Source organism: Equus przewalskii, chromosome 23, assembly GCF_037783145.1.
Source record: "Equus przewalskii isolate Varuska chromosome 23, EquPr2, whole genome shotgun sequence".
In the NCBI taxonomy this organism is placed as follows: domain Eukaryota; kingdom Metazoa; phylum Chordata; class Mammalia; order Perissodactyla; family Equidae; genus Equus; species Equus przewalskii.
The window spans coordinates 4238944-4311032 of record NC_091853.1 but is presented as its reverse complement, the minus strand read 5'-3'; the positions used below and the strand labels follow the sequence as shown (position 1 = coordinate 4311032).

At 41.4% G+C, this 72089-nt stretch overlaps 4 long non-coding RNA genes across 4 annotated transcripts; 2 read left to right on the top strand and 2 right to left on the bottom strand.

Annotated features, from left to right (window-relative positions):
- The first annotated feature begins 28180 nt into the window (after positions 1-28180).
- Positions 28181-50322, top strand: LOC103540721 (uncharacterized). Its single transcript, XR_542306.2, has 5 exons — positions 28181-28422; positions 29755-29814; positions 46882-46939; positions 47059-48367; positions 48841-50322. It is a non-coding gene; the product is annotated as an uncharacterized lncRNA (long non-coding RNA).
- On the bottom strand, positions 29552-38815 carry LOC139078975 (uncharacterized). Its single transcript, XR_011532199.1, has 3 exons — positions 38640-38815; positions 37523-37570; positions 29552-29840 (listed from the first exon to the last, which is right to left on the bottom strand). It is a non-coding gene; the product is annotated as an uncharacterized lncRNA (long non-coding RNA).
- Positions 50323-62437: 12115 nt separating the features above from the next.
- On the top strand, positions 62438-65808 carry LOC139078974 (uncharacterized). The gene is made up of 3 exons (XR_011532198.1): positions 62438-62944; positions 63198-63329; positions 65672-65808. It is a non-coding gene; the product is annotated as an uncharacterized lncRNA (long non-coding RNA).
- On the bottom strand, positions 65334-68614 carry LOC103565725 (uncharacterized). Its single transcript, XR_548352.2, has 2 exons — positions 68381-68614; positions 65334-67921 (listed from the first exon to the last, which is right to left on the bottom strand). It is a non-coding gene; the product is annotated as an uncharacterized lncRNA (long non-coding RNA).
- Between the last annotated feature and the right edge of the window lie 3475 nt (positions 68615-72089).

The window sequence follows — 72089 nt, the reverse complement described above, 5'->3', positions numbered from 1 at the left end:
GTATTTCCTCCTTGCATGTAACCTAACATATTCATAGGTTCAGGATTAGGCGATAGATCTCTTTGGGAGCCGTTCACAAAGAAACATTTGTGTCTCAGTCTGATCACCCTGTGAGTGAGGCCCACTGGCTCGGAAGCTCTGCCCATACAGAGAGAGCTCCCAATTGGCTTTTTAGAGCCTCACCTTTATATATGAACTCATAGTCAAGGACCACCAGATATTAGGAGACCACTCAGAAGTTAGAGAGACACATAAATGTACAGACAAACACACACACACATACAGATCCACGTACCACACCCACCCACATCTACGCTTGCATCTCCCTCACCCCCATACACAGCCCTACTGCACATGGAGCAGGGGTGTCCGTTAAGCACATTAAGCCATTCTAGAAGGAGCAGAGCTTGTGGTATATTCTCTCTCTCTCTTCCCCTAAAGTGGGAATAAAAGAAGGACCAGATCCACTTGTTTATCAAAGGACAGATGAAAATGGGGGCCCATTTGCCTGGGTATCTGGGTCCAGTGGTCCCACACAAGTAGAAGAAAGGTCCTTGAAAGAAAGTCTATGAAGGGAATTTTCTAGGAATAAATAAAGATTTCAGGGTCTGGGGTGGACTTGGAATACCATTGTAGCCAATGGCACCAGGTCAGGAAAAGTTATTGGGTTTTTAGGTAACACGATTGAGGCTGGGGGACATGGCCGCATATACCATACAGGTCCACCCTGTATCTCTCCCAGTCTTCTTCTTCATTCACTTCTCTTTTCCTTCCCACATCCTGTTATTTCTCTCTTCCCTCTGTATAACCCTTTCCCTCACTCTTTTTTCCTCCAGCCTCCGCTGCATGTTTTTCTTTCTCTCTACTTATTTGTAACTTGAAGTCCCCATACTATGACAATATCCACTTGTACACCAGAGTCACTGTAACTTTCTCCTAGTTTTCCTGAAAATTAGTTTGATAGAATATTGCTATTTCTGGCATATTATTTCTCCTGCCTTCCCAGGATTCCCAGGGAATTTACGAAACTTAGAAAGTTCTTTTAGCAAATGTAAGAAATTGCTTTCCTTTCATGATAGCCTTTCATCAGATGTATTCTGAGAAAGTGTGCCGATGGAAGAGGTGGAAGTTTTGTTGTCTTCAGGCAATAAACTTAATTAAAACATTCCAAATACTCCTCAGTTTTGCTCTGAGTTAATGCTGTCTCTTGGTTACAGTTGTTTTGGTAGTAAGGATGGCGTCAATGAAGGCTAAATGCTGGTGGAGGGGTCGGGGTGAGCTCAGAACATTCTGCTCTGTGTTGATTCATATCCTAATGACTGCCAAGAGGACAGCTTTGGTGTTCTAGTTTCCCAAGCTAAGCATTTACTGGAACCATCCATAGCATCCCAATAGAAGGAAGAAGAATCAGGATTTATGATTTCACTTAAAAATAAAAGGAAGACAAATGTTTCTCAAATATATAATTAGATTTCGATTTCTACATGATCATGCCCAAATTGATCCACAAGAAAACAAATCTTGCATCAAAACTTCTTAAAACTCTCTACCGTTAAGTTCTTGTGTATTTGATTTGCCTCTCAAGTTTTAACTAATTTTTTAACTTGTTTCAAAGTAATATGTGTACATAGTTAAAAATTCAAACAGTACTACAAGGTTTGTAAAGAAAAACAGCAGCTCTCAGCTCTGCCTTTTCCTACTCCTGATTTTTACTCCAAGTATGTAAGCATTTACTTCTTTTAGCTCTTTCTTCTGCTGTTTATCTCCATCTTGCTAGATAAGTACTTGCCTTGCTATTTCTTGATTGTTCAATTTTACTTAGTTGATTTCCTGCAAAAGAAAACAAAGATTTCACTCTCTTACTGCCTGTCCCCTCTACACACTTACGCTTCCCCTGTCCCCTAATTCCAATATGTTTATTTGGTTATATCAACATTCAGGACTTATAGCGATATGGTTATATTAATAGACTTCACAGCTGGGCTGCCTGGCCTCATTGCATCATATTTCTCATCCAGCTTTTCTATGTCCGTGGGATTAATCATCACTTTTGTGGCTGTTTGCTTAGTTGTCGGTGTCCTATCATGAATTCAGTTTCAAATTTTCTATCAGATCTGTAAGATTCCTCTCATCACAGCCAAGTATATCACAAAATCTAGACTTTTTTTTCTTTTTTCATGAAGACATCCCCTCTGGAGCCTTCTACCCTCTTGCTTCTGTCTGTACTGGTTGTTCACTAGACTGCCAAATAGCTGATTTCTTGGGCCTTCTCTTCATTATTATCCTAAAAAGGTCCTTTGCCTTTTTCCTGTTGATCTTGCCTCTTGCATTCTAAATTCCTGCCCTTCCTTATTTTATTTTATTCACCTTTTTGATGGAAAATATTCTTTAGCAACTTTCTAAGAAAGACACTGCTATTGACTGAATAATTGTGTCTCCTCCAGATTCATACATCGAAACCTAATCCCCAGTATGGTGGTATTTGGAAGTGGGGCCTCTGGGAGGTGATTAGGTCATCTGGGTGGGATTAGTGCCCTTCTAAAGAGACCTCAGAGAGCTCCCTTACCCTTTTCACCATGTGAGGACATGGCGAGAAGACAACTGTCTATGATCCAGGGAGCAGGCCCTCACCATACCTTGAATCTGAGACACCTTGATCTCTTTCTCATTTTTTTTTCAGTGAGGAAGATTGGCCTGGAGCTAACACCTATTGCCAATCTTCCTCTTTCTTTTTTGTCTCCCCAAAGCCCCCGTACATAGTTGTATATCCTATCTCTAAGTCATTCTAGTTCTTCTCTGTGGGATGCTGCCACAGTATGAGCTGATGGGCAGTGTGTAAGTCTGCGCCCAGGATCCAAACCATGAACCCTGAGCCGCTGAAGTGGAGCATGCCAACTTAACCACTCAGCCATGGGGCCAGCCCCTGGACATCTTGATCTTTGATTTTCCAGCTTCCAGAACTGTGAGAAAAAGCTTTCTGTTGTTTAAGGCACCCCATGCCATAGACTTAAGGTATTTCTGTGATAGCAGCCCAAATGGACAAAGACAGGGTCCAAGGAGGAAAAATATTTTGACCCTTTACATGTACTTTCCTATTTTAGCAATAGTTTATCTGGGTATTCAAATGTATGTTGGAACTTAAATTTTTTTCAGTATTTGAAAAGCATTTTTCCATTATCTTCTAAATTCTAGATTTGCTATTAGTAAATTCAGTACCATTCCATTTCAAGTTCTTTGTATATGACCTTTTTTGTTTTTGTTTTTTTAATTTATTTTCTATCTCAAGAAGCATGAGGACTTTTTTTAGTCAGTGTTCTGAAATTCCCTAAAGATGTGCTTTGATGTGAGATTTTTTAACTCATCTATGAAGGGCTCTTAGTAAAATACTGAACATGTATAAGGCATTACCAATCATCATGTGAAGGCAGTAATAAAATAACTTAACCTTAATTGACCATATGCTAGGCACTGTTCTAAGCATGTTATAACAGCATGCTGTTATTTATTTCTTTTTCCCCCTTTTTTATTGAGATATAATTGACTCATAACATTATATTAATTGCAGTTGTACAGCATAGTGATTCAATACTTGTATATACTGTGAAATATCACTGTAATAACTGTGTTTAAAAATCCATCACCACACATACTTACAATTCCTTCTTGTGATGAGAGATTTTAAGATATACTCCTTAGCAACGTTAAAATATACAATACAGTGTTATTAACTATAGTCACACATGCTGTACATTACAGCCCATGATGACTTATTTATTTTATGACTAGAATTTTGTACCTTTTGAGTTCCTTCTTCCATTTCACCAACTCTTAGCCCCTCACCTCTGGCAAGCACCAATCTGTTCTCTGTTTCTATGAGTTTGGTTTTTTCTTTCTTCTTCTGTTTTTTGTTTAGATTCCACATATAATTGAGATCATATGGTATTTATCTTTCTCTGTCTGACTTATTTCACTTAGCATAATGCCCTCAAGGTCCATCTATGTTGTTGCAAATGGCAGGATTTCCTTTTTAATAGCTGAATACTATTCCATTTATATCACATTTTCCTTATCCATTCCTCCATTGATGGACACAATTAATTTACAACAAAGAAGCCAAGAATATACAATGGGGAAAGGACAGTCTCTTCAATAAATGGTGTTGGAAAAACTGGACAGCCACATGTAAAAGAATGAAACTGGACCACTATCTTACATCATGCACAAAAATTAACTCAAAGTGGATTAAAGACTTGAATGTAAGACCTGAAACCATAAAACTCCTGGAAAAAAACACAGGCAGTACGCTCCTTGACGTTAGTCTTGGCAATTATTTTTTGGATTCAACACCAAAGCAAGGGCAACAAAAGCAAAAATAAGCAAGTGGGACTACATCAAACTGAAAAGCTTCTGCACAGCAAAGGAAAGCATCAACAAAGTGAAAAGGCAACCTACTGAATGGGAGAAAATATTTGCAAATAGTACATCTGATAAGGGGTTAATATCCAAAATATATAAAGAACTCATACAACTCAATAGCAAAAAAAAAAAAAAAAAAATCCAATTAAAAAACGGGCAGAGGATCTGAATAGACATTTTTCCAGAGAAGGCATATAGATAGCCAACAGATATATGAAAAGGTGCTCAACACCACTGATCATCAGGGAAATGCAAGTCAAAGCCACAATAAGATATCACCTCCCACCTGTAAGAATGGCTAATATCAAAAAGAGAAGAAATAACAAGTGTTTGTGAGGATGTGGAGAAAAGGGAACCCTTGTGCACTGCTAGTGGGGAGGTAAACTGGTGCAGCCACTATGGGAAACAAATTAATTAAACTAACAAATTAACAAATAAAATTAACAAAAAAATTAAAATAGAGCCATCATATGATCCAGCAATTCCACTTCTGGGTATTTATCTGAAAGAAAAGAAAACACTAACTCAAAAAGAAATATGCACCTTCGTGCTCTTTCAGCATTATTTACAGTAGCCAAGATATGGAAGCAACCTAAGTGTCCATCAATGGATGAATGTGGTATACATACACAATGGAATATTATTTATTTATTTCTTATAATAATACTCTGAGATAGGAACTAGTGTTATTCCCATTTTATATATGGGAGAAAATGAGCTGCCAATGGTTAAGTAACTTGCCAAAGTTCCTTCGATGAGTAAATGGCAGCATTAGCCTACAAAGCATGGTAGGCTTGTAATCACTAGGATGCAGTGTCCATGACAGGAGACCAAAATATTAGAAGGAAAACTTCGGAGGCTTATCTTATGGTTATGGAAAACCAAAAAATGTAACTGGAAGATAACCAACAAGCAGGATATTAAAAAATGCAAAGTATATCAATTATTAAAATAATTGTTGGGGGAAAAAAAAACCCTAGAGGAAATAGAGAGACACGGTTAATCCAAAAATACTTTCTGGGACCAGTAAGTTTTTAAGCCAAAAGAATGGTTTTAGAAACTCTAAGATTCAACTGTAGTAATTTAGGGTCAATCAAAATGTGGATACAAGTTCTGCACACCCATCTGCACCCACCTTCCACGTCTTAGTCTAACCAAGTCATGATGATAATGCAAGAGTCTCCAAAAAGGTTTGGAATTCAGCCAGGCAAATCCTTTCATCCATCTACCCAATCATTTATTTATTATCCTAGGCTCTAGAACACAAAGATGAATAAAGCATAGTCTCTCTCCACAAGGACTTTATAGAATAATAGGAGAGACGGACACCTAATCTATGCTGTAGGTGTAATAATACAAAATAGACATCAGGATTTACAGGGGGAGGAAGAAGGGGCTCCTGAGACCTGGGAGAGTCAAGAAAGGCTTCATTGAAAGAAGGGATGTCTAAGTTAAGTCTTAAAGGATGAACTGAAGTTAAACAAGCAGAAGTGGAGGAAAGGGCACAGGGTAGCAAGGGATTACAGGTTAGTGTTGCTGAAGCAAAAATCACATGCCATGAGCACTGAGGCCAGAGAAGTCAGCAGGCACCCATCGTGGAAGGCCATTCACCCCAGGCCGAGGAGCACAGACGTCATCCAAGTGGTAGAGGGAAGACTTGAAGCCTTTTCAGCAGGGAAGGTCACTCCAAAACCCTCTACGGTGAGCCCTAGTACCTTGCATCTCACCTTGTGTGACGGTGGGAGCCACCCCTCCAGCAGCCAGGAGTTGGATTCCCCTTCTGTTGTGGCATTTCCATTCAAATAGGTTATTCACACACTTTCAGCCTGCCTACAGTGACACAGGCAATTGACATCCTGATCTTACCTCTTTCAATGCTGCTTCATTGAACTTCTTGCCTAAACCCAACATGAAGCTTATCTGCCAAGCTCACTGCAATACATACATGAATGCCATTGTTCTTTTTTTCTTACAAAAATAACAGCCAATCTGTCACATCTTATGTCCCCCATTGATTCTCATGGTTTTCTATTTGTTCTTTCAATCTTTATAAGTTGACTGATTACCAAGCATAATAAACTAATTTGTTGTAAGGAATTGATGATTGATAATGGTTTACAATATTAACTCATCCTAAATAATACGTTTGCACATTTGCTGAAGTCTTCAATCTGCAACTCAAAGCAATCCTTAAAGTGAGAATATCAACCACTTGGCAGGTCAATGAATAAGGTTTCTGTGGCTGAACTTTCTATCACGTGTTCCTTCATCTTACCGTGTGGACAGTCCCACCGTCTGCTTATTATGGGAGTCAGAGTGTCTGAATTTTCTCTGTCAGGGTGTCTGTGGCATTCAAGGCAGCAATCTGCTTTGGAGAAGACACTGACCTTCTGAAGACACCTGAATTCAACTAAGAATGTGACCTTCTTTGGAGACAGGATCTTTACAGAGATAAGCAAGTTAAAATGAGGTCATTATGGTGGACCTTAATCTACTATGACTGGTGTCCTTATAAAAAGGTGGAAATTTGGACATAAAGACAGACACACACAGAAGACGATATGAAGAAACAGGGAGAAAATGGCTATCTACAAACTAAGGAGAGAGACCTGGAACAGATCCTTCTCTCACAGCCTTCAGAAGGAAGCAACCTGCCAACACCTTGGTCTCAGACTTCTAGCCTTCAGAACAATAAGACATTAAATTTCTTTTGGCTAAGCTACCCAGCCTGTGGTACTTTGTTACGGCAGCCCTACCAAGCTAATACAGCAGGTGAGTGCAAGGGAATCAGGCTCCAGGAGAGCAGCCAGAAGGAGCTGATGTGCTCTGCGTGGGAAACATAAAGGCAGGGATTGAGAGTCTCCAGGGAGCCACCCACAGACCTCTGTGTGCAGTGGAACTCTCCCCCTGGATCACTGAAGGAAAAGGCTTCTTGTCTGAGCTGCCAGCATCTGGCTCTGCAGCCAGACAGAGGGCACTTACTCTCTCTGTTGCCATGCCAACCATGGAGGTCAGAGATTTAGGTGCTCTCTCTCTTCTGCCCAAAGACCATCATTTATTTATTTATTTTTATTTTTTTAAAGATTGGCACCTGAGCTAACAACTGTTGCCAATCTTCCTTTTTTTTTTTCTTTTCTCTTTCTCCCCAAATTCCCCCCAGCACACAGTTGTGAATTTTTAGTTGTGGGTCCTTCTACTTGTGGCATAAAGGCCACCATTTAGACTCTACCCATCACTTATTACAAGCAGGCTTGCCTTCTTAAAATTTTCATTCTAAAGTGGACAAGCCATAACTGTCTCCTTTTCCCTGATTTCAAGGTTATAGTCTATTTCTATGAGCAGAAACCCTCTGCGTAGCTTGAAAAATTCACCCCAGTGTCTTAGGGCAGGTTCACTAGCTAAAGTGCTTTGGTTCTTTGTTGTGCACAGAAAGGTGATACTCCCTCAGGCTCTGAGGCTGTAAATGCACTTCTTTCATCACCTGACATCACACACACCCCTCTCTTTGATTCTCTCCTGCCCATTCCACCTTCCTCCATTACCTGCCACACCATTGCAAGTATTTCTGTGGGAGCTCAGGTGTCAGACATCAGACTGTTTATTTTATCATTATGATGATGATAGGACCATCACTTATTCATGTCTAGCTACCCAAACCAAGGAAGTAGACAACACATACTCTTTATCCTTGTGTCCATAAAGCACGGAAACAAGCGAAGGCATAGGGCATCATGGGGGGGTCATGAGTGAGGCTTTCCAGGGGGTCCTTAACAGCTGAGTGCTTGGCTTCAAGGAAATGGAGTAATATTTATCATCTGACGAGATTCGCATACGCAGTGACTATGAACACAGGTCATGTTGATGAAGTTCTCAAAGAAGGAAGCCTTTAAAATATTTATTGACTGAAAAAAAAAAAACAACAGTTGGAAGCATGCAGGCAGGTGAAATTCTGCAAAAGAGTGTCACCAATTTCTTCCTGTCTCCTCTGAATGCTGACAGAGATTATGGCCACTGCAGCCTGGATGGAGTGCAGAGCAGACATAGTGAGCGTATCTGCGCCAAAGTAATTTGATATCCATGCTATATGAAGAGGGATAATTTTTTTCCCTAACTCTTCTTTCTACTCAGTTATTGTTGGAAGGAGGATAAAATTACAGGAACACTCTCAAGAAGTCAGCATGGTGAGGACAAAGTGAAAAACTGGGACGTCAGAGGGCTGGAGTGTGAATCTCAGCTCTCCCACTTATTAGATTGTGTGAAATTCGGTGACTTCCTTATCTAGTATTTTGGGGGAAGAGATCAAATAACGGAATCTCTACTGATAGATTGATAAGTTGTAAATTGTATCCCCCACTCCTGTTCTCGTCCCAAGACTTTCTCCCCGCTTCGAGCAAACCGGCATGATGATAAATCTGAACATCTCAACAAAATGGACAATTGTCTGTAAAAAAAATACCAATTTTTTCTTCAGAAGACAGTTTAAGAATTCTTTAAATTTTTCACTGGCTGAGCTAGATGCAACGCCCAAGAGCGCTCCTATTCTCTTTCTATACTTTATTTTCCTCCGCGGGACTTCTTACCTTCTAATATGCTATGTATATGTATATACGTATTTTGTTATTATACGTCTTCACCCCAACTAGATTTTAAAATTTTTGTTGCTGGTGGTTTTGGTGGGTACTTTGGGTTTTTTCCCCCTAGATCCTCCTTTACAAGGTCTAAGGTTCTCAGAACTCATCATCTGCTTCTAAATGCTTCAGGGAGGCCCATGTTTCCTCCGTTTTGGTAACTCTCTATCTCTCTCTCTAAAAAAAAAACAAAAAACTGAAAACAAATGCATGACATGACCCAAACATCTTATATGATGTTACCTCTGAGCCTTGCTAGATAATTGGCTTATTAATTTAATTAAGATATTATTCATATAATTTGTAAAGTGATGACATAGCTAAAGGGGGTAATTATATAATTAACATAATTAAAAGTTCTATTCATTTGATTCACTATTTGTATATGTTTGATGTACTATTGTACTATATTCATCAGTATTATTGAACTTCTTATGCTGACACATTTCCACTTTTAATAACTGCTGTCAATGACCCTAAGTCAACTTTCAGAAACTTCTAGTCCTAGGGCAGGCAGGTATTTTCTGAGTGGTGGAAGTGAATGAATGTTACACTTGTGAATGGAAGTGAATGAGTTCGATAATCAGTGTGATACAGGAGCACTGTGGAGGGAGAAATGGTGTCCAATTAATTAAGGCTTATGATAAGAAAGTCCCAATCTGATGCAGTCAGCTCCCAAGGCTGCTAATAAATGATCTGTATTAACTTTGCTCTATCAACAGACTGACAGGGAGCCCTGCCTGAGGGGCTTTGAAAGGCACGGAAGCCCACCTGGGCTGGCGGTTTACAAGTGAGAATGTGACAGGCTACCCAGAACTTTAGACGTGGAGTCAGAGCTCTGGGTTTGAGTCCTGATTTTGCTACATATGGTCGAGTGGGCATCTATGTCTTCATGAGTATAACGGCACTAACACCACCTCCCAGGATTTTGGTGAGGATTAAACCCTGGTGAAAATGTGAAAATGCCTAGCATTGGATCCAGCGTTATGGTAGCTGATCAATAAACAGTCATATCTGGATCTCATATTTTAATTGCATTACTTTCCAAAGCTATGAAGGCACCTGACAATGGTACTGGTTATGAACCTGGGGAAACCATCTTTTCCATCTACCTGTACAAGAATGACAGATCTCAATTTATCAGAGCCAACACTCGGAATTGGGCTCCAAAAATCTCACATGTCCATTGATCATGTGGATAAAGAAAAGGAATTAGCTTGGTTTTTTTTGGCAAAGACAAGCATGAAAAGTGAGCTTTATATCTATAAACAAACATGCAGAAAATTATAGGAAGAAAATTATGTCTATGTATCTCAAGTTGAAGGAAGAATAAAATGAGCCTTCAGTTGTCACATTGATATTATTGGGAAGGAAAAAGGATATGGATTTTTGACGAAGAATTGGAAAGGAGATTTCTAGATAGGTGGTGATAAACCAGCAGAGCCAAAGGGGAAAATCAGTGAGAGTATCTTGATTCTGTACGTCTATTCAGAAACTATGTTCCTCAAACACTAGGTGCATAAAATGAGTGGATAATATGAAGGAAGCACTCTATATTTAAAGGAAAAGTTTTAGGGGAGAGACATATAAAGCAAATATTCTCTGTTCAGTTGGGGTGTTTGGCAAATAAGAATTTTTGATATTAAATGTGTTTTTAAAGGAGACGCCCCTCTGTATATATAGAGAAATAAACACATGCAAATCATTAAGTATGACACACCACATTAGCAGAATGAAGGATAAAAGTCACATGACTATCTCAACAGATGCAGAAAAAGTATTTGATAAAATTCAACATCGTTTCATGAGGAAAACTCTCAACAAATTAGGTGTAGAGGGAATGTAACTCAACATAATAAAGGCCATAGATGACAAGCCTATAGTCAACATCATACTCAGTGATGAAAAGCTGAAAGCTTTTCCTCTAAGATCAGGAACAAGAGAGGGTGCCCACTCTCACCACTTCTATTCACCGTAATGCTGGAAGACCTAGCCAGAGCAGTTAGGCAAGAAAAAGAAATGAAAGGCATCCAAATCAGGAAGAAGTGAAATTGTCTCTGTTTGCAGATGACGTGATCATATATACAGAAAATCCTAAAGACTCCTCCACAAGACTGCTAAAACTGATAAACAAATTCAGTAAAGTTGCAGGATACAAAACCAACATACAAAAATCAACTGTACTTCTATACGCTAACAAAGAACTATCTGAAAGAGAAATTAAGAAAGCAATCCCATTTGCAATGCCATCAACAGCAACAGAGTATACTATCCTTACTCTCTCTCCTTGTGTCCTTTGCATAAGAACTTGCAACTCCCTGGCAATGGAAAGTAATATAAGGAACATTTGTGACTAAATGTGTTGCCTCTCCAGTGCCATTTGCATTTTAAGAAGAAGCTTTTGTAGATGCAAAACAGTAGTTCAAAAGAACAAATCTGTACTAACTGAAGAGGAATCATTTAGGACTGCCCCAAATAAATCATCTGGGGCAATAGATTATTTAGTTAATGCATTGGGGCAGCTCTTTCTATAATGGGAAAATTTGGAAAATATCCCTAATAATTAGAATTATGAAGACCAATCAGGGCTAATCAGTTTATTGAATATTTGCTTAACTACCACTTTTATAGAATACAGGGGGTTGGAATAAAGCCTTGGTTATAGGGTTTCATTATGAATTCATTCAGCAAATATGATACACTTGCTGCTTGACAGGCACTGCTCTAGGATCTTAGGAGACATTAGAAAACAACATGGACAGTGAGCTCTGTCCTCACGGAGCTTACATTCTAATGGGGGAGCCAGACAATGCAGTCGGCCCTCCGCATCCACGGTTCTGCATCCATGGATGCAACCAACCACCAAGTGAAGAGCCTGTGGTGGTTGTGTCTGTACTGACCATGTGCAGACTTTTTTTTTTGTCATTATTCCCTAAACCATACAGTATAACAACTACTTACAAAGCACTTACATTTTATTAGGTATTATAAGTAATCTAGAAATGATTTATAGTTTTTGGGAGGATGTATATAGATTATATGCAAATGCTATGCCATTTTATTTATATAAGGAACTTGAGCATCTGGGTTTTTGGTGTCCCTGGGTTCCTGGGACCAATTCTCTGTGGATACTGAGGGAAAACTGTATACAATACACTAAATAAATAAATAAATTTACCATACACAAGAAGAAAAATAACAGAGCAAGGTAAAGGGGCTTGAATGTATAGAGGGGTGTGGGAGTGTGGGTGGCAGGTTGTGGTATTAACAAGGTGGCTAAATCACGGTTTATGGAGCAGGTGAGACAAAGGAGTGGGCCAAGTAGGCATCTCAGGAAAGAAGGTTCCCGCACATAGAAGAACCAGCACAAATCCCTAAGGAGGGAGCAAGTGTGCCTGTGTTTTTGAGGAAAGCAAGAAGGTGAGAGTTGTTGGAACAGGGACAGCAAAGGAGAAAAGTCCCAGGAGAAAAGTCCATGAGGTGATGGTGGAACAGCTCATCTGGGCCTGCAGGCTGTGACGAGGATTTAGACTCTCGCTCTGAGTGAAAGGGGAGCCAGTGCAGAGTTTGATCAGGGGAGTCACACGATCTGATTGACATTTTTAAAGACTTACTGCTACTGCTCTGTTGAGATTGTACAGAGACAATAGAAGGAGCGAGAACTGCTAGCAGTTAATTATAATATTCCTGGCAATTGATGATGGTGGCTCAGGTGGGCAGCAGCACTGGAGGGAGTGAGAAAGGGTCAGAGTCTGGATGTGCTTTGACAGTTGAGTCTGCAGGGCTCCCTAATGAATTATTTAAGTGTGAGAGACAAAGAGGAGTCAAGGTGACTCCAAGGTTTGGTCTACCCAACTGGAAGGAGAGTTGTCAAAACCTAAATGAGGAAGGTCGTGGGTACAGCAGGTTTGGGGGTAGGAGTGGGGAAGATTGGAAGTTCCTCTCTGGGCACGTTGAGTTGGAGATATCTATTGACATACAAGATGTTGAGTCAATAATCCCAAGAGAGACTTCAGAGCCTCCTCGTGTATTCCTGTGTCTCACATACAGTGGATCAGCTCTGCCAAGTTACTCCAGTGTGCGCAGCACAGTTACTCCTGATGAAAGATAGTAATTTTCCCCACTTCTAAAACCTTCTAGTTTCTGGTTTCACTCCCAGAAGAAATCTCAGTAAACAGAAAGAACAAGGGACTTGGGTATTCCGCAAAAGGCATAAGGATCACTTATAACAACTGTAGACAGAGGTCTACATAGAATATGTGCAATGACGTAGTCACGGGAGGAATGTCTTGCCTCTGCTGCAGTTAAATGCACATGTAGGTGTTTACTGACCGTCAGAATACCGCAATTAGTACCTCAAAGATCTCAGTTTTACTTGCTTTTTATATTTGGTTAGACTATTATGACAGCACATTCAAAGAAAACTATTAAGGGAAAAATAATGTATAATCTTGTCCCTCTATTACGAAGGCATCTTTTTTATTTATTTTGTTTTCACATCCTTTTCCATTCCTTTCCAATTTTGTATAGTCATCGATTAGGATAGTTTTCAAGCACAGGGCTCTCCTCACTGCGCTGGGAACTCAGAGAGGCCTTTGGGGGACAATGTGGCAGGATCCAGCACAGTGACCGGGGCAGTTGGAGTGAACACTGCAGATGAATAGAACTGAATTCCACTGAAACATTATTCTGTTTTAATAATTTTCAAAAGTAGACGGCAGATCTATTGTCCTGAGTATTACTTCTTCCAATAATAGCACCTGTTAATGAGGGTTTGTGTTTATGTGCTTTGGGTGTTTGTTTTGTTTATTTTTTGCTCTTTAGCTTTGTTTACTTTTTTATTCTGAGGACTTCGTACATACACATTCTCATTTCATTCTTGATTTATATTTATAGCATATATAGATAAAATAAAACCCTTAAAATAGCCCTGGATATCTGGATCTTGCAATACCTATCATTCTTCACTTCCCCTACAAATTCCTGACATTGCTCAAATTGGTTAAAGGCTCAGATAAATTGTACCTTTCTCTATATTTTTAAAAACTGAATATTTGAAGAGCTAGCTCCTAGAAAAACAGCAACAGATTGATAACTATAGATAACTATAGATATAGGTGGTATTTTTACAAAAATATGACTAATAACAATGAGACAGAGTGTCCAAAAAACAGGAATCTGGAATCTGAGGAACCCTCAGAGGCAAAGACAGACTCTCTTCAAGAAATGCAGGGCTGGCCGTGTGCCCTAGTGGTTAAGTTTGGTGCTCTTGGCTTCAGTGGCCTGGGTTTAGCTCCTGGGTGCCGACCTCCACCACTCATCAGTGGCCATGCTGAGGTGATGACCCACGTACAAAATAGAGGAAGATTGGCACAGATGTTAGTTCAGGGTGAATCTTCCTCAGCAAAAAAAGAAAAACAAAAAGAAATGCATACATTAACCTAAGAAACAGCCCCAGTGATCTGCAACCTTATTTGACTATGCAACCTTATTAATAAAAATGTTTTAGGTTGTTCCTTCAATAAATGTATGTATTTATTTATAATACATATGCAATTGTACTAATATATTATGTATCATAAAATATCATAAAACAGAAATTAAATGTAAATTAATGTAAATAGCATCCTACTAATTTCATCCTTCACCCTAACGGATCGTCTTTACCCCTGGAGTGCAGGTACCCCACTTGACAGACCACTGAACATAGTCGTTGAGTGCTGTAGGAACTTTTCAGCTAAAGGCACCTCTCTGTCTTAGTCTCCACTGTGTTTCAGCTCCAGATTGCTGCCTCGCCTCACCAAGTGCAAAACCACTGCATCTACTCCTACTCCAGGGGCCTGAAAGCGACCATCACAAGCAGTCAGTCTGAGATTGGAGACAGGGAGGCGTCGTGTCAGTTTAAAGGACTGGAAGCGAATAAATGCCACAGTCTGAACCAGCTCCCAAGTTCAAAATATGCCAAGCCTTTTGTAGGGCCTTTGAACGATTTGAATGAGTATCCATCCCTGCCAAGATTAATATAAAAATTGTCCCTCTCAGAAGCAACACTTTGATGTTTGCACAAGGCATTCTCTCTTCCAGCAGGCATTTCGCCTCGGCCTTGGGCCAGCCACAGGCGATCTTATGACTGCCTATACACAAGTCTGGGTCCACGCTACTTGGTGGTTTCCCGCCATGGCTTCCTCACATAGAATTTGCTCTCTTTTCTCATGGAGAGAGCGTGTGTGTATTTCAGTCCATATGAGCCCACATACAGTTCAAGGAAAACTGCTTTAAAGGTTGGGGTGACACCTGGAGAAGGAAATAAATAATTATGTCTTTATTTTAAACAAGGGACAGTCTAGATAATTGGTGATGGAATAATTGAATTCCTCTTTATAAGACTAACATATACACCAAGTTATTGACAAATCTTCACATTCCTGATCATCGGACAGTGCTATGGTTAGTCATTTATTTTGTCCATTTTAATGATTTGGGTGATAGATAGTAGATCTGGTCTGCTGAGCTGAAATCATCCAATAGCAGGACCAAAGATCATAAAAATGAACTGTTGCAGATGGTTCGGTTCCCAGGTAAAGTAAATAGAGCCCCTCTATGAACACCCTTGAAGAGAAAGAACAATCCACATCATAAACCAGGCTCTCGTTTGCATTCAAATATGGAGGATAATCATTTGTTGGCTTAAGCAAGTCTCTGCATTATTACCAGATTTCAGCAAAGCAAAGTGCATGCTCACTCTTACGACCTGCTGTGATAATTTGTAGTCATAACAATTAGATACGCTCCTGAAACACACGGTCATTTTATAGCAATGACCGCTTGTTTTCTATTCCAATAGAACATTTTAGGAAATTATTATTATTGGCAAAATTTTTTTTTTTGAGAAAGATTAGCTCTGAGCTAACATCTGCCACCAATCCTCCTCTTTTTGCTGAGGAAGACTGGCCCTGAGCTAACATCCGTGCCTATCTTCCTCTGCTTTATATGTGGGATGCGTACCACAGCATGGTGTGCCAAGCGGTGCCATGTCTGCACCCAGGATCTGAACCAGCGAACCCCCAGGCACCAAAGTGGAATGTGCGAACTTAGCCGCTGCGCTACCAGGCTTGCCCCTATTATTGAGATTATTGACAATTTATATATTGATAGTATTTTAGTTAAAAACTATTTGAATTGTTTTCTTGACTAAAGCCTTTAGCCAGTATTCATCCTTTCCAAATTACAGATTCAATCAGAACATCTTTCAAGGATAAATAAAGAAGGAATTCAAAAAAATCTCACAAGTTAAGAAAATTAGACTTGACTCACTATGTTGGCACATAAGGGTATCCCGGATAGTTAGTTTAGTGTCCTGGCATAGACAGAAATGTATTATGTGCTATTTAGTATGAGCACCGTATGTGTGTTTAAATCTTCAGTGTTCGTGTTGCAGATCTGTGAGGTTTAATTGTCATACATATTCACGCTACTTGTCCTACTCACAAGCACGGAGAGAGAAGATATATGAAGGTTCTTATATATTTGTCTCCAATTCCCTTTGAAGACTAAGACAATGTAAAAAAGAATAGAAATTGCTTCGTAGAACTTTTGAGTTCAAACAGAACTTAAGTAGTATTTATTCCAATCCATTTATTTTATGATTGAGGAACCTGAGGCTTTTTCCAGTGATTCATAGCCAGTCAATGGCCAAGACAAAATTGGAGAGAGAAGGTCTGACTCTTTCCAATTCTCTTTAGTCTTTAACCAGAATAGGCCTAACCATGGCTTCCTTCAAGTATGTAACAAAGGAGGACATTTTAAAGTTTAATGAAGGTTAAAAAAAAGTTAAGATTTCTTTAGCATAGTTGATGCCCTATTTGCATACTCAAATGAGCTATAGGACACTTTGCGGTAGTTTATTCCACTGATAATACAGTCACTCCATCGGGCTTGTATTTATTCTAATAGTGCAGATGGCCTAAGTGGTTGTACATTCCCAGTCATGTCCCCCCTATCGCTGCCAGGTAATCTAAGTTACATGAATTATATAAAATAGAAATCTGACCTTTTACGGCCTCGATTGAAATTCTCAGCGGCCTTCCTTTTTCTACGCGGGGCACTTACTCCTGCCCAGATCTTCAGCCTCACCTTTCGCACTACCTGTCTTGGTCTTTTTCTTCCAGCAACATTGAGCTGGTTGTGGCTTCCACACATCTCATATTACTTGTCGCTTCTGTGCATTTGTTCCCGCTCTCCCCTGGGCCTGAACTGTCATCGTCACCGCCACCTCAGCCCCACTCCACTCTATTGGCTCACCCGCCCCGTCCTCAGCCCCACTCCATCGCCTGGCTTGCTACTGAGGCTCGGCACTCAGGGCACTCCTTCAGGAGGCTCTCCCTGACACCTCCCCTGCTCCTTATCCCCTGGATTAGGTACCCTTTCTCCATGATTCTGTACTTCTCTCTGCATATTTAATCACTGCCTTTAGACAGATAATTATAACACATTGTGTTATGTCTATTTCACCTAATTTTCTGTGAGTTCCTTGAGGGAAGGACTATGTTACAGCAACCATAGGATCTGATATATGGTAAGAGCTCTGCAAAAGTTTGATGAATATTATTGGGATGATAAAATGATTAATCATTAGATGATTAAATTAATTATCAAATGAGTTAATATGTGTGAAGTGCACAGAACAGTGCTTGGCGTACAGAACATGAAGAATGCCAAGAAATGAATGAATAAATAAACTTTAAGATCTGCCCCCATCCTGTGTTCTTCTGACTGGTGAACATCATGCTTCAATAAGAGTCAGATGGTAGGTGGATGATTGCTGGAATTTGCCAGAGGAATTGGGGAAAACTCTGATTTGGGCAACTCCTCATGAAGAATCTTCAAGAGTAGCAATATTTTATATTGGGCTCACAGAGAGTACTCAGAGTGAACTGCAGAAGAATCAGACAGTCTCACCAAATGGTTCCATGAAAGCTCCTTAGTATACAAAGAAAAAGATATACTGACATTGCTTCAAGGTGGATCTCCTTTCTAACTCGTTGGCATTCATAAAGTCTTCCTTCAGTTTATGACTGAGATTTTATCCCTGATATATCCACTAGGGGTCAAACTTTTATATACAGCGTATTTCATTGCAATAGTATTGCAGGCCTAGGGGAAAAATTTCACTTCCTTCTTGGCTTGAGTGAAAATTGCTGTTCTCTGTGTGTGGATTGCAGTCAACCAATCTCCTACTATAATTTGAGGAATAGGAGTAAATCAAACTTTTTAAAGAGAGTGGTTTTTCTCTTGCCCTATGTCCTGTTTCCACTCTTACCAGAAATGGCTGGCCGTAGCACTGGCAATTCAAAGACTATACCCATTCGTGAAATGGTTTATATAGGTTGCCACTTGAAAGCTGCAGGTGAATTCAATCCTTTCCAGTTCTGATTTAATTTCTTTTCTATTTTATTTTAGTTATATATCTGTGGTATGCTATAAATTCCGTGTATTTATGAACCTCCACTTCCCGTTAAGCTACATTAAATTATTTATGAAACATTAGAATTAATATTTGCATAATCTTTTATAGTTGACAAAGTATTTTCACAATCACTGTGCTATCCAATCCTTGTAATACTCCAATTAGTTGGATAAGGAACAGTAATTTTATTACATTCATTTTATAGTTGAAGAAATTAAGGCTTCAATGGTTAAGTGACTTGCTCAAGGTCACACAGATAGAATGTAGCTGGGCTGAAATGAAAATCTTGTCTTTGGAGTATGATGACTGTGATTGTACTCTCTTGAAATTCATTTGCATTATTACTTTATATCAAGTTTTAACAACCTTTAAGTCACCGTGAGAAATATTTTTCGTATGTATTTGTCTTCATAAATATATAGATTCCAGAGAGAAGAGTTTGGGGGATAATCTGCTGTAATCTACAACCTCTGGGAAGGTGAATATTTGCAAGCCTGTCAAAGCGACTCATTTCCTTATTGAGGGTTTTAGGTATTGAGTTCTTGATTAACATATTTTAGTCATACCTTATTAAAAAGTTATTCTCTATGTAAAATAAAAATCCACTCTGATTTATGACTGTTTTCTCATGTTTGCACTTCTGATACAATGGAGAACCACAGTATCAATCTTTTCTATGTTTTGGAGGGGAAAAATAATTCTCCGTTTTCCTTCTTCTGTCTTCCTTCTCTTTATCTTCACGCCAGCTCGTTGCTGGCAGCATTTCCCATCATGCTTCTGTATGACCGCTGTGGCCTTCACTGCGTCACAAGTGGACTACATCATGCACAGCCTCTTAGCAGGTTTCTCTGATAAGGTGCAGGCTTTCCCTCTGCACATCGTAATCAAATTGCTTCAAACCTGTGGTATAGAGAACAATGTAGAAACACCCATGAGGGGAAAGGGGGCATATTATATGCAGAGAAACAAAGATAAGAACAGCTGACTTCCATCTGGAAAGAATGCAAGTGAGAAGGCAGTATGGTTGATCTTTATTGTACAAAGTGAAAATAGAACAAAGACTGGGAGGGAAGTGGGAGGATGCTTCCACTTCTAAGACTCTACATGAAATGGTGTTTACTTGAATGTTTACTCTGACAATTTAAATATAGGTACTAAAAAACCTAAAGCAACCAACTAAGAAAATAGCAAATAGTTGTAGCTAATAAGCCAATAAATGAGATAAGATAGAATCACAAAAAATTAATCCAAAGGAAAGTAAGAAAAGAGAGAAAAGGAGAAGAAACCAAAGGAGACAAAAAGAAATCAAATAACTTTGTGTTAGAATTAAAACCAACTATGTCAATAGTTACAGTAAATGTGAACGAACTAGACACCAGAGGTTCTCAGGTTGTATTAAAAAGCAAAACTCAACCATATGCTTCCTATAAGAAATCCTCTTTAGATATAAAGACATGACTAGATTAAAAGTAAAGGGATGTATAAAAATATATCTCACAAACTCTGCTCAAAAGAAACTGGAGTGGCTATAGTAACATAAGACAAACTAGATTTCAGAGCAAAGACTATTACTTGAGATGACAAGTTCCATTTCATAGTAAAAGAGTCAGTTTATCAAGAGGACATAAAAATGGTGAATATTTATGCACCTAATAACAGAGATTCAAAATGAATGAAGTAAAATGGGCCAAAGACCTGAATAGACACCTCCCAAAGAAGACATATAGATGGAAAATAAGCATAGGAAAACATGTTCCACATCATATGTCATCAGGGAAATGCAAATTATAACAAGAAGGAGATACCCCTATATGTCTGTTAGAATGGCCAAAATCTGGAACACTGACAGCATCAAATGCTGACAAGGATGCAGAGTGGCAACGACTCTCATTCATTGCTTGTGGGAATGCAAAATGGCACAGCCACTTTGGAAGACAATTTGGCAGTTTCTCCCAAAGCTAAACATACTCTTACCGTATGACTCAGCAGTCATGCTACTTGGTACTTATCGAAAGGAGTTGAAAACTTGTCTACAAGAAAACCTGCACATGGATGTGTATAGCAGCTTTACTCACAGTTGCCAAATCTTGGAAACCATGAAGATTGCCCTTCAGTAGGTGAATTGATAAACTGTGACACAACCAAACAATGGAATATTATTCATTGCTAAAAAGAAATGATCTATCAAGCTGCGAAAGGACATGGCGGAACCTTGATACTTTGTTTTAAGACTTATTGTAAAGCTACAGTCATCCAGAAAAAGGAGTATTGATGAAAGGATAAATAAATAGATCAATGAAACAGAGTCCAGAAATAAACCCACTTATGTATGGTCAATTGATTGTTGCCAAAAGTACAAACATAGTTCAATGGAAAAGGGGTAATCTTTTCTATAAATTGTAGTGGAACAATTGCTTATCCAAATGTAAAAAAAAAGAACTTAGATCCACATCTCATAACATATACAAAAATTAACTCAAACTGGATTATAGAACTAAATAAACAAATCTATAAAAACTTCTATAAGAAAACAAGAGAAAATCTTTGTGAACATTGATTAGGCAAAGATTTCTTATATATGACACCAAAAGCACAATTCACAAGAGAAAAAAATTGATACCTTAGGCTTCATAAAAATGAAAACCTCTTACTCTGTGAAAGATACTATTAAGAGAATAAAGAGACAAGCCACAATCTGAGAGCAAATAGTTACATATAAAATATTTGATAATGGCCTTGTGTTCAGAATGTATAAAGAAATTTTAAAACCCAGTAATAGGGAAAATAAAAACCATGGGCAAAAGAGTTGAACAAAATTTCACCACAAAAGATATGTGGATGGCAAAAAAGCACACGAAATGTGTTCAACATCATTAGTCACTTGGGAATTACAAATTAAAAGCACAGTGAGACCCCACTGCACATGTGTTAGAGCGGTTACAATTCTTAAAAACTGTCCATATCGGGGCCGGCTCGGTGGCGCAGCGGTTAAGTGCGCACGTTCCGCTTTGGCGGCCCAGGGTTTGCCAGTTTGAATCCTGGGTGTGGACATGGCACCACTTGGCAAGTCAAGCTGTGGTAGGTGTCCCACATATAAAGTAGAGGAAGATGGGCATGGATGTTAGCTCAGGGCCAGACTTCCTCAGCACAAAGAGGAGGATTGGCGGCAGATGTTAGCTCAGGGCTAATCTTCCTCAAAAAAAAAAAAAAACCTGTCCATATCATGTGTTCACAAGGAGTGGAAGAATGGGGATGTGGCTGATGGAAGTATAAAATCATACAACCACTTTGGAAAACAATTGGCAGTTTCATAAAAAGTTAAACATAGCCCTATCATCTGTTCCACTCATTTCATTCTCAGGTACTTATTCAAGAGAAATAAAACTTATATCCAGACTAAGAGTTGTACATGAATATCTTCAGAGCAGCTTTATTTGTAATAGCCCCAAACTGGAAATAGCTCAAATGTCTTTCAACAGGTGAATGCATAAATGAATTTTGGTAAATCCGTACATTAGAATACTATGCAGCCATAAAAAGGAATGATACACGCAATGGATGAACCTCAAAATAAGTACGCCAAGTGAAAGAAGCCAGACAAAAAATGGTACATGTAATATGGTTTCATTTATATAAAAGTCTAGAAAATGCAAACTAATTCATAGTGACAGAAAGCAGATGGGTGTTTGCCGGAGTAGGTGGGGTGTGGGGAGGGGCTGAAGGGAGAAATTACAAAGGGGCACAAAGCAACTCAGATGGTTGATGGTTATGTTCATTGTCTTGCTTATAGTGATGGTTTGAGAGGTGTATATATAAGTCAAAACTTATCAAATTGTACACTAAATATGTACAATTTATTGTATGTCAAGTATGCCTCAACAAAGCTGTAAAGACAAACAAAAATAGGTTAGGTGGTGGCAAACAGACAAAAAGACACCAACAGTAACAACAAACATTATTAAAGGCAGACTGGCAGTGTCACAAAGAGGGGTCTGCAGCTCCCTCTCGTCACCTTGTTCCCTCCTCTGTGATGGAAGAAGTGACTCCTTCTCGTGCTCCGAGTCCCACCCTTTGACCTTTGTCAGCACTTGGCTTCTTAGCCTTCACTGCTTTTCTTGTCACCAAGCTTTTATTTTATTCCCACCAGAACACAAATATGCTCTTGTTATCTTTCATTTTAAAAACAAAATAAAAGCCTTCTTTAACTAAATATATCCCGCTAGCAACTGCCCCATAGACACACGTACACACACAGTCACCCAAATCTGATCACAACCCACTTTATATTTTCTCCAGATTTCGTGAGTCTGGACATGATACCTCTGCCATGCAGCTTATTAAACTAATGAACCGTGAGGAAAGTAAATATACAGTGGTTACTCTGGTATACACAATTGGGGTGGACTTAGAGATCAAATCGACCTAGTTTTGAATTCCAGCTCTGCTGCAGCCTAATAATGTGATTTTGAGTAGGTTGTTTAACTCCCTTAAGAATGGTGACTACCTGTAAAATGCCTTTATGAGAGCTGTTTGATCTATTTCAAAGCATGATGCAAGGATTCAGTGAAATCATGCTTCTGTGTGTGCCAGCATCCTGCCAGGAATGCATCAGACTCAGTCGATATCCAATTGCTGCACTTCTGCCTGTGTTGGCTCCAGAGACCCACTCCTCCTCCAGTTTCTCTCTTCCCCTTTCTTCCAAGGGGTTAGTTTGCTCCAAGGTGAGATGAGTCAGCACAGCTCAGCACCTCACACAGAGAGCTCACCTCATTTTCCTTAAATCTGCCCATCTCTCTTCTGGGCAGCACCCTCACCCCACATCCTCCCCCAGAACACCCGCCAGGCACCAGGCATGGCAGCCCGGCTTACTGAGAGCTTTTAAATATTTTCTCATTTTCAAATCCCAACCCAATGTCTAATATCTTCCTAAAAGATTGATTTCTTTAAAGCAATTTAATCTCCACACGCTTTTTTTAAAACAACCTTCCCAGCAGCCAATCAATACATCAATAAAATACAATACAAATAAATAAAGTTGAAAGCCCTACTCCTATCATACTTATTACGTGGACCTCACAGCAAGGCTACTATGTAAGTGTTCTCTTGTATTAATATCATTTGTTTTGTACTTAAGCTACATAGTCATTGAGGGTAAGAGCAGTTTTCTTCTGAATTATGTAAAATTTTTAAAACAGTGTTCAATTTATATTTGTTCCATTAATTTTGGTGGTATCCCCCAGAAGGTCATAGATACCCAGACTGCCTCCTGTTCCCCACCCCCGCAGGTTTCTTTACGTATAGATTTCTCCTCTCTCGGAGTTCCTTTCCTTCTCCTCTCGCTTCTGTTCCGGAAGGAGGAGGCTCAGTTTAGACGAACCTCCTCCATGAGACTTTCTCTTATTGCTTCAGCTCGAGTTACTCTCTCCCTCCCCTGTCTGCCCGTTGTTCTAGACTGGGATTTAAAAGACTCACACGTCAGTTGCTAGCTGTGGGAACATGGGCCAGACATTTAATCTCTCTGAGCCTTGGTTATCTCTAAAATGAGGATAATGACACCTATCTCATAGAGCCTAGTGAGGATCAAATGAGGGGATGTATGTGAAATTTCTTTGTAAACTGAGCTGGGATAAACAAATGAAAGGGGTAATTATCTCTATTATGGCTCTTATCTTGCTCTGCTTTGCATTGTAGTTACTTGTCCCTGGATCTGTGACCTGAACTGGTTTGAGAAATCTTGGGAGAGTAAAGATGGTTTTACTCATCTTTGTAACTCCCACTGCGCTGTGCGCACATAGGTGCACATTAGAATGTGTTGAACCGAATGTGCTGAAGGCGTATTGGAGCCAGGCCCTTCTTGCTACAGAGAAGCAAATGTCTATCACAGCATTTGTACTTCTATAGATAGCCAAAAAAGACAAAAAGAAAAAAACCCCACGTTTGCCTTTTTTTATACACCAAAAGATGATTTTCAAAGGGGAAAGAGGGAGTCATTTCCCCTGATAAATGCCACATGTTCAAAGTCTGCACAGCAAGTAACTAACACAATTCATCAAATGAGATTATAGGAATTCAGGAAACAGCAAGTCCTAATTAAACCAAAACAACAATCTACACCAGATGCACGCTCTATTTTCAAGCTCTGATTTTATACTTTATTATCCCACAGGGTTTTGGAGTCAGAACTTGGAGCAGAGGGGCTGAGCTGGGAGCCAAGAGAGGATGACAGGCCAGCTCTTGTGGAGGAGTCTAAATTGGGATGTCAGATGTTTATATTAAAAGTCAGGGACATCTTCCAACCAAGGAGGGATGGTGCTCTTAATTGACCAATTGACTTCCTGGATCCAAAGATGGAGGAATAATGTTGAGAATTCTGCCGTAAATATTCTCCTTTTATATACCTTCTTTAGGTCTTATCTGACCCTCCTGGTAGGGTTGGGCACTGTCCCTCTGTGTTCCCATCATTCTGTGCTCATCTCTGCCTAGCACGTAACACAATGTTTGGGAACAAGAATAGTCACCTGATCCATGTCAGGCCAATCAGACTTTCAACAAGGCTTTGAACATTGAAACTGAACTAGTCAGGTAATGTTAAACTTGAAATCCCCATAATTTCTTCAAGAGGAAATGTTGACTAGACTACTGGATGAAAAGCGCTGTGGGCTAAAGATGTACATTTGTGAATTATCATCATATAGATAGTCAGCCACGTGGATGACATCTTCCAGGGTAAGAGATTACGGGGAGGAGAGAGGAGAAAAGAAGAGAAGACAGGAGAAGAGAAGAGAGGCAAGGGAAGCGAGGAGGGCTCAAACACAGATTTACTGTTTATTTATTTGGTGAGGGACTTCAGGCAAGGCCTTTGATCATCCTGAGTGACAATTTTACTTTCTGTGAAAAATTCACTCATTAATTCAGTTGAAAATAGTTTTTAAAATCCTTGCTATAAGCCAGACACTGTGCAAGATGTCGGGGATACAGTGGTAAACACGATGCAGATTTTGTCTTAAAATATAACTACAACCCAGAGTGAGAGAGAGATAGATGAATGCTGCAACAGGATGCTGCCAGGATGGTTTTGGTGCCCTTTTGAGAGGCCATGGCTCAAGTCCTGGAGGATCAGGAGAGTTCTCTGGAAGAATGACATCTAAGAGGAGACCTGAGGAATAAATTAGCAGTTATCCAGGTAAAGGTTAGGAAGTGGGAGGAAGCGAACAGGACAGAGGGGACAACAAAGGCAAAAGCTCACAGACAAGAGAGGAATTGGTGAAATTTGAGGAACTATAAGCATTTCCGTATGATTTAGAGACAGAGTATGCAATGAGGAGAGATGAGAGTCAGGCTGGGTCCAGATTATGAAGCTTCTTGTAGGTGGGCTGTAGGAGGCTGACTTTCATCTCAAAGAAAGTGAAAAACTATGGAGGGGTTTTAACCACAAGAATTTTAAAAATAGAATTGTGTTTTAGCAATAGAATTCTTGTTTCACTGTGGAAACTGGGTTGGAAGTAGGAAGGTCAGTTAGGAAGCTGTTGGAATAGTCTAAATAAGGGATGAAGATGTCTTGAATGACAACGTTGGTTGTAGAGATGAAAACAAATTTGGATTCTAGTGGCCTTGAGAAAGTAGGGCACAGCAGCAGGTAGCTTTCCTGGGGTGAGCAGAAGTCAAGAAAAACTGGACTTCAGTAGTGTGATGGCATTTTTCTGTGGGCCTAGCAATGAGGAGCTAATTAACCCAACCACCACAATGACCTCTGACCCCTGTGAAGTTTTATATATGTATGAATGTGTGTGTATGTGTGTTTGCCTTAAGAAACCATCAATAAGAACACCCTCAATTTTCAACCATGAAGACTGCAAAGTTACCTACATCAGCATCTCCCCATGTTTCCTTTCCGCCTGTAGAAGAGAAGCTATCCATCTTAACACAGGCCCTTCTCTGCTTCGGATGCTTTCACTTTATGTTCTTATGAACAGTTTCCCCTTCTGTCTCTTGCATATTTAGACTTTCCCTCTCAGTTTGATCTTTCCCATTAGCCTTTAAACATGCTCAAGTCTTTCCCGGTAAAGAGCACTTGACTCAACCCTCATCCATCTTCCAGTCTATCTTTCTCCTCCCTTTTCCTGCCAAGTGTCTTGAAACAATGGTCCAAACTCACCGTCCACCTTTTCTCTCCTTCACCTCACTCCTCAGCACACTTCAGTCTGACGTCCACTCAGAATTCCTCTTATTTATTTTTACAAACTTTTTAATATTGAAGAATACAAAAGAGAACCAACGACACTACAACAAATACTTGTGTAATCAACTAAAGTTTTTAAAATGCCAACATTTTTCACATTTACTTCAGAACTACTTTATCAAAAAATAAAACATTGCTGTTGCTAACAGCACAGTCCCATTCCCTTCCTTCCCGTCCGCAGGGCAGGCATTATCAGGAATTTAAGATACAGCCTCTCTGTTTGTGTGCAGCTCACCACGGTATCTCCAGGGCCTAGTACAGTGCCCAGAACACAGGTGCTCAACAGATATTGTTGAAGAAATAAATTAACGAAAAAACACCAAATAGTTTACATTTAAGTGCTTTGAGGAAATGGGGAAGGCTATTATTTTTCTGAGAATAAGGTGGGGGAAGATAAGCCATCTGGGGAAATGGCTCCTTGTGAAAAGAGCAGGACCATGGATGAGTCTTTGGGGCTTCAGGAAGTGGAGTGCCAATCTGCAGGCATTTTTCTGGCATGGTTATAAAATCTCAGCTTTTGGGTAGAAAATGCAAGTTTTCTGGTATTCACCTCAGTGACAGGTAATGCATTGTTTCATAGAGTAACCCATTTCATTTCATACTCCTTGCTTGGAGAAAAGATTAGTTTTCACTTTGATATCTCTTTTCAAGTATTTTCTTTGAGTATTTCCATAGCAACCACTACGTATGACACAAGCTTAGCTGAAACAGAGGATTTTCTCCTCTCAAATAATGGTGACATATTTCAAGTAGGAGGGACTTGAACATATCTTTCCATGGTAGAGTGATGCATGAGAGGGACAGAGAAAGGGAAGGAAGCGTGGGGAGGGAAAGAATGTGAGTGAGAGGTACAAAGAGTCTTCTCAATGAAAAAGAAAAAAGAAAAAGGAAGGATAAGTAAAATTGGATTAGTCACAGAGCTGCTCAAATTATATTCTTCTATACATACCGCTCGCACGCGCACACACACACCGTACACACGTGTACACACACACACAGGTGTACAAGTAAGGAAAACATGCAATCAGAAGGGGGAAATCAGATTTGCGACCTTGTACCGGCTCTTAAACCCTGTGTTTCAGCAAAGTATTCTTTTTGCCTGCTGGTTGCTTGGAAATACTCTGAGGAGCTTGCCACATGCCTGTGTCTAGCCCCACAAGGGAGACACTCAGTAATGCGAATAGCATGCAAGTTTAAGAGATTAGAAAAGCAGGATGAGGGGCATGGCTGGTGGTGTAGTGGTTAAGTATGTGTGCTCCACTTCGGGGGCTGGGGTTCACAGGTTCGGATCCCAGGTACAGACCTGTACACCGCTCTTCAAGCCACGCTGTGGCAGTGTCCCACATATAACATAAAGGAAGATTGGCACAGATGTTAGCTCAGGAACAATCTTCCTCAGAAAAGCAGGATGGCCCATTATGATGTCATGCCACAGACTCAAAAAATTCTTAATGCTACACATCCAAAGAGTCCAGGTGGCCCCAGAGAAGAATAGATTGTTTTCGCTAGTTTCATAAGTGAAAGTCTGCCTGGCATCCTACTTTAGCTAGAAAACAACATCAAACAATGTATAGTTTTGTGGGCCAAGAAGTTTATGAGTAAAGAACAGATCAAGAGATAGGAAGTCTGTCTCCTAGCATCACATTGGCAACTATGTACCTGTTTGAGCTTGGGTAAGTCAGTTCCCCTCTAGGGCCCTCATTCTCTCATTTCTCGTTGTGAAATGAGAAGAGAGCACTGGATAATTCTAACAGATTGCATCACTTAGCAGTTTTTATATTGTAAATGACAAAAAAAATTCAACTTGGCTTAAAAATAAAGAAAATGTATTGGATTATGAAGTGGAAAATTCCAGAAGTGGGGCTGGCTTCAGATAAGGTTTAATGTAATGTCTCAGCAACGTCACCAAGAACCCAGTTTTGATATCAGTTCATCCTGAGACTGGTTCCAAGATGGCAGCCAGAAGTCTCAGGCCCGCATGTTACCTCACGTGGCAGGAAAGAGGGATGCATTTGCACTGGATTCCCAACAGGCAATCTGAAATTTACCCTGGTTGAACCAGCTTAGCTAGCAAATCCACCCCGTTAGCAATCACAGTGGCCTGGGGGAGAAAATGTCCTTATTGACTTAATGTAGATCATACATGCTCCAAAACTGGGACAGAGCCAGGATTCATTTTCCCTGGCAATACACGGATCTCTAAATGGAAATTAGAGACAGCCGAGAAAGCGGTGTGGGGAATTCTGAGGAGACAATCAACAAATGTCTACTTTGGGGTCTCTCCAGTTCTGACATATTCTATTTTCATTTTCTGCCCCAGTGGAGAAGCAAGTTGACTTTGAGCATGAAAGGAGATATCATTTGAAGATAGTTGCACGTGGAAGTTCCTACTGCCTTTGCATTTTGCCCTAACCATAACCCTGACAGGAAACTACCCCAAAACCTTTTGGTTCAAGGTCTTTTGGTCTTTGGACAGTTAATGAAAATGAAACATATAAAGAAGGAGAAAACACACACACATGGGCACACACAGACATACACATACACACTCCATATGAGAATATGTCCATTCTACTATATAGTCCTTGTCCTTTCTCTGTTTTGAACTTCTGGTCCCCAAAACTCATTTGAAGTTTTCTCTATGCTTTTAAAATTTGCACTGAAACCACTAAGTTTCTAAGAATTCCTGTAGGGAACTTGATTCTTGAAGAATAGAGACGCATTTCTCCTTCCTTCATTGTCCTTTCAACACATACATGCACACATGTATTACATTAAGGAAAAGACACCACTATCAGCAAATATGAGAATAAAGAGGTTTATTGGTTAGAACATTTCAGGCAGAGATAATAAAAGGCCAAATCCAAATGGTTTAAACAAGGAAATATATTATCTCACATAAAAAGAAATCCAGGGTTAGAACAGTTGTAGGTTGGTGAATTCATCAGCTCAACGATATCACTGAGGACCTAAATTCTTCTATGTTTCTACCATGTCTTCCTCAGCACGCTGGTGTATCTTCTTAGGGTGACTGACCTCCTCGTCTCAAGATGGGTGCCACAGCTGTAAGTATCACATACCGATAACAAATCTAAAAATAGCAAAGAGTAGTTTTTCCTTATGCTTCCTTTTAAAAAAGCAAAACAAAGTCTTTCCCCGGACCATTACCTCCCTCCAAACAGACTTCCCCTCTGTCTCTTTGGTCAGAATAGTGGCACATGCCCACTCTTATATATCCTTGGAAAGGTGAATTACCCTAGTTGGCTTGCCAATCAGATTCACTTTCTGATTTCCTGATACCTGAAGCTAACTGGGTCTGCTACATAGGATTTTCAGAAGAAAAAGCTCCAGGGAAGAATGTATGACATGAAACATTTCTCTTAAGCCCCACCCGCACTCTGCAGCAGACTTCCCCTCATCTTATTGGGCGGAAGTGGGGTTTTGTGAGATACCAGTATACGACAATACCAAAAATATGTACTGCAATCACTCCTGGATTGGAATTCATGTTCCTCTTCTTGTTACTGGCCACGAGAATGAGAGTAAATATCTTATCATCACTGAGCCTCAGTCTCTCTCTCTATAAAATGGGAATAGGATCACAAGACTATCCTCACCATATGCTTTTGAAAATTAAATGAAACAGATAGGAAGAAGTGGCACATAGATATGCTAGTATTCCATAGATATTACTTCCTTTCTTGTTTTCCCATTCTTTTTTACTTTCTCTCACCCCCTAGCCACCATCTATGGACCTAGAAAAAAGGGGATTACACAGCACAAAATGCATTAAATTTTCATGTAGCTGATTTTTAATTTATTTTTAAATTTGGGGATGCATTTATTATATGAAATAAATGTTAGCATATTAAATTTGCTCCATATTTCAGTCTTTATAACCCTGGTCCGCCTGGCTCCAGAGCTCATGGATTTGATGCATTACTCTGTCTCCCAAGTCACTTACTGGGGTTGTAGGAAAGCTGTTTATCTGTTGGTTAATAAATCAGGATGCGAATGGTTGGAAAATACGACCTCTTCAAAGGTCATAAGACTCTCTCACTTCTGTCACTTTTCTCTTACAATCTCCTATTAGAATTTTAATTTTAGATGGTTCTTTGGACCAGCGTTCATGTTGTAATTCTAAGTAGATATGTTCAGCTGGACTACGGAGATTTTGCTAAAGGTCACTGAAGCTGGAATCGAGGTAGTGAAGGCTTGATGAAAAAGTTGACTTCTGAACCAGATTTTGAAAGATGACCTGGAATTTGTTAGTAGGAAAAAGGGAAGGAGAACATTCTGGGCAGAGGAAACTACATGTGTAAAATCTTGGAGGAAAGAAAGAAAATGGCAAAATTATCAAAAGACAACAATTTCAATGCTTTGGAAGTGTGGCAGGAGATGTGGCTGGAAAACACAGCTCAAATGTTGAAGATCCTTTCATGCCATGCTAAGATATTTACCCTTTCTTCTGTCAACTATGAAAAACTACTAAAGGATTTAATCAGGGACGAGGCATGATCAGACTCATGTTTCAGTGAGACAATTCTCATGGGGGATCAAATGAGGATTTGGGGTGATTTCTGTCTATGTTTCTGGACACTTTCCCTAAGCTTCTCCAATAATCCTACTGATTTTATTGATTTTTAGGATTTAGAACTATTAAAATACTTTTTTGGTGGAAAATTTCATTAGAAACTGCCTTTTGGTTACTCTTTTTCTCTGTTTCAGTTTACCATCCAAAAAAAGTTTAAGTAAATCAGTTAGCCAAGGTTTTTCCTGGCAAAAGACAGCTACCTTTTTCTCAGGAGGTTATGCTTGCTTAAGACTCCAAAGTCTTCCTCCTCTACCAGAAATGCTATATCCTTCCTCAGTACGGAACTGACACAACTCTGCAGTCCCTAGTTGGAAAATGTCTTATAGATGAGAGACAATCTCTGGCTGTGGAGCTGTTGGTAATGATTTTTGGAGAATGGCCACAGTTTCGCAATGTAACCCTTGAATTTCTTCAAGTTCTTGGGTGAATTCCATCTAGTTTTAGTGATTTATTTACATTTAGTTTGACAATTTGATCTAGAAAATCCTGTTTATTCCTAATCCTTTTCTAACTAAGAACTAAATGATATACAGATTATTTTTTTCCACTTGAAATTAACATTTGGTGGATGTCATGTAGCAGCTGGGGTCTCATTAAGCTGTGCTCTGTAGCACATGGAAGCGTGAGTCCAGTACTTGAACCTTGATTCCACTGCAATAAGTTCCAGGATGGACTGCAGGCTGATGCTTTGCAAAGAAATGGAGAGGATCATCAAATAGGCATCAGATGAGGTGACCAAGACAATCAGACAGGAAAATGAATGGCTAATCTGTTTCTGACCATCTAAATGACTAATTTAAATCTAATACTACATGATCACCTCTCAGTTTAAAGCTTAAAGGATGCCTGAAGTCTCCTTACTCAAAGGCTTTCATTTGTCATACTTGATGTTTAACTAATTTAGTGCTAAATTTTAGATTAAGTTTATAAAGGGACATGTGAGGTCATATACATATGCAAATTCATTCATTCATTTATTTTCTTTATTCAGTCATACATTTTTACGTTATGTGCCACACACCGTATTAGGCATGGAGAATATAAACTCAAACAAGACCCTGTCTCCCAAGAAACTTAAATATGTAGCATTAAGCATCATGTTAAACTTGATAAAGATATGAATATGGAGAAAGAATATTACTAAGAAACATCAAAATCATTCCGAGGCATTGGGAAATGTTTCCTAGAGAGAGTAATGGCTGTATTTATTTTTAAACGATCAGTAGGAGATAGCTTGATTAAGAAGGTGGTGGAGCAGGGTGAGAGAGGAAATTACAGCAAAAGGAATGTTGTAAACAAAGGCAAGTGGCGTGAACAAGCAGAAGTGCAGACATCTCCAAAAAGCTTTAGTGAAGGGCAGACGGATGTGGGAGGTGGGCTGCAATGAGCTGACGGGAGAGGAAGCTATAATGGGAGCTTGAGGTCAGAATATAAAGAGTTTTCTGCTCCAAGCTAAAGAACTTAAGTTTTACCCAAAAAGCCACTTCTTCGGGTAGTTCTCCTTGGCGTCTGTGATTGATTAGGTCAAACTTCTCCTATAAATTCTTATAGCACCACAAACATCTTTTACGTGGAGTTTGTCACGGATGTTATTTTGGTTTGACTGGTATGATCGATTGTTCGATCTGTGTCTTTCCCCTTTACCAGATTGTAAGCCCTCTGTGCTTCTGCCCATTTACCTCATGTGCCGTTTCTATGTTTCCTTTACTGTAAGCTCCATGAGGGCAGGGACCCTGTTCATTTTGTTCAACTTTGTATCCCCAGAGCTTATTACAGTCCCTGGCACATGGTGGACATTCAACAAATGCTGGCTGACTGACTGAATGAATGAACGAATGTCAGCCATGGGGAGTCATTGAAAGTCCTTAGGAAATGAATGATTTGCTAGATTATGTTTACATTCTGGAAAGATCCATCTGGGAGCAGTCTTGAATGATGAGTTGGAAGAGGGTCAGACCAGAGGAGAGAAGAATAGGTACAGGAGTAGCACTGTTGAGAGTTACGTGAGAGTCTGAAGAAAAGCAGTGTGGGAGGGAGTGGCTTGAGAGAACAGATTTAAGAGCAGAAAACCGATTTATTGAGAAAAAGACATATTTATAGGTACTATAAAGCTTGGAATCTATATAGCTTTATATTGAATTGGATGAGGACACAAATGACATTGAGATGCCTAGCATGACTGTTGCAGGTTGGGTTTCCCAGGAAACAGACTCCAAGGCACAGATTGTGTGCAGGAGGTTTAGGAGGGAGCGCTTGGCATTAACACTTGGGGAAGGGAAGGGAAGGGAAAGGAAGCAAAGGGAAAGGGAGGGAGCAGGGTTTGCCAGAGAAAGAAGTTGGGTTCTGTTGCAGTCTCCATGAAGGCCGCAGCCAATCCTACAGAGAGCTCTGAAACTGAGATGGCCCTTCAGAGGAGGCCCGAATTTGGGGAGAGGCTGGAATTTTATACTTCTGAGTTAGTCGTTCATAGAACCAAGACTAGCCCAAGAAAGTGGCATAACCTTCGGCAAGGCAACTCTCTTCAGCCCAGGCAATTCTGAGGTGGTCTGATAGCTCAGGGCTGTTTGCCATCAACATTCTCAGCAGCTGGGGAAATACATATTTCAGTCAGCAAGGAGAGTGGCACATCACAGCAAGCGCTAGAACGAATCCCAATTTTGAGTAATTAAGGATATTTGAAGATAAATTTCAAGGGTAAGATGATTATTATTATTATATTAATTCAGTTTTTGAGCACAGAATTTAAAGTCTGTGGGTCACACCGTGAACCATGACCAAGAAAGAACAGTGTGGCAAAGTCAGCTCTAATCCCTCCTCCTGGTCCTGGGAGAGGAAGGGATTAAGAGAAGGGTGGACTTGAGGGAGGCGAGCGGGAAGTTCTGTCATCAAGAGATATTCAGATGTGCTTGAAAGAACAGATTGAAGAAAGCGTAGAAAGGAAATAGGACTGTCTTCCACTTCCAGCCATCAGAAGCACGAAAATGTGACCCACGCCCAGGAGACACATCAGTTTGCAGAAGGAGATCCAGGAATGACAGAGATGATGAAACTAACGAACAAGGACCTTGAAACATCTTCGATAAATATGTTCCATATGCTTAAGGATGTAAAAAAAATCCAAACATAGTGAAGAGATAAATAGAAGACATAAAAAAGAACCAAATGGAACTTCTAGAGATAAAAAATGCAATATCCGAAATAAAAATTTTGCTGAGTGACATTAACAGTGGATTAGACCCTAGGGAAAACTCAGCAGACTTGAAGACAGAGCAGCTGTTCAAAATCAATCACAAGGAGGAAAATAAAAAACAACAACAACAAAAAACTGGAAAAAGATGAGGATGGGCAGGGTTCCAGAGGCGCAGAGGAAGTGTCTACTGGGAGGTCTTCAGGGAATATGATCCTGGAATAAACTTCAGCTGGACAGGACAGAGATTGGAGTCAAGGAGAAGACATAGGCTGAAGAGCTTGGCCCTAGGATATGCGGTGGATTGCTGCCATCATTTATTTATTTTAAAAATGCTTACTAAGGCATACCACCATTTATTGAGTGATATGTGCCATACTTTGAACCAGCCCCAGGAGATCCAAAGATGTACAAGACATAGTTTACGGTCTATAAAGAGAGGCAGGCAAGTAAGCAGGCAAGGGCAGAACAGGATGCTAAGTACTACGATGCGGTGTGGACATTTAAGGAGGTCACTCCTTTTCAGGGTCATGCAAGCACAGAGTCAGCACTTGCCTGTCCTGAGCCTCCTTAAACTTGGTACCCTGGATGCTTCTCTTGTCTGGGCCCTGGGCAGGACAAGTGAATCCTATTAGAAAGAACTGCTGCCTTTAGGACTAAGCTACTCAAGGTTTCTACTGCTCTTCAATGTCATTGCCTTCATAAGGGAATCCAGGGTTTGAGGGAAGCCTGAGCGTCTGGCTCCTGGAGAAGAACTGCTCATCTGTGAACCCTCAGCTCTAGCAGCCCTCCCTAACCAGCACCATGGCTAAAAAGACAACAAACAGAAACAAATAGCCAGTTAGATGGAGGTCAGAGCTTCCGCCTTTGCAGCCAGTGTGCCTTTTACATCCTTCTGTCTTCTCACCAATAACACTTTATTGTATGTCGGTCTTTCTTACTAAAAAGTATCCTATTGAGTTTTTTTATTTTGAAAAAGCATTTTTTATTATGGCAAAAAAAATATGTAGGAAACTTTTCCGTTCTAACCATTTTTAAATATACAATTCAGTGGCATTAGTTACATTCACAATGTTCTGCAACCATCACCAGTATCTATTTCCAAAATTCAATTCAACACAATTTTAGTCTAATTCAATTTTAGTATCTTTATCACAGTGCAGAGCACAAGTGTGATTTTATCAATATTTATTGAATGAATTGTTGAATGGATGCATGAATTAGTATAACAGTCAAGAGATTGACTATAAATACACGGTAATTAACATTCCCATTGCTGCTATGCAAAAAATGACAGAGAATAGAGGTTGTAAAATTTAAACAAGTTGTAGATAGTTAGTAGAAGTGGCTACATCAGAGGAAATATCTTTAGAAAGAGAACTTGTGCTAGAAGAATCATGGCATGCTTTTGAAGAAGAAGTTACATGAAGGAACTCAATGACCTCCACAAGCAGGTGACAAATTCCCTTGCCAAGAGACAACTTTCAAAAGAGGCGGGCCTGATGGCCTTTCGCCGGTGGTTTGACTCCTGACGCTGTTTAGGAGTACTCAAGAGTTTGACAAGGTCCCCTAGGAGGAGGACTTGCTGGTCCTATTACCATGTTTAGATCTGAAAAAAATAGATTGACAATAATAACTCTTCTCTGTGCTTTATCATTGTGTGAGTTTCAGAGCACCAGGCAAAGAAGGAAGGTAAAGAGTGACTTGATTTCATGGTGATGGCGCAGGTCTGTCTACAGGTTGAGACAGGAAAGAGGGGCAGAATAACAATCAGAAATCTTAGGTCATAAAGAAAAATCAACAAGCATTGTTTTCTTCTAGTGAAAATTTTCCAAATATGTTGAGCATATTGTCTAGTTTGCTAGGGTCTCCCTGCTTCACTCTGTACTAAGAGGAACTGGTTATCTGACTGTGCTGTCTGTCAACCAGAAGGGCCTGGTGTGGTCCCGTGTAGAGGCCCATGAGGAACAGTAGCCCATTAAGACATTCCTGACAATGGGGCCCAGAAGAGTCAGAAGCACAGATGTAAGGCTCTTCTTGGCCACCTACTGGATCTATGACTTCTTTTTGGTTTTGTATGTTCATATTATACATATTTAGATAACTGTTATGACAATTATGATAAAGCAAACACCATAAATTATTCTCTGACTAACTTTTTCTACCACTTGAAGTAACTGTCTGGTCCACTCCTAACCTCCAAACAAATCTAAAAAGAGCTTATGGCATCTCCCTCCACGGACACCAGCGAGGAGATTTGGTACAGGAACGAGATTCACAGTTAACTTTAGCCCGTACAAAAGCTCTTCCCACTGTTGCAAGAGAAAAAGAAGTTTTCACCCAATGTGTTTTCAGTTACCGGATTCTCTTTCTTCATGGGAAAAAAGCCCTGCAATTATGGTAGTTGCCATCAAGAGAATAATGGTAACTAGGAGAAAAGAAACAGGCTGCATGGGCTCTGTCTAGCAATCCATCTGTACTAAGTAACACAACGAAATCCTTCAATCTCGTGTCCAGGAGACTTTTTTAGTAAAACTCAACCATCCGCTGATTCTTTCCCTTTGTGTATTTCCCCACTCCTGCTCCCAACTATCTCATATAACTCTATATGTCAGAGAATCTGGACCAGGAATCCAGACCAAAAGACAAAAACACAAAATATCAGCTTAAAGCTACTAGAAAGATAACTTTAATGTTATTTATAAATTTAAAGTTCAGCTTCTGTAGGCTTTAGCAAATATCATATAAACATACACAAAGACAATTTATAGGTTCTGTAGCTCTAAACTATTGTGGTTCCTAAAAAGATCCCGAGAGGAGGACACAAGGATACTTAGGAGCAAGGTGGGCTTAGGGCCAGGACTGACTTCAGGTACACATTTGGTGGGGAGTGCAGTTTTAAAGTTTTCTTTGAAATTCTACCATTTCTTTGGCTCCTTTTAAGATTCAAATGCCCTGTTTGAGAAACTCCACTGAGAAATTTATTACTCACTAAAGCTTCGGCACAGATTCTTTTCTCAGAGAAAGAGAGAGGCAGGACCTGAAAAGAAGAAAGAAAAAAAAAAAAGCGTAGGTGAAGGTTATGTCAGTGCTGGTATCTTTTGAAGGCAGAGGATAAGAAAGCTCTAGACCAAGGCCAGCAGGCAAGTGGTAACACTGAGAAGGAACTGCCAGCTCGAGGGCACAGTAAAGGTTAAGAAAGGCGAGGGCGCCAAATGAACTTCGCTTTAGGGTTTGGCGCCAAACTAGCTTCAACACTCATCACCTTCGCCCTCCAGCCCGCTCTCGCTTTCCCCTAGCTTCTCTCCTGAGCTTTGTCTGCTCAGTGATGGGTCAAAGAACCTCTTCTCTTGGTTCTTTTTATTTTCTTTGTAATGTAAATATCCTTGAGAGGGATCGTACCTGAGTCACTGACACTTTAGTGTAAAATAATCAGAAAGCTTTCTTCAGTCACAGGAGAATTGATATGAGCATTCCAGCTGCTGGCTGGGGATGCTTTGGGGAAGAGATTGACAAAGGAGGATAAAAAGAAGAGGACAGGCACAGAAGAGGAGAAAGGGACATCAAAACATCCTCTCTGATGTAACAGGATCTCTAGCCCCACTGCTGGCCACACTCCTCAGATTTCTTCCTCTCTTGTCCTCAGTGCCACGTTTTCTGGGGCTGTTCTCAACTGCAGTGCGTGCTCACACGTGTGTGTACCTGCCCAGTAAGTGTCCTGCAGTCTAGCATTCTAGTATATAGTACACACATAGTACATAGGAAGTATTCTGGAATTCTGTCTTGTTATGAATACAGGTTTACTGTGGTCACTTGGAGAGGTGATCAGCAAAAAAGAAGAGCTCACAAAGTGTCTTTCATCTCACTGCAGAAACTACTAAAACCATGAATTTCCTTCTCCAGCTACTAAACTGATAAACCTATTTTTTTCCGCAAAAGATTAAAATTGTATCCACAGAGGCAACCTCAAAGCAGAGTTAGTTGTTGTTCTGGAAGCAGGCTGACACATTTTCTAGGATTCTAGGACAAAGGGACAATCAGCTATAAAGTTTCTGAATGACCTATTCCAGGATATAAAATATAAATCCACTTTGGAACAAGCCATTTACCTGCAGTCCAAGACAGAAAACCATCTTCTCAGGTGAGGAAAGGGAGGGAGGGGGACGCAGATGATGCAGCAGAGGAAACAGAATGCCTGCGAGCACAGGCAGTCCTCTCTAGAAGCGGCATTTGCAGCTCCCCCTGCTTCTGCGTGTTCGTTTCGCTTGAGACTCATTCTTACTCTGACACCTTCAGGAAACTTGTAGACCAACTTTTTCTTTCTTTTTCTTTTTTTTAAACTGTGCACATTTATTGTAATTTTAAAGATACATCGGGACTTATTTCTACAATTTATGTTTCTTCCTTTTGCCATGACTTTTTTTTTTTTTTTGAGGAAGATTAGCCCTGAGTAAACATCTGCTGCCAGTCCTCCTCTTTTTGCTGAGGAAGATTGGCCCTGAGCTGACATCCGTGCCCATCTTCCTCTAGCTTATATGTGGGAAGCCTGACATAGCATGGCTTGATGAATGGTGCATAGGTCTGTGCCTGGGATCCCAACTGGCAAACCTCAGGCCACTGAAGGGAAACACGTGAACTTAACCACTACTCCACTGGGCTGGCCCCAGGTTTTTCTTTTTTAATAACATGCTGCCATAAAAACACTGTATGACCTGAAGAGGAGGCAGAAACAAGCTCCTATGGGATCCTTGACAGGTCCAGCTGACCCAGGCTGTCACTTAGGTTCTATTCATTCACATTTACTCTACACTCAGGTCTTATAGCTCTGGCAACTTATGGTTGATCATTTTCCTTAGACATAAAAGCCTGTGCTCTAAAATTTTTCAAGACTCAAAATAGTATCGTGGTTGTTTCCCAGGACTTTTTGGTCCTGTAATCAATCAGTCACACTTTACAGACTGAGACCTAAATCATTTGAAGCAGTTTTGGGTCTTTCCTCCATATCTGTTATTTAAATGGAAATCCCATGAATGAGAATAGATTCTAATTCATATCTCCTCAAGCAATAATCTAAATTAGGAATCGGCATCTTTTCTTTTTTTTTTTTACTGAAGTATAATTGACATACTCTAGCCTCTTAGTTTCAGGTGTACATCATAGTGATTTGATATTTATACACATTATGAAATGATCACCAAAGTAAGTCTAGTAACCATCTGTCACCATACAAAGTTATTACAACATTATCGACTATATTCTCCATGCTGTACATTACATCCCCATGACATTTATTTTTTATAACTAGGAGTTTGTACCTCTTGATCCTCTTCACCCATTTCATCTGCCTCCCAACCTCTCTGCCGTCTGTTAAATAGCAGTTTGTTTCCTGCATCTATGCATCTGTTTCTGTTTTGTTTGTTCATTTGTTTTGTTTTTTAGATTCCACATATAAATGAAATGAGATGGCATTTGTCTTTCTCTGACTTATTTCACTTAGCATAATACTTTCTATGCCCATCCATGTTGTCAAAAATAGCAAGATTTCATTCTTTTTATGGCTAAGTAATATTCCATTGTGTGTGTGTGTGTATATATATACACCACATCGTCTTTATCCATTTCTCTATCAGTGGACACCTAGGTTGTTTCCAAGTCTTGGCTACTGTAAATAATGCTGCAATGAACATGGGATAAATATATCTCTTTCGTTTTCTTCAGATAAATACCTTGAAATGGAATTGCTGCGTCATATGTTAGTTCTCTTAATTTTTTGAGGAACCTCTATACTCTGTAGAGTATATAGAACACTATACATAGTGGCCACACCAATTTACAATCCCACCAACAGTGTAGGAGGGTTCCCTTTTTTCCACATCCTTGCCAACACTTGTGATTTGTTGTCTTTTTGATAAAAGCCATTCTGTTGGTTGTGAGATGGTATCTCATTGTGGTTTTGATTTGTATTTCCCTGATGATTAGTGATGCTGAGCATCTTTTCATGTGCCTGTTGGCCATCTGTATGTCTTCTTTGGAAAGATGTCTATTCAAGTCCCCTGCCCATTTTTTAATTGGGTTGTTTGTTTTTTTGATATTAAGTTGTGTAGGTTCTTTATATATTTTCAATATTAATCCTTTATTGGATATATGGTTTCCAAATATCTTCTCCCATTCAGTTGCCTTTTCATTTTGTTGGTGGTTTTCTTCACTGTGCAAAAGCTTCTTAGTTTGATGTAATCCCATTGATTTATTTTTGTTTTTGTTGCCCTTGCTTGAGGAGACAAAAAAATATTGCTATGACCAATGCCAAAGAGCTGACTGCCTATGTTTTCTTCTAGGAGCTTTATGGTTTCAGGTCTTACATTCGAGTCTTTAAGCCATTTTGAATTTATTTTTGTATACAATGTAAGAAAGTGGTCCAGTTCCATTCTTTTTTCTTTTTTTTTTCTAGATTGGCACCTGAGCTAACAACGGTTGCCAATCTTCTTTTTTTTCTTTTTGCTTTTTCTCCCCAAATCCCCCCAGTACATAGTTGCATGTTTTAGTTGTAGGTCCTTCAAGTTGTGGCATATGGGACACCGCCTCAGCATGGCTTGATGAGCGATGCCATGTCCGCACCCAGGATCCAAACCAGAGAAACCCTGAGCTGCTGAAGCGGAGCGCGCAAACTTAATCACTCAGCCACGGGGCCGGCCCCCTCATTCTTTTACATGTAGCTGTCCAGTTTTTCCAATGTAATTTATTGAAGAGACTGTTTTGTCCCAATTGTATATTCTTGCCTCCTTTTTCATAAATTAACCAACTAAATATGTGTGGGTTTATTTCTTGGCTCTCTATTCTATCCCATTGATTGATGTGTCTATTTTTGCGTCAGTCCCATACTGTTTTGATTATTATAGCTTTGTAGTATAGTTTGAATTCAGGGAGTGGGATACCTCCAGGTTTCTTCTTCTTTCTCAAGGTTGCTTTGGCTGTTTGGGATCTTTGGTGGTTTCATACAAATTTTAGGATTCTTTGTTCTGGTTCTGTGAAAAATCCTATTGTTAATTTGATGGGGCTTGCACTGAATCTGTAGATTGCTTTGGGTAGTATGGAGTTTTTAACAATACTGATTCTTCCAATCCATGAGCACAGTGTATCTTTCCATTTATTCATGTTGTCTTCAATTTCTGTTGTCTTATATCTTATAGTTTTCAGAATACAGGTCTTTCACCTTCTTAGCTAAATTTATTCCTAGGTATTTTATTCTTTTCGATGTAATTATAAACGAGATTATTTTCTTAATTTCTGTTTCTGATAGTTCATTATTAGTGTACAGAAATGCAACCAATTTCTGTATATTAGTTTTGTATCCCTCAGTTTACTGAATTCATTTATTAGTTCTAATAGTTTTTTGGTGGAGCTTTAGGGTTTTCTATATATAGTATCATGTCACCTGCAAATAGTGACAGTTTTACTTCTTCCTTTCCAATTTTATGGCTTTTATTCCTTTTTCCTATCTGATTGCTGCAGCTAGGACTTCCAATACTATGTTGAATAAAAGTGACAAGAGTAGGCATCCTTGTCTTGTTTATGATCTTAGAGGAAAAGCTTTCCGCTTTTCACCATAGAGTATGAAGTTAGCTGTGGGTTTATCATATATGGAAAGTCAGCACTTTTTCTGAAGAGGGCCACATAATAAATATTTTAGGATTTCAGGCCAAATGGTCTCAACTTTGCCTTTGTAGCTGGAAAGCACTCAGGGCTTAAACAAATGGGTGTGGCTGTGTTCCAGCAAACTCTTATTTACATAAACAGTTAGCAGCTGGATTTGTCCTGAGCCATGGTTTGCTGACCCCTGATCCAGATGGTTCTTTAAAACACTCTCTTTCTTTCATTTTTATGTACTCTTTATTACCACTATCTGAGAGTTATGAAAGTTCCTAAATTGACATAAACTATCTGTACATTCATGTGATTTTCTTAAAATTGCAACATAAGAATGTACTTTTCAATATTTATTTATCATAAACTTAAAGATAAAAAACAATAAATTTCATCTGGCTAAATTCCAATTCTTTCTTTGAATACATAAGCATATTTTTATGCAGTTGTAATTTGTGTATGTATTTCATTTTTTTATTTTATGATTTACACAATATCCTTTTGTAGAGCCATTGTTATATATTAATATATTTTACTTACTTATTTTTAAAGATTATGTGATAAGTATTTCATTATACTTATAAAGCTAGCTTGCTAAAAATTCTCTTATTGTTAAATATTTGGACTTTTTCCCATTAGCTAAAAGGACTGCTATGAAAATCTTTGTGCAAGTGACACACAACAAAGTTAAAATCCAAATGTAAAAGCCGTATCACTTCTGCTAGCTCTACTAATTATTAAGCTCAACTATGGTGACATTATACACTCAAAAACACAACCAGATAGTAATTTTTTTGTAAAGGCAACCAGATTATAAATTTGTTTAATTGCCCATCACATTGAATGATGTCAGAAGACTATCCTACACAACTTTTTCTAAGAAATGTGATTTGATCTTAAATTGTTTTTGGTCTGTATTCCTCTACAGATAGCATATATTCCTTCACAGATTCGATGACGTATCTCAATGTTACTATACAAGCTCACATGTGCCAATGGCTTAAATACTTCAATCTATGTTCAAATACTGTATTTTAGTATTCTGTATAAGACAGTTTCATTAACATTGTCAACAACTGCATAATTAACCTCCAGATACTGTCATGCTCAAACTCAATATTGTCTTTTTCTAAAATGGGGAAAGTTGACTCTAAAGGTTGGTAGTTTCCTATTAGAATACAAATCTTTTCCCCAGCACAGAGCTCAGATATTGCTTGGTATTTCCAGAGTCAGACGTAGATTCTTGACTGTTAGTTTCAATGGACACTGAGGTCTGAAATAGCAGAGAGGGCTGAGGGGGGACATTAGAAGAATTCTTAGTAGGAAAGGGCTTTCTCAGGATGGCTCTCATTCAACCGGAGCATCTCAGAAATACAAATCCCCTACTTAAAACAATTGAGGCCACTAGGCACCCAAATATAGACGGGTTTGTAACTTTCGTTCCACCTATTTGCATCTTTAGGCACTTAAGTCAGCAAGAGACACCTTTATAAAGGACAAGTACTCTAGATCAATGCTTCTCAAACGATCAGTGGTAAAGAACCAGTGTTTTTCATTTTCAAAATGCCATCAATTGATATTTTTATAAAACACAATAAAAATAATGATCATAAAAATAAATTAAAAACACGCAAAATGCCAGCTCTCAATTTTGCATTTACTATTGGAGACAATTTTTATTTTTTTATTATTAGAATTAATATAAATATATTTACCATATTTATATTAGAGATTATATTAAATTAGAGTCAAATATAATCAGAACAAACACAGCATAGGTAAAATTGTAAAACAGTACACATTTTTCATTGAAAATGTGTGTATAGGTAAGTAGTCTAGATTTTACCTAGCCATTGTAAACAGGTCTGAGGCGTAAACTTAGGGAAGCACCAGTGTAGACGGCTTGGGCTTTAGAGTCAAGATACCTGGTCGTGTCTCAGTCTCTTACTGGCTGTGTGATCTGAGACGACTTGCTGTCTTAGCCCCATTTCTTCATTTGTAAAGTATGGATAAAAGCAAAATCAAATAGGGGGCTGGCCCCATGGCGTAGTGTTTAAGTTTGGCAGCCCATGGTTCGCAGGTTTGGATCCTGGGCATGGACCTACACTACTCGTCAGCCACGCTATGGCAGCATCCAACATATGAAGTGGAAGGAGATTGGCACAGACGTTAGCTCAGGGCTAATCTTCCTCAGAAAAAATAAATAAAATAAAATAGTGTTGTTTGTGAGGATCAAGTAAAACAGAACATGTAAAGTTCTTAGGGTAGTATCTGGCATGGTAGATACTGAAAAAATGATGGCCAGGATTTCCATTATGGTGTTAGCCAGCATGGCAAAGGTTTAAGGAGACTTAGTGATGAAAAATGTAAAGAGTAGGCATGCATCTCACTTCTGGGTACCATCTAATAAAAGGAGTCAGATATACATTGAAAATCCCACAGCATAATAGACCACTAAGCTAATAAGAGTTTAGCAAGGCTGCCAGATGCAAATTCAATTTACGCTATCAATAACCAACAAGAAACTGTGATAGAAAGTGAGATGCCATTCATAATGTCAAGAATCGCTAAAGTTTCTAGGAATCGAAAAAACAAGGAACACACAAAATTTTATGGATAAATCTTTTAAATTCTATTAAAAGACACAAAAGAAGACATGAATAATGAATAAATGAATGGAATTATTTGAAACTATAAATTTGTCAGTTCTCCCTTAAATTTATTTATATATCAATATATTCCAATATAAACTCCAGCAGAAATTTTTGAGAAACTTGACAAACTGATTCTAAAGTCTACATTGAAGAATTAGGTTTAACTAATAGTTTTCAATTTTGTGTGCATGCAAACACATACACACACAAAGAGCAAACAAAATAGTATACACCAACACAACAGCAGACAAACAAAACATGGAACAGATAAGAACGCCCAGGAACAGAGCATGTGTGTAAGGAAACGACATATGTCAGAGACAGGGAATACATAAATTATTTCGTAGATGCTGCTAAGAAAGCTGGCTCACTTATTAAGAAAAACATTCCTACTTCATGCCATATATACAATGAACTCCAGATGGCTTAAAGACCAAAATGAGAAACTTTAAAGCTAGTGGGAGAAAATATGATCTTAGGGTGGAAAAAGATTTTTTTAAACAAAATTCTATAAGCACAAACTATAAGGTAGAAAATTGTTGGATCTGACTATATAAACATTAAAGATTTTTATTCAACATGGGCACAATAGACAGGATTAATAGATGTGTACCATACTAACAAAAGAAGTTGCAAAGTTTAAAATCAATGGAATTAATACTTAGATTATAAAAGGAATTCCTATTAATCATTGAAAAAAGTAGGAAAGTGAGTAAAGGATATGAATAGGCGATACACAAGAGGGGAAACCTGAATGACTCAAGTTAAAGAGATCCTCAACCTCAGCCGTAGTAAGAGAGATAAAAATTAAAACAATATTAGGCCACTTAATACTCAATTGGCAAAAATTTAAGAATTAGAGGACTCCAAGTTTTCAACAAGTTGGGAAAAACAGGAATCCACATGCATAGCTGGTGGGAGTGGGAACTGGGACAGTCGTTCTGGAAGGTATTCTGGCAGCTCTTAGGACCCTACAGTACAGCAGTCTCTCTCCTGGGAACATGCCTGAAAAATTCTTGCAGAGACTCATAAGGCACCACATAGAATAATGTACACAGCAGCATTATTTGTAACAGCAAAGAACTGTCCATTATCAGATGGAATACCACGTAGCTGTCAGAAGTGATGATTTAGTGAGTATACGTTAAAACACAGTATTGAGTAAGAAAGAAATCTAATGAGACACTATTATGTAAGCTAAACGCACACACATACACAAAATACCACTAAATATTTCTCACAGATACACACATGATATTAAGAACACATGTTAAACATCTTAGAGGAGGTGCCTACTTGATGATAAGGCATAGTAATGGAAGATGGGGGATAAAGGGGAAACTGAAATAAAACAAGAAAGGGATCTTGTGGGATCAAGCATAGTAGTGTGCCATGAATCAAGAGAGGTATTTGATTAAATCAAAGCTCTGCACCTAAAATTCAAAAATTTAAAAAAAAAAAAAATGGCATCCACAGTATGGAACTGAGTGTTACAGATGGCACGCTTGGATCCCAGTAGACACTTTCCTAAGCACGTGGAAACACGTGAGCCCCACAGGATAGAAAATGCAGATTGAGACACTGTTCTTAAATTCATGAACTATGGTTCTCCCAGATTGTTCTTCAGTCTCTAGAAGCTCTTTTCCATTCTGCAATACTAGTGAAGATTAGCCAAGTGGGGAGCAGAGGGCATGGTTTCTCCATCCTGAGAAGCTGGTGACAAAGCTGCCTCCTGGCTGAGGTATCCTAGAGACGCTCGATTATGTTCTTCCCTGAGCAGTATTTTCCATGTTTCTCCTCTACACGCTGGCAGTAGCAAATGTCTTACCATGGCTGCCGTCCAGAGAATTCGAAACCAGAGCTTTGCTCTGGGCGAGGATCCAGGAGAGTAATTAGGATTCCACAGCTGAAGAGCCCCAAACTTTAAGGAGGACCCAGAGGCTACACTGACTGCGTCTTCAAGCCTTTGTGAGTTGAAGAGGGAAAAAGGCTGGAAGCCCTCAGTCATTTTCGAGTCTATGTGCTGGCCTTACTTTGATTTTTGTTCTTGTTACAGGATGCCCAGATGTTTAGGAAGACTTCCAGAGCAAAAGGGGGCACATTACCCAGGATAGGTATATATTTGTGTTTTAGTTCTTGCCCCATTTCCAACTGCATATGAAGATTAGTTTGGTAAAATTTTCCTGGTGAGTTCTGTGTTCATGAAGGGACTGAAGTGTGTTTATCTTTTCAGTGTGGGAGAAACACCAGGTGTTAACAAATAAACAGGATCCCACATAAGGTGACAAGAGGCATCTGAACGTCCTTCCAATCTCATATCAAACGTCCTCCAATAAACTGAAAGTCCCATTGTTCTTATTAATGGTAAAAATTACCATTTTAAACATCTATAGTGTTGTAAGCTTTTTATAAACAAAATCTTATTTCATAATTTTAACAGAACGGTAAGTAGCTATTGTCGTTCCTAGTTTACAAGTAAAGAATGGTTTCAGAGAGGTCGCTGCCTTGCCCAAGGTGACACAGCTAGGATACAGCAAATCCAAGATGCGACCCAGGTCTACATGGGTCCACCTGTATAGCCTTACACCATCTCAGTATTGATATTAAAGCTTGTTAAGATACAGATGTATTTTATCCAGCAGATTGCAAGCTGAGTCATCCTCAAAACCTCAGTATTATTGATTGGTTCAAATTAGGGAGATATGGCCTAAAAAGCAGGACCTTGAAAGAATGAAGCACAGAAAACTTAAAAAGCTGCCAAGATTGGGAGCACTCACCACCTAAGAAGAGCAGAATAGTGCCCAGCGCACAGAGGAGGCCTCATCAGTGCAATCCCTTCCCTTCCTGTCTTGCCTGAGCTGCACGGCGGAATGACAGGGGGAGAAGGCTGGACGCCAGAGACCCTGGATCCTAGAAGAAGGCGCAACAAAAAGTCGAAGGTCCTCTGAACAGGTGATAAGAGACGCTCCAAGGCGGACAATCTATTTTGTCAAACACACCAAAGGCGAGCCCTCTCTATTCACACGAGGGCTGTTCCCTGTGCCATTTTTGAGTTAAGATGGATGGTCCCGAAGTGTGGCACAGGTTTTGATTCTATCTCCTTACCTGGAAGTCTACCTGAGGATTCGCCAGGAAGGAGCCTGTAGCTGGTCGTCGTTCCCCGGGCGTTTCCCTGGATAGCCACGATGCCCTGTGATAAGTGCTCGTCATAACTGTAGTTGCAGCAACAGCAACCACTAACTAAGCACGTGGAATATGCTAGATGAGGCACCAAATTCCGTACGTATATGTATCATCTCATCTGATCCTCTCAACAGCCCTCAAAAGTTGACATCATTACTCCTACTTCGTGTATTTAATACGGAATAGAAAGGTCAAGTAATTTGCCCATGACCACCCAGCTGGTGTGTGGTGGTGCTGGAAATAATTTATTTCAGACTCCAAACATCGTATTCTTGACGCTTACATTGTATTCTTTGTTACTGTTACCCTCATCATCCATGATCTGGGGAAACTGAGGCACAGAGTGTTAATCCATTAAGGTAAGTGTTTGAGATAAATTTGAGACTTAAAAGCAAACATTTGCTTCGTAATTGTCCAGCCGTTCATTTTACTAATATTTATGGTGAGAATAATTAAATAATATAATGAATATCTACAGTGAAGTATAATTGAACATGGTAAATATATTACTAATAAATGAAAAAATAAACATTAGTGCAATCATAAGTGTTATTTCCTTCACAACTTACTGTCTTCCACTCAAAAGCCTTCTTTAATCTCCTCTAAAGCAGGAATTCTTAGTCCTGGTCCTAAAGGCTTCTGGATAGCATCTGGGGGTGGGAAGAGGAGGAGGTACACAGATTTGGTTAGGAAAAGGTGACATTTTTATTTCACTACCTCTAATTGAAATGTAATTTGTCAACTATAAATGTTGGCAACATTGGTAGCATTTAGGAATATCTGTAACTTTTCACCAATAGAAATTGCATATTTTTATATTATTATTTTACAGCTGTGACGAATGTCTTGAAATGTCATTTGTGCTTATCTCTACTTAAAAATCACAGTAGTTGTTAGACCTCCTGCTTAATCTAATCCTTTAATAAGGAAGCATACATGTATTACTTTCACATTTTGAGAAGTGCATCTCAGTGTAAGTACTCTCTTTGGTAAGCCTGCTCAGTTTCTTTTATGTATTTGAAGACATCGAGGAGAGTCCACGGGCTTTACCATAGAGAAGTCTGAGTGCTCTGCCCGGAGCCACGTGTCAGGGGAACTGTTCTGACAGGTGGGAGCTGGGTGCAGAGAGGGTGACCTGCCTGGCCTCTCCGAGCACGGGGCCTGGACCTAAGCCCAGCCTGAGAAACCTCTTCCCTCCGCCTCGCTCAGACCAGTGGATGTGCAGAGTGGGTCCTCTCTTTGCTCAGCTTGGTTCCTCATGGTCCCAGAAAGCGGCGCATCCCCCCGACAGAAAGTCAGCCCTTGGCGCCTCTCCAAACAAAGACGGAGGCTCAGGGCCTGCGGTGGCCGCTGGTCACTCAGGGGCTTGGTACTGACCCCGGGGTCTTGCCAGCCTTCCTGTGTGGTCCTGGCAAGTTCTTCAAGACTATGAGCTTGAAGCTCGTCTTGTCTAAATCAGGATAACAAGGTTTGATATTTGTACAGTGCTTTCTGACTTGACACCACGCCTGCACTGTCCCTTCAGCTCTCACTACGACGCTGTGGGGCCACGTAAGCACAGTCACCCCGTGGCACACAGGAGGGAGCAGGCCCTAAGAGGACAGGGAACTGGCCTCCATCCCGGAGGCACCTCCATCTCAGGGCTGGCACCCGGGTCTTTGGAGCCTCAGCAAAACACCCCTTCCTCAACCTGGACGCCTCACCCTGGTCCGCAGAAACAGCCTCTGGACACCCCGCTGCCAGCTGTTCCATCCTTAGGGACACATTTTCTCCGATGGCCCCTCAGTTCCTCCCACAGGATCCCTCTCCTGGCTCCACCAGCGCCTGACAGGCTGCCTCTGACCTGGCCTGGATCCCACCCTGCCTTGTAACGCTCTTGTGCGCTGTCCCTCACGCTGAACCTCAGGTCTGCACACACTCGTTCACTGACTCTGGACAAGTCACCTCAACTGCCTGAGCCTCATCTTCTCATCTAGAAATGGGGAGAACACTGATTTCAGCATTTGTCATGAAAGTAAATAAGATGCTTTTGCAGAACCATAAAATCCTTTATAAAGTGGCACTTGATGCTCCCAGCAACCAAAGTAAAGACAGGCTGGGAGGAGGTGAGGGGCAGAAGAAGGGGCTGGGGATGCACAGACCACTCAGGTCCTGGCTGTGACACCTTTACTTGTACATCCCTGGAAAAATTGCTCCGCCTTCCTGAGCCTCAGTCCTCATCTTTGATGGAAATATTTGATCTTCTTACTAAAGTTTTTGTGATGATAAAAGGAGATGATGTATCGAAGATCTTAATACAACGCCTGGCACTCAATAACTTGTGTGGTGGTGGTGGTATTATTATTATTTTCTCTCTTGGAGCAGAGTCTTTTCTCACAAATTTCATGTCCCACAACATTAAGCATAGTGTTTTGCCAGTAAAAGGTGCCAAAATATAATTTTTGAAGAAATGATTGATTTTTTTTAAATACTATGAGATAATAAAAGAGATAGGAACCACTGTAAATTTTTAAAAGGTCTATCTAACTATCCTGCCTCACAATTTTTTCCATGTTATAGAGAAAGTGAACATGCCTCAATTCTTGGGGTCCATCCCGGTTATTTCTCCACTTCTGAAGACTGTAGAATATGCTGTCTACATACATACATAATGAGAATATAACACTTCCTGGTCCGGTGCACAGGGAGCTTTCCAGGCTCCATCACTCCCATTAGATGGTGAGCTCCATGGGGACTGAGTCCACATTTACAGCTCTTCAAACCCTCCTGAGTTAGCGGAAGGCAGGGCAAGGAGAGGCCTCCACTGAACGTCTGCTGCCACCACAATGGTTCTACCCAGTCCGTGGCCCGGGGTCCAGGCAGGGTCGGTGCCAAGGCCTTGAGTAGGGGACGCATTCTCCTTTCTCTTTCTGTGAATGCCTTTGAGAAAAGCAGCCCTTAGGTTTGACATAAGTAGAGAACCAAAACAGCCATTGAGGATGCTGTGATTTTTACTACAGGAGTTAATTATCAGCTGACACATGAAAAAAGAGAACTGTTTACAGGCATTTAATGTTAAATTAATGAAATGCACAGCTGGGCACTACGGGATCATCCCAGCGGATATCATGACGTTGGCCATATACCTCTAGCTCACTAACTCTAGGAGCTCAGGATACTTGATATTAAACGACTAAGGCTGAGAAGGCTCCCTCTGAACTAGGATGTGTCTGGAGAGGGCGTCTGACTTGCGGCTCACTTTAGACGGTACAAATAGCTTTTATTTGCATCATATCGTTTGATTCTCACAACAGCTCTGGAGTAGGTGGTGTTATCCCCATTTTTACACGTGAAGAAACTGAGTGTAAGGAACTAAATCACTGCTTAAGGATGTACAACCCGTGTATTTTCTGTTTGCTGATGTGTAACCAATTACCCCAAACCTTGGCAGCTTAAAGCAATAAGCATTTGTTCCCTCAGTTTCTGTAGGCCAAGGATCAGCACAGCTGAGCGGGGACCTCTGTCTCAGGTCTCTCCAAGGCTGGGGTCAAGCTGTTCCTGGAGGCTCACTTGGGGGAGACCGGCTTCCAAGCTCACTCTGGTTACCGCCGAATCCAGCTCCCTGCCAGCTATTAGACTAAGAACCCCAGTTCCTCAGGGGCTGTGGCCAGAGGCCCCCCTCAGTCCCTGGCCGTGTGGGCCCCTCCACAGGACAGTTCCCAGCATGGCAGCTGGCTTCCCTCAGAGTGAGCAAGCGAGAAAGGGAGGGAGAGCTCCCAACGCAGAGACATAGTCATTTACAACCTACTCTTGAAAGTGACACCTGTCCCCCCTGCCGCGTTCTGTTCACTAGAGGGGGTCACTAGATGTGGGAAGGGGTACAGGGGCACGTGAAGCAGGAGACGGGGTCACTAGGATCGTCTCAGAGGCTGCCCACACAGCTCGTTAGTGGTGAGGAAAGGACTCAGTTTAGATCAGTGTTTTGTCTGATACACCGTGTTGCTCCAGCCAGTATCCATTAATTCTGCAAGTATCCACTGCAGGGACTATTCTTGACACAAAGGGCGCAAAAACAGAATGTGTGACCTGGGGAGACTCGCGATACCCGAGTGAAGACTGACGGGACAATCACAGTCCACCGGGACGAAGGCCGTGCCAGAGGAACACATGCGGCCTGGTGGGAACGCGCAGTGAGGCGCACAGCCCAGCCCCGGAGGAGGAGCTGGCGTCTAGATAAGTGTGGACGGACCCCACAGGCTGGCAGCACGAGGGGAGGAGACGTACAGAGAGGCGTTCCCAGCACCTGTGAAAGGCGGACATCTGAGAGACAATCGCCCATTCCACCAAGTGCAAACTCTTCTCTGCAGCTGCGAAGAGCAAGCCCTTCATGTTGGGGCTGGAGAGTTAACCTGTGCAGTGGTTCTCACCCCGATTTGTTAGAACCACCTGGAGGGCTTTTAAAAGGCCTATACCTTAAGGAAATTAATGAAATCGAAGCTCTGGGGGTGGGGCCTGCGCATTGATTTTTTTGGTTTTTTTTTTTTTGACATTTGTTGTGTGGCAGCCTTTTTAATCCTCGTATCCACCCTTTGAGACAGGCACTATTGTTATCTGCACTTTACAGAAGATTTACTTTTGCATACTTCCTTTTACTTCTCAATGTAAGTATGTGGTATCAAACATGTGATTTAAATACCCTTGTGTCGCCTCAAGGCACCCATCACAGCACCACGAAAACGGTGTTTATTAAAGCAGCTGCCGCATTCCGGAAAGCCATCGTGGCTTGCTATAAAGCCACGACACTTAGCAGGTTGGTTCCACAGGCTTCTCCACGAACAAGGCTCTGATACCAGGGATGCCTGGGTGCTGCAAGGCTGCAAGGGCCTGGCCCTCTGTCCTCAGTCAGGATGGCTCTGAAGGGCAGAGTCAGCCCAGAGCTCCCGCGGGGTCCGGGGAGGCCTTTGCTGACGTGACACCGTCGCTCACCTTCACCCGTTTCCCAGCCTGCTCCCTGTACTCTCCCACAGGTCTGCCTCTCAAGGGCTCTCCCCATAAACTCATTCCCACAGACTTCCACGTCTCCAGAGTCTGCTTCCTGAAGAACCCACCCTAAGACAAAAGGAGTACAGATGGGCCACACCTATTAACTTTATTTTACTCTCACAGAGACTTCCAGAGTAGAAATTGTACCTGCTTTATAATCAGAGAGACCGGAGCTCATCAAGCATCGTCTCGGGGAAGTTGCTTACTCTCTCTGAGCCTGTCCTCTCATCTCTGAAGAGGGACCTTACTAGGATTACACAGTTCACCTAACGCTCTATCATGGATTCCACAAACACAGGCTCTGGGTCCACGGAGGCCTAGCCATGGAGTTGAATCACCAGGAGGCTGAATTCCTAGGACACATCTGCTCAACCCATCCATACTGCTATCTATTAAATCACTCCAGGGGACTCCAAGATGCTGTCGGGGTGAGCACTCTTGGGTTCTATCGTGAAAGGACCTTGTTGACTATGCTAAGACGTTTACGTTTTATTTTCAAAACATCAGGGGAGATTTAAAGTAGGGCAGTGACTTGATTAGATTTCTATTTTAGGAATCTTCTACCTATCCAGTCTAGAAGAGAAGAAACTGGAAAGCAGGAATCGAGTGCAGAGGCTATTACAATAATCCAGCTTAGAAATGACGACAGTTGGAAATGGTGCACCAAAACGGTAGCAGTGAAGATGCAGAAAGTAGAAGAGATTAGGGCCATTTAGGCAATAACTTGATTGCATGTGGGATGTAAGGGGGAGGGATAAGCTATGGGAGACTGGAAGTTTCTAGCTTGCAACAACAGGGAGACGGTGGTATGATTCCTCAAGAAAGGGATTGCAGGAGGAGTGGCAACAATGAGGGGGAAATGCTAGAAACTGAGTTCATCTGGGACAGGCCATTGAGGTGGAGATGTCCGACAGGCCACTGGAATGATGGTCAGGAGCTGAAAAGAGAGATGGGAGCTGGAGATCTTATTTATGGATCAAAGAGCCAAGGGAGTGGATGAAATCAACAAAGAAGGAAATTAAGGGTGGGCTCCAGAGGGAGAATGATGTTTCAAGTGTAGGCAGAGAGAGGGAAGCCGTGCTCCAAGACTGAGAAACAGCAACCTGAGACTTGAAGAGAAAACTAGAAGAAAGTAGTGGCACCTAAAGCAAAAGAGTTGAAACTTGCATTGGAAGCAGGTAACCAACAGGGATAAACCCTACAGAGAAGTGAATAACAATTACAATTGATGAATAACCTTTTTGGCTCTGTTTTGATCAGCAGTTTGCATCAGGCTTTGCACAGCCCTTTCAATAAGGAAGTTTTGGCAGTAAATACAAAATCAGTCCTGATTTAAATCATAATAACAGTTATTTCAGATATTGAAAAGTCTACAGAGAGAAGGTTCCAGAAATAGTGTGCCTGAGCTGATCAGATGTTCCCCTGAGCTGGGATAGCGTCACCAGCCACCTGTAAAAATGTAAGATTCTGTTAACAAGTAGGAAGGAGGAAATGGATGTTGTGTCTGCTGCATAGGATTTCCTGCAGGAATCCTTCACAACAAGGGTGCACAGCAGGAGTTACTGTCTCCTTTTTCACAGATGAGGAGCCCATGGGAGGCAGAGGTGAGGACCCTTCCAAGAACGCACATCTCGGACATGGAAGGTCCATGATTCGATCACGTCTGTCTGATTCCCAAGCCTGTGGTTTGGAAACAGTTGTAATGGAAGCTCCTTCTCTAGCTCCCCGTACAAGGGCACACGGTCCTTTCTTCATGTGATTTTTCCTCAGGCCTTTCTGTCCCTATGCACGTATTTGGGAAGGTCTTCTCTCTCCATCAACCACTGTGACCCTACGTGTCTGCGACTTCACTGCTTGCTAGCTAAGTCTCCAACTAGTCAAGATTATTCAGAATTCTGTCTGATTCTGCAAGGTGTTGCTCATTCCTTGGAACTCAGGATTAACTAAAGAGAGAAGCACTCTCTCAGTGACACCTCTCAAGCTGTGACCGCAGTCCCCTCTGTGTGCTGGGTGACAGGGACCACTTTTTGAGCACGAACTGGGGTGCACACAGCTCACAGTTAAATGGCCTCTGGGCACTGGGTTTCCCGGCTCGTTAGCCTGTTTGCTGTGGTGCAGTCATGTGTCCTACTGCTGATAAGATGGGCTGTACTTGTTACGTATTTTATCTGTAGAGTCCCCATCGATCTACACAGAAGCACATTAAACCGGTTTACATGAAATGGTTTGCAAAGCTGGTCTGTGATTGCAGAGAGCTGTGACCGTCCACGTGTTAGCAGATCTGCCATCTCACTTTCCCTAGGGTCTTTCCAGGAACCAGGTCGCAGTGATTGATCAACCACGTCCATGAAATCTTTCTTCACCTTCCCCCGTTTCTCTCCATCTTCTTTCTTCCTCTTGTAAGAGCCAGATCTTAAGTTCACATGAAGGAAGCCATCTTAGGGAAAAGAAACAATATTGTCACTGACTCACTAGTCCCTGTGAATACATTCTAGCCTGCATGTAGCCTAAATGATTATGCCCCTCTCGCTTTTACCAAATACATGATCGTCTGGTTCTATGACTCTTGCTTACGTCTATCTCCCAGCTGTAATAAGACAACTTTGTTCTCTGAGTTCCCCAGGAACATGAAAGACCTCCAGAAAGACAAATTCCACACTGGTTCCCATCTCAAATGACAGAAGAGAGAGATAACGTGGCGCCTTGAAGTTCGTCACAGTGAATGGTCCACATCCCTAAGGCCCCTCATTTCCTACCCATTTCCCGTATAACTGCCTCAAGATTCCATACGATTGTAAGATGGTTCTTCAGAACACTAGTCTGCCATCTTCCAATTATGCTGGCTAATCTTATAAATTTTCCTTTCTCAATCACTGGCTAGTTTGCAATTGATTTGGCACCTGATTGCAGCGAGCAGAACAAGCCCCTTCTCACTCGGTTATGCTGTGACCATGCACCTCACCTTGTACTCACTCTCCTGAATTTATTTCCCATGAGGGGTTTAGCTAAGTCTGCCCTGGAGCCATGCTCAGTGATGAAATAGGCACAGACTTGAATACTGGATTTTTGGTGGATTATTAACCTTCCAGCTTCTACAACCAATGCCACCCATGCATATGTCTGTTCCACATTCCAAAAAGGAAAAAAGAGCAAATGAAAAGGGCGGGCACCAGATCTAATAGAGTTTAAGGTAGGATAACTTGATTTAGGTCCCAGTGACCCCGTTGGCCAGTGGCTTGTTCCCTCCTGCCCTGCTCATGAACTGTTAGTCCTCTCCCCCAAGAAGGACAGCTCCAGGATATACGCAAGATGAGCGTACCACGGGAAGCTGTTGAATGTCTGGAGAGCTGGGGGTAATAACAGCTACGTTGACTGAGCGCTTCCCATGTGCCAGGCCCTGCCCTCAGCACTGTCACATACCTTAACTCTTTATCTTCATAACAACCCAGTGAGGGGTGATATGAGTATTAATACAATAATACTCCTGTATTATCCCTATTGCACAGCAAGGATTCTGAGGCTAGAGAGGGTAAGTAATTTACCCAGGGTCACCCAGCCAGGTAGTGACAACCTGAAATTCCAGTCCAATGTTTTCTGTCTTCAGAGATAGGAATTCTTAACCACTCTGCCACTCTATCTCCCAGATGCTTAAATGAGCAACAGCAATCTCCACTTGATTCATTCATTAAACTGAAGTATACAGAAATTTTGTCACTGTGTGCCCAGGACTTGGGTTTAAAAAGTGATAACACTTTATCTGTTCTCTTGGGTGCATACTTTCTTAAATCCCCCAATTTTCCTCCGTGGAGTGGGTAAACCCACCTTGCTTTATAATGGAGCTAAGAAGTCTGGGGAAGGCATTCGGTGGGAGAGGCTGGCTCAGTTCTCACCAAGCCTGGACCAATCTGAGCTGGAGAGAGGGCCTCCCAGGAGAGATGGGATGTGAGCACCGAGCCACCTGTGGGAGAGCACAGGCGGTAGGGAGCTACCTAAGTTGTGTGTAAGAAGGCAGCTAATTTTTTTAACAAATTGTTAGAGGTCAAGTGGAGGCTACTGTGAAAAATGGAACCCCGAGGAGCCACAGACACTAGGGGAGGTTTCACCCACTGAGAGATTCTTCACTATGGACATCCACTGGGTGCTCATGAGAAGGACCGGAAGCAGGGCCAGGGGCCAGAGAGAGCATCTCTCAATGGTGCAGGCCAGTTGCAGGTAACGCATGAAACATCTCTCCCCTAAGGAACAAAAGCCTTAAGAAACTTGTGGGAGGACAGCTAACCCTGGCGCCCCCCAGGTCACAAGTGAAGATCCCATTAGGGCGTGGAGAAGGTAAAAGAAAATAAAACTCTACCCCTGGAGGAAGGTGAAGGAGGTCCCTCTGGGCCAGATCATAGAAGGATCCCACTGCTGGGGGTGGGGCAGGATCAAAGAGAAAGTCCCACCCTAACAACCTGAGACCCAGGGCAGCCTAAGAGCAGTCTAGTCAGCCTCTGGCTTCAAGCATCAGCAGTCTAGTTCTGGGGACAGGGAGAAAGCAAGGAGGGAGAAGCTCTCAGATGGGCGAGCCCCTGGAATGCAGGAGGTCTGGGCGGTGCAGGGACACTGAGGAACTCTCAGGCAGCCAGCCCTCACCAAAGCGATGCTAGAAGGATCTGAAGCTGGTGGTGTGCTGAAGGTGACCACAGCAGCAGCAGAAACTCCAGCTTGCCTGGGTTGCATTTGGGCTCTGAAACTGAAGGCTCACATCAGTCACCAGTCCTTAAAAATGGAGTTGTCCTATCTCCATTTTCATTCTGGTACCTGACTAGCCTAAGTTACTCATCTAGTCCCCATTGTCCACACTTCTCCTGTTTTCCATCTCATTGTGTCTCTGTGCTGCGTCCTGGCTCATTTCTGCAAACCTGTCTTTCATCTCACTTATCCTTTCAGCGGTGTCTAATCTGCAGCTTAGCGACCCAGTGAGGGCTTCAGTCTCACGTATCACACTTTCTTTTACAGACATTGTTTGATCTCATTCGAACTCCCTTGCCATTTTAATAGTCTCTTCTTCCTTGATCATACGTTTGGCATTTCTTTTATATATTAAACATATTAAATGTACACACTTTATATCCTGCGACTAATAAATCCAATGTCTGAAGTCCTCATGGGTCTGATTCTACAACGTGTTTGTTCTGCTGGCTCTCATTCATGGCAGTTTGTTTCTCCCACGGTTTTTGAGTGAACGCTTGTCTCATTTGACTTCACGTGGGAAACAGTCCTAGTGAAAGTTTATTCTTCCGTAAAGAATTTGTGTTGCTTTAGCCAGATGATAGGGGGCTACTGATGGAATTTGAACTTGCTGTTTTTGAATTAAATACATAATATGCATTTGGTATGAAACCCCAAAGAAGGCCCACTTTCAGTTAACAATTCTCAGGGAGCAACATTTTTTTCCTCTCCTCCTATGGCCGAGTTTAATGCAGACAATTTTTCCCTGGACCCTCTTTCTGGAGTTGTTGGTGTTTTCCTTTTAATCTAGTCTATTCTTTTGTAGAGAACAGACAATCTTTTAGCGTTCTGGCTTTCTTTACCTTCCCTAATTTGAGTGGCTCCTACAACATGGGTGGTCATCAGGGTCGCCAGGAATTAGCTGATTTCTCCAGGGTAGCTAGTGGTTTAAAAGCTTACTCTACTTTTGGATTCCTGCTTTTACTTTGTTTTCATCAAGTTGAAATTGCTTATAAAAAATAAAGGAGCAGAATGTCCTTACGGTGCCTGTTAGTCTATTCCTGGGTTTGGGTCCCAGCTCTGCTGTCTTAATCATTATGCAATCTTGGGCAATCTATTTGCTTTTCTGATTTTTTTTTGTCCTTTGTAAAGCATAAATAATAATATTTATTTACATATCTGACTGGGTGAAGACTCAAGATACTGAAATCAAAGTGTCTAGAACAAAGTGACTTTGCCTGGCACTTAACCAGTGCCAGCTGTTATTACGAGTTTTGTTAGGAGATTTGGGACAAATGTCCTGAAATCTTTAAAAATTAAATTGGCCATTTCCAGGTAGGCCTGCTGTCCACTGAGCCGAGTGGTAGTAACAAAAAAGATACTTGGTTTGGAGTCCATGGGTCTATATTATATTATGGGAGAGGATAGTAATAAGGGGAATTTCTCTTTTTCTCCATCTTCTGTGTGTCATTCTGTGTCCCAATAAGAAGTAATCCAGTGGTATAAATGACACATCTCTAATGTACAAATGATTTCCTCTGATAATAAAATAATAAGTAGGATAAGGAGAATCTTAACCAAGAGACCAAGTACTATTATTATACAGAATCTTGAAGAATAATTAGGAGTATGAGCTCAGTGGTATTTGGGCTGTGAAGCAAGCATTCTGCATCTGCCAGGGTGGTGGTTTTAATGATTGTATACACAATGTCCAAAGGGTGATTTAATTCACATATTCCTGATCCACTTACACTAATACAATTTGAACCGGGCCTGAAAGACACTGAGTAATGCATGGACTGTCCTCTCTTCTTTTGTTTAATTTTGGCAAATGAAAATTAATAAGAACCTAATGTCCATTTGAAATTCTTGGGTCTATTGGCTTTTACCTGTGGCAAAGCATCGTTACTTCTAAAGGATTTTTGGTTTGTTGACCAATGGTTATATGACAGTGGTCTCTTTGGACTGTTTTGTTTACTGTACTCTGCAGAAATCATTTAAAAGTCTGTCTTTCAAAGAAATAATACGTTGTGGCAGCATCATTAATTGGAGGCTCTCCTGTATCGAATGAAATGTTTGCCTATGAAACTATGGAAAGGGACCACAGCCTCCATTCCTTGTCTCTCTTGAGGGATGTTTATATTAAATGGAACTGACTCTGAAGTTGGCAACTTTGCCAGCTTCCAATGTTCATTCAGCTTTCCACAAATATTATTTGAATGCTACAACGAGTATGTTAGCTTGAGCTCCTCAGAAAACAGACTGTGAAATATAGATTTGCTGGCAGGTTTACTGAGAAGTACTTTGGGGTACAGCATCTGTACATGAGTGAGGAATGCAGAGTTGGGCAAAAGGAGAAGCTGAGTTGTGACACAGTTTCAACCAAGGGGTCACCTGGTCCTACTGAGAGTTCTGGAGCAGAAGATGGCCCTTCAGAGTTGATCTGAGCTGAGGCAAGGGGCCCATCCTTTGTAACACTGTATTGACCAGTTCTTGAGCTACAACTGTAGAGGAAGCAGACCTTTGGGCAAGAAACTTATCTCTACCAAGGACAACGCCTGAGAAGGCACTCAGCTGTGAAGCATCAGTAGCCAGGGCTGTCAGTAGCTGGGGGAAATGCACGCCTCCCTCCTGAAGGCGGCACCTGGGCAATGCATTACAGCATCCCCTACCCAGGGATACGTTGATGAGCAAAATCAAACCCAGTCTCCTGCGTCATGGAGCTTGCAGTCTAGTGAGTATTCACAGTGTTTCTCTATTTCCTTTGTTTGCCCTTAAAAAGTCACCACTCGTCCTGTCCTTGGTGGCCCTGCCCCTGCTCAGCCTTCAATCGCTTGTTCCAGCTTCCTTTCACCCAAAGACTGTGGAGACAATTATGATCCTAATTAATAATGTCTAGGTCAGCATTGAGCACCTTGCTGCATGAGGGGAGAGTTCTATTAGCTCAATGATGGGTCCCCACTGGTTTGGTTTTACCCGTGATCTGAGATCATAACTACAACATGAAGCAATTTAGGACTGATCCAGAGAATATTCACTTTCCAACCTCTTCCTCCCTCCAGTGTCCTTTAGAACTGACTCTGGAATAATTGGTCTTAAACTATTGTGAGCATCAGAACCTTTTGAGGCTATTTTTAATGATGCAGAGATACCTGACCCCAGAGGTTCTGATTTAGCAGGTCTAGGTTGGGTGCTGGTATCTGTAATTATAGAAAGATTCTGAAGTTGTCCCCACACCTTTCGAGTTTGAGAAGCACTGCTCTGTCCATCTGTTGTCTCTGAGTCTCTTCCCATCGCTCAGACTTACACTCATGACTTGAAGACTTTTCTCCTCTGGCCAAATTCTCCACTCAAAAGATGGGGCTCAAGTGTCACCACTGTGTTTAAGGGCAAAACAGCTCCATGATTGAGTGTGGACTCTGAAATCAGACACATGAAATCAAATCTCAACTTATTTACCTGATATCGTATGGGACTAAGTTTTCTTACCTGATCTCTCTGAGCTTCAGTTTCTTTGTCAGCTCCATGAGAATAATAATACTATTATCTCCTAGGGTTGATAGGGATGTGATGAGGATTAAATGATACATGAAAAGCGTTGCGTACGTCACCAGGCACATCCTAGGTGTGAGTTGTCACTTCCTCTGGGAAGGCAGCTGAGCTGGCAAGTGAAGTTCTTCATCCATATTGGTAAGAGATGGGACCTTGGACAGTGTACATAACGTCTCTGAGCCTCAGTCCTTCTTTGTAAACTTGGAGTAATAATATCTATCTCAAAAGATTGTTGTGAGGATTTGAGAAGACAATACCTATAAAGCGCTTTGTACTTTCCTGGCATTTCGGCAGCATCTCAGCAAATATCTATTATTATTATTCTATGAAGATGTCCTTTCCTGCCACTCACGAGGCAGAGTTTACTCCTCCTCTTTGGTGCTTCCATGAAACTTTGTTCATACCATTATGAAAGAGTGCACATTACTTAACTATGGTCCCCATGTTTCTTCATAAGGCCTTGTTATGTCTCACATGTTTCTATTTCTAGCTATTGATCTATCTATCCACATGTGTAAAACAAATACCACCTCAGCTCAATAAATGCTAATAAATCCCTAAACCAATTCAAAATACTCAGCTAAATTTTTGATTAGATCAACAATAAGTTATTTGAGGTGGCCCATAAAACGGCCAGAGAAGCTGGCCGATATGTGACCTGATTTGTTTTTGGATAACTACCACCACCCCAGACTCAAGTGTGTAATGAGAGACAGGAAGAGTGTTGCTCTCCTGGAACAGCGTAATGAAGTCCTCAGTGTGTGATGCTAAAAGGAAAGTTGAGAAAATGGATAAATTAATTCTTACCAAGAACAATAAACTCTGGAGGAAAAAAAAATTGTATAACAATATAATAAGCCAGGCAGTGGACTCAGATTACTTCCGTGCTACACAGTGGGGATGGAGGCACGGCACAGGCATAAACTTCTCCTCAGTCTCATGCCAATGAAGTGGTGGCAATGATAAACACAGCTACAAGTTATCAAGAATTTACTATTTCCCCTCACTGTTAGGCCTATTATAAACATTATTGCTAATTCTCACATTTACCCTGGGAGGTAAATATTAGCAAACTGAGGTTCAGAGAGGTTAAGTGACTTGCCTAAGGTCACATAACAATTAAGCGACAGAATTTGGGACCAGCCTGTCTGATTCCAGGACCCACGCTCTTTGATTCCATGATCCACTACATCATGCCCAGGCATTCTGATCTGTGGCCTAGAAGATGTGGCACTGTGGGATAGGGAAACAGCACTGGCTTTTAAAAAGTCTGTGAGTAAAATTTCAAGATTTCGGAGACTGGTGCGCGGGAAATGGTTAAAGGTGAATTTAGCTCCGGGTGAAGGCTGCTACGAAACCAGGTGTTCTTGGTTTAATGAATGTGATTAAGATCAGCCAGACGTGGGCTGACAGTGAAGAGTATAGGGGCCCTGCTCTGGTTCAGTGGAGGGAACGGTGCAAGGGTCCAGCCCTCGGCTGGAAAGAATGGTCCCTCCCAAGGAGTGGGCACTGCTCTCCTTTGTTTGACCATCCCGCAGAGAAAGCGTGAGGGAGCCGCAGCCAGCTGGTGTGGTCTCGGGAAAGGCACGGACCTCACAGGCGGACAGACTGGGTTTAAACCTCAGTTCTGTGTTGTCTCGACTGTGCCTTGGGTAAGTGACTTCACCTGGCTGAGCCTCAGCCTCCCAACTGGGAAATCAGGGATAGTCTGATCATCTCCACAGCAACGTGGTGAACATGAAATGAGAAGGTTTAAACAGAGCAGGTATTTTGACCTTCCAGCTCTGGAATGGCTGGGACTTAGACAGCCAAGCTGCTTCACCGGGGCATGAGGTATGACCGAGGGCAGCCGAGCTGGTTTGCTGTTACCAGCCCAAGGCAGATTTTGCTTTTGTTCCTCCACAGGAAGGAATGGGGGCCATGGTTCTGGTCACCGGCTAGTGCAAGGCGGTTTCCACCTGGCTAGCTTAGAAGAATGAGGCCGTGGGTACAGGAACTGCTCCAGGCGAGACTACCTCCCCAGGGAAACAGCACCAGGTAACCCTGTTCTTCCCAGAAAGCAGAACCTGCAGGTTAGGTTTGTAGAGTCCTGCAGGCGCTGGGAATGAGTGGGAGAGAAATTGCAGGCCTCGCATTTTCCTTAGTCACCTGTCCCTTCGAGCAGAGCATAACACAGCACCCACCGTGCCAGGTGACCTTCTCATGTTTTGCCTGATGAGCAGCAGGCTCTCAGGGGCACGGCTTTAGAAGAGTGAGGGCTTTCCAATTCCAGACTAAATGGAGCCGACGCGGCACCAGGGCCTCAGCGTTTATTATTCCTTGGGAGCCTTGAGCTCTCCTGTAATTTGCAGTTAACATGGGGAACTGTTTCGCACTTGTCGGCAGCCTGGACTGCATGCCCTCTCACTGCAGAGCCCGGCTGCACAGCAAGGGGCCTCAGAGTCCTGACTTTGAGGCACACAACCTGCTCCACTGCTTAGTAACTGACTTCGAGCCCCCTGAACGTCTATTGTCCCATCTGCACGCTGCCCCATGTTAACATACGTGTGATGCAAATGAACGAACACATTGTCAGACACTTTCTCTCATGCCTGGCACTTGTTAGACACACAATAAATGCCACCAATATAATGAGTAATAGGATAGTTGCATTATCAACAGGGTCACGATGAAAAGCAAAGGAAATACACTAGAATGAAATACACAGATTCCTTAGCTAGGAAGATGCATGAGATGTAGAATTATGGAGAATGACCTTAAAGGCATTTATTTCAGACAGATGGCCATACTGTTACTGATAAAAGTCAGTGAGCTCTAAGGGGGCCTCGGCTTTAGAACTGCATTTTAATGAGAAGGATTTTTAACTTAGTTATCATATGGCTCAGGGGTGTTGGTGATAATTTCATTCATTCCACAAATATTTTTACTGCCTACCATGTGCAAAGTTTTCAAAATAAAATCGCAGCCACATTCAGACTAGAGTGGTACACAGGATTTCTTGTGAACCGATTGGAATTCTTTGAGTGAAACTCAATAGAAAGCAGTTTGCCCTGTGCCTTTGCCACTGGTTCTGTCAGCATCCCCCTTGCTCCAGATGCCTCTCCTCCCACCGCATCCCATCTCGGCACGAGTGGTCCTAGCTGTTTCTCAGGTCTCTTTCTCTTCCTGATGTAAATCAGGACTTATGGTCCTTGCTCATCCTGTGTTGGGTTTCTTCAAAGCCCGGGTCTCAGTTGTGAGAAATTGAACTGGGAGACCATATTTCACATTATATTAATTATTGTAACCCCATTAAAGTCTTAGCCATTCCAGAAATATTCACAGTACAGAGAGAGAGAGGTTGGAAACTTAACTCTTTGGCCCAAGGAACTGAATTGAATAGAATTTCATACACAGCACCAAGAGGATGAGGTACACGCAGATATTTTTGCTTCCTACTCTGACATTTTTGCCAAAAGATGGAAAGAAGGAAGAAAAGAATTTGCAGGAAGAAAAACAGGCCAGCTGCTGACTTGGGCTTTGGAAATATGTAAATGAGTAAGACAGTCTGAATAAACTTTTAAATAGAAGAAAAGGATGTGATTTGGAAGGAAGATACTAAGATATCTAATACTTTCTCTTCTAAGTGGAGATTTTAGTCATGTTATGATTGTGACCTTTTCTTGTCATTTTTCCCCTTTCTTGAGGTCCCCTATGCTTGTCACCTCTCACCTCCCTATCCGACTTGTCTCCTGTTTGACCTATTGAATCAATCCTTAAAATGCTTACGTTCGCTAAGTAGATTTTTTAAAGTGGAATTTGTGATCATATCAACACAGTGCTTCTAAGTGGTCAGTCCTTAAGTTTGTTTTCCTGACATTCTGAAGCAATGGTCATGTCAGGGTGGTTCCTTAAAAAAAATCAGGCCCGTGAGGTTTCACCGATGAACCCTAGTTCTTATCAAACTGCGATTATTTTATTTGTTTATAGTCACAGTCTGGGGTCAAAATATTTTTTCCTGGGGAGGAATCTTTCAAATCAGAATGAAAGTAGAAAGTTTGATTCCTTAGAAAAATTTCATTTTATTTACAAATAGACAGAAAAGAAGACATAATTTGAAGTTAATTAAAATTTTATACTGCATGGGTTAAAAGTCAGGAAATACCAGATTTTAACATTTTTATTGTGAGATTCTCTGGAATATTGAATTTAAAGTTAGTGTTTCTGAGGGCAGAAGCAGTGCTCTTGTGGGTTACCCCCTCCTGGTATGAATTCATAGTCATAAAATATTAGTAAAGAATCCTTTAGAGCAGGGTCCCACGGTGTGTGGATGGATTTAAAGTGTCCATAGATTCCCTAAAAATGTATGGTAAAAGTCTAACGTATGTGCTTTCTTCTAGAAAGAAGGTGTACAGTTTTCATCAGATTCTCAAAGTTGTCTTAATCTTCAGCATGTTAAGAATCACCGTCTTGGAGATAAGCTACATCGTCCACCTCATTTCACCAGTCGAGAAACTGCCCACCGCCTCCCAAACCTGAACGGTTAAGCAACTTGCCTGACATTCTCCATGAGTGTAAGGCAGATCCCAGGCATGGCCAAAAGTCGATAGACTTCCAGGAACATAGGAATTAGAACCATCCCCACCAACACCAGTGTCCTCTGGACCTTTCAGGCCAACGATAGACACTAAATTTAGTTTTTAAAAATATTGGTTTTCACCATAACTTGTAAGTGGCTCACTGACATTGTTGAGGAGGCAGGATTGCATCAGAGAAACACTGCATTACTCGGGTTTACCATCACCCAGTTGGCCCTGATTTAGGACAGAGGCTGCGTATGTGCACGAATAAACACTCCCTTTCTCCCGTACTGCATCCTGCTCACGAGTTTGGTGCCTGTGGCAAGTGTTTGGTCTCCTTTAATGAAGCCCTGGAGTTGGGGAGATGCTGTCTCCTTTTGTTTCGTGGAGGAGTGCTGCCATATCTAGCCCTGAGATCTGAAACCTCTACCACAGTTCTCGTCCAACACGGCTTTCAGGTGCGGGGCGTTTGCGCAACAGTCTCTTGGACGATAATGGAGAAGATAGAATTTCACAGATCAGAAGGAAGTGGTGTGAGTGGAAACCTGCAGAGGTTGAGTTTCCATGCTCTTCTGCCCTCACCTCATCTCCACCCCTCTCCGGGTCTGTCCGTGGGATGCTTGTCCGCACACGTAACTACAAACTGCAAAGTCTGTAAGTACTTGTTGTCAGCGATCCACCAATTAACATGTATTCTACATATACAGTGTGTAAACTGCTTTGTCTTTAGCTAAGTGAGAGTAAATAAAGTTCGATTTAAAGGTTAAACTCTGTCAGCAGTTGCGTGCCCTTGATTCTCTTTTCTGGCAAACCTGGGAAAAATTGCCCAATTCATCCATCTCACTCTCCAAACAACGTGTTTAATTATCACTAACTCTAAGAGTTGATGAAGTCCTTTCATTCCAACACATAAATATTTTTCTCAATGTTTTTTCTAGTAAGACAGAATTTTTACTTGTGTGATTCGATGACTTCTCACCCTTAACCAATGTCCCAACCACCCCTGTCAGGGTGACAGTTAAACATGATTTGCTTCTTGCTGTTTGAGTTGTCATTTGGGGGACATAGCACCTCTCTTCCTAGTTACTGTGTTTGGCAGAAGGAGTTTTCCGTTTTAATTCTTCATTTCAGTTCAGTTCAACAACAGCTTTTGAACCTCCACTGTGTACCTCACCACCCCCCCCCCCCCAACAGTGAGGAACTCACGGCTGCAACAAGCAGTCTCTGTCCTCAAGGAGTACACAGGTTCATATGGGTGTCTCATGTAAGGTACTAATTTTAACACATGGCAGCATGACAATTTCATGCTGAAAAGAAATACAGGCAGTGTGTTACGGCAGCTCAGAGAGCAGTTACTTCTTGGTTGTGTGCTCAGGAAAATCTTCAGAGAGGAGGGTGCATTTGAGTTGAGGTCTTATTTAGTATCTATCTAAAACTAGTTAATAGATACCATTTATTGAGTGCTTACTACCAAGCATTGTGCATTTTCTCATTTTATACTTACGAAAATCCTATGAAGTAGACGCTGTTATTAGCCCTACTTTCCAGCTGGGAAAATACAGGCTTAGAGTTCAAATAGCTCCAGCTGCCAAAGGCCACTCTTGCTGACTCCAGAACCCCTGGCCTCACCTCTCTCCCATGCACCTGCTTGTTGAGTAGATTTCTGACGTGCAGAAGCAGGAAAGATTCCAGGCTGCACTTCCGTGGACAAACTGGACAAACCGCGGAAACGGAGTCTCGAGGCAGATCTGCGGCAGCCTGGAGAAGAGTTTAGGAGTGATTCCCAACTCCTGAGCAGTCACTCTGTGGTGCCCGGCATTGCCTGTGTTCCTCACGGACACTGTTATTTAATCCTCATAATAAGCTTGAGAATTGGGTATTATTATTCCAATTTTTACAATAGAGGAGACTCAGAGTTGTTTACTATTTTGAGGCATCAAAGAATGTTGCAGAGCAGGGATTTGATCCAAAGTCCTGATGATTGCTTTCTGACCTCTCTAATCCATTTAGAGGAAGAGGGGCTCCACAACCCTGATCAGAGACTTCCATGACTGTACCTTCACCTCCTTCCTTTCTCCATCCCAAGACCGAAGGAAAAAAAAAAGAAAAAATCAATCCTAGATTCCTTCCATCATATTCCCTTCCTATTGTCAGTTGCAGTGTCAGCAGTTGCATTGTAAACTGGCAATGAGAAAGAAATGGGAATAGAGTGACTCTCACCATAATTCCCCAAGATGAATATTACTTTCCACATTTTACAAATGAAAGAACTTATATGCAGAGAGTAAAGAACTTTGGTTAAAATCAGATAGCAATTAAGATGCAGTCAGGATAAATGCATCATTGGTTGATAGTTACGGAGATTATCAAGATATAATAATTTATATTCAGATACTTATCCCTGGCCTTCTCTGGACTATTCTTTTAAAGGACTTAAAGCTAAAATCTGTAGATGGGTCTCTTTCCTCACAATTGGATTTGGGATGTTTTATTCCTTGTGGGGTTTGGGGAGCTTTGTATTGGACTTACCATAAATGGTAACAAATGATCCTTTGCCATCCTCTCATGAAGTCATCTTGGAGCAGACCCCATCTGCGGTCACTTTCACAGATCTGGATCATCTATACAAAGGAGGCAAGGAAGAGTCCCATGATTCCATGACCTTGGGGAGACACTGCAAAATGTACTTCCTTCTCCATTCCAGAAAAGTGAAATGAGCGTTTTTCTCAGCTGGTCATAGGGTGAGTGCCCAAATGTGTGAACAGCAACCTAACAGCATGCTGGTGATTTATAGGCAGCTCTCTATGACAACAGGCGCTCAGAGGAACCACCTGACAACGACAAACATGAACATGCCACTCAGAGGTACTAAAGTGTTACTAAACTGCTGACAATCGAAAATGGCTCTGAGTTCGGAATTCTATAATAGCAACAATAAATATTTATTGAGCACCTATTATGGGCCAGATACTGTGTTAGAAATGGGATGTAAGGATGAATAACATAAAATTTCTCTTTCAGGGATCTTACAATTTAGAGGAAGTTTCTAAAAAATAAACAGGCAGGCACACTAAAGTTTTGGAAGTGAGAATATAGGGGCACTTGAAACAGGAATGCACAGATAGGGCGCTATCCTCGTGGAGGGTCAGGGAAGGCTTGCCAGGAGAGGTGCCGTCTAAGCTGCAGTCTGCAGGGTGGGTTGAGATGAGCCAGGTGAATGGGGAAGAGGGCATGGGGAGCATCTTGTGCCACTGGAAGACCGTGCAAAGGCCAGGAAGTAAGAACGATCATGGTATTTTGGGGTACCTAATAGTAATTCATGTGGCTGACTCACACAGCTCTGGGAAAGAAACGGGGCAGACCATGGGATGATAGACCATGAGATGACAACTCCCAATCTTTCTCAGTAAACAATTCTTTTCCATAACCAATAATTTAATGCTGACTTGAAAGTTTCAGAGACAGAAGCTTTGTGAACACTGGAAAAAGTATTTATTTTTTCAAGAATAAATTTTAACTGTAGAATCAGTAAATGTTAGAGCTGGAAAGGCCCTCTCGTCTAAGGCAGTCCCCTTGTTTAACAAATGAGGAAACTGAGGCTTAGAGAGGTTTGATGACTTATCCAAGGTCCCCAGCAACTTTAATAAGTGCTTTTGCTTTAATAAATGCTCATGTTATATTCCTGGATGAGAAAGACGCACTGTCAAAGCAAAAACTTCTTCCAGATCCAGGTATAGCGTTCATACAGGCCCAATTAAACTGGCAAAAAGATTATTTGTAAACAATCCAGCAAAAGCATTCTAGGAATCAGTGGCGCTTGCGTGTTCAAGGCATTCAGGGTGATGGTCAATTCCATAGTACATGCCAGAACACTCCAGACAGAAAGGTAGGATGGAAGAGAGCTGAACCGTTTCCTCCTAACACACGAGGTCAGGTACTTTCGTATGGTATAGCCCACTTCTAATGAACATGAGTACACTGTAAGAACACACCTTCAGGGGCCACGTTCTCATCCTTAGCGCTGTCTGTCAATCTGACTGAGGGCCTGCAAGCTGGCATGAAGGTGAGCCTGTGATAACGCCTGCAGTGAAAGAAAAGCAGCAAAGCATTGGAAGTGAGCCTGACTCCAGCTCTCCAAAGTACTGACTCTCTCAGCCCTTCGCCCTTCCAACAGCGATAATAAGTAATGCTTACATAATGGCTCTTATCCCAGGAGCTGAAGGGATTTACTAACATTACAGTGCTTAGTTCCTTTCTGATTAGCCATGGGAAAATGTCAGTTCTTGTTGCTCAGGAAAATTACTGCCCTTCCCGGTACACCACACACAGCCTAATTCCTTATTCTCAGGCCGGGAGAGGGGGTGCCTGCACCAGAAGGGCAAACTCGACCGAAACAAGGGAAGGGCTTCCATCCAGCGGTGGGGTGCTGTAGCTGAGGCGCAGTGTTTGCAGAGGGCTCCGACCACACGCGTGAGCAGCGCTGTGGAACTTCTGTGGTTTGAGGAGCCTTGCCCTCCCGGCTGCCATCCCCGGCTGACTGCGATCTACCTGAGTGTTGTCCTTTGAAACCCTAGGCTTCCTGTCAGCCACCTGCTGGTGTTTCATGAGTCTGTTTCAGATGCTAGGTGCTGTGTGTGTGTGCGCGCGTGCATGTGTGTGGCTTCTAATTAACAGGACGTGTCAGTGGACAAGGGCTGCAGGGTAGGGGACCCCTCCTTTCAGAACTATGCAATCTCACTTGTAGGGTGTCCAAGTAGTTAGACAAATTCCATGACTTCTATGGGGAAATTGCATTGTCTACTCCACCCCTCTAGCACTTTTCCATCGCTGTAATAAGCCTTTGGTTTGGAAGCTAAACTCAGGCTGCCTCACAGTATAGGGAAAGACCATACGATGAACTTGGAAGGCAGAATTCTTGGGTTCAAATCCTCGGTGCTCTACCACCTGGCTGTGTGACCTGGGGCAATGACTAAGCTATTCCCTGTGAAACAGTTTCCTCGTTTCTAAGATGTGTATAATCCCATCTCAGAGAGTCGCTGTGAGGATTCAACGTGGGGAACATAAAGAGCTTAGCTTGAGGCCCAGCACGTAACCATCAGATGGCAGCTTTCGTTACTCCTGGAAAGTGATTGCTGCCGATATACTTGCTCAGAGTTACATCAAGTATCCTGTGTCTGTAAAAAGGAAGAGGAATTTTTTTCTCTGTTATGGTAATTTGGATTTTTTTAAGAACGATTCATGAACTGAGACATAGCAAAAACGATATTTACTTTCTCAAGTCCTTTTCCACTAATAACTCTTCCCCCACATGCTGTTTCTTTCTTTATTTTTAATTGGTTTTTTTTTTGCTGATCTCTTTAAAGTAAGATATTTATATAATTATCAGATTGTTCTTAAAGGATTAGAATTTAATAGAGAATTCTTATTAGCATTTTATGTCAAAACCAAAATCTCTTTATACCCTATAACAGTTAACATTATTCACTACTTATTATGTACCTAGCACCTTTCAAGAGCTTTATGTATGTGGACTTGTTTACAATTCTCACAATAATTGTAGGAGGTAGAAACTGTTAATTTTCCCATTTTACGGGGGAGGAAACTGAGGCACAGAGACAGTAATCCATTTGCTCAAGTTATGCCACCCTCTTTTCCCAGGGTCTGCTAAGAATCAGCGCCTGAGGCAAAGACTAAAATGCTAAGGCTGCGTTTGGGAGATGCAAGTCTGGGTGAAGGTGAGGTGAGGAAAGAGGAGAAGCATGGCAAGCATGCTCCCCGGGGGTCTGGGCTTGTCTGGAATGTTCTCAAGGAGAGAGTGTAGCTCGGAGCAGTCTGTGGAAGGGAGGGAGGGTTAATCATCCACCCATTTCCCTCCATCTCTCACCCCTTTTGTGGAGGTGCTCCTCCCCTCCTCCCTGAGAGCTCATGGCCCCTCACCTCCAGGGTTTGTCATGCAGGCCCTCAGCTCAGCGGCCACTCAGGAAGCCAACACTGCGATATTCCATCCTAGTTGAATGTGGGGGCTCGCACGATGCAGATGGAGTGCTGTCAGAGAGAGAAAGAAGGTGTTTGAAGGAGACTGAGAAGGCTGGCGAGGATTGTGTCTGATACACGCAGGTGGAACTAGAAGAGTTACTGTGTTACCCAGGTGGTAGAATCCTCTAGAACCCAGATGTATTCGTTTCCTAGGACTGCCACAAGAAATTACCAGAGACCTAGTGGCTTAGACAATAGAACC